Source organism: Puma concolor, chromosome A2 (assembly GCF_028749965.1).
Source record: "Puma concolor isolate L17-30 chromosome A2, mPumCon1.1.hap2, whole genome shotgun sequence".
NCBI lineage: Eukaryota > Metazoa > Chordata > Mammalia > Carnivora > Felidae > Puma > Puma concolor.
Genome location: NC_141668.1, coordinates 109,501,631 through 109,562,578, shown reverse-complemented (window position 1 = coordinate 109,562,578; position 60,948 = coordinate 109,501,631). Strand labels below are relative to the sequence as shown.

The 60,948-nt window shown below is 55.2% G+C and overlaps 4 protein-coding genes and 2 long non-coding RNA genes across 16 annotated transcripts in view; 4 read left to right on the top strand and 2 right to left on the bottom strand.

Moving 5' to 3' along the window:
- The first annotated feature begins 3,507 nt into the window (after nucleotides 1-3,507).
- Nucleotides 3,508-15,607, top strand: DBNL (drebrin like). Of its 4 annotated transcripts, none has more exons than XM_086697207.1 (13): nucleotides 3,508-3,666; nucleotides 8,134-8,189; nucleotides 9,418-9,530; nucleotides 10,080-10,154; nucleotides 11,149-11,295; nucleotides 12,046-12,123; nucleotides 12,416-12,570; nucleotides 12,649-12,697; nucleotides 12,920-13,013; nucleotides 13,551-13,646; nucleotides 13,754-13,869; nucleotides 14,158-14,254; nucleotides 14,618-15,607. In XM_086697207.1, the coding sequence occupies exons 1-13, from the start codon at nucleotides 3,584-3,586 to the stop codon at nucleotides 14,755-14,757; spliced, it is 1,299 nt and encodes a 432-aa protein (XP_086553333.1). In that variant the 5' UTR covers nucleotides 3,508-3,583; the 3' UTR covers nucleotides 14,758-15,607. The 4 variants fall into 4 exon arrangements, with proteins under 4 accessions (XP_086553333.1, XP_086553334.1, XP_086553336.1 ...); XM_086697208.1 differs by having other exon boundaries at nucleotides 3,509-3,666; nucleotides 12,652-12,697; XM_086697210.1 differs by lacking the exon at nucleotides 3,508-3,666 and adding an exon at nucleotides 3,882-4,033.
- Nucleotides 15,608-16,378: 771 nt separating this feature from the next.
- On the bottom strand, nucleotides 16,379-18,847 carry PGAM2 (phosphoglycerate mutase 2). The gene is made up of 3 exons (XM_025923334.2): nucleotides 18,376-18,847; nucleotides 18,083-18,263; nucleotides 16,379-16,581 (listed from the first exon to the last, which is right to left on the bottom strand). The coding sequence occupies exons 1-3, from the start codon at nucleotides 18,787-18,789 to the stop codon at nucleotides 16,415-16,417; spliced, it is 762 nt and encodes a 253-aa protein (XP_025779119.1). The 5' UTR covers nucleotides 18,790-18,847; the 3' UTR covers nucleotides 16,379-16,414.
- A 5,508-nt stretch (nucleotides 18,848-24,355) lies between these two features.
- On the top strand, nucleotides 24,356-29,774 carry LOC147583397 (uncharacterized). Of its 2 annotated transcripts, XR_015248181.1 has the most exons (3): nucleotides 24,356-26,617; nucleotides 26,760-26,797; nucleotides 27,949-29,774. It is a non-coding gene; the product is annotated as an uncharacterized LOC147583397 (long non-coding RNA). The 2 variants fall into 2 exon arrangements; XR_015248180.1 differs by having other exon boundaries at nucleotides 26,760-29,774.
- Nucleotides 29,775-30,753: 979 nt separating this feature from the next.
- POLM (DNA polymerase mu) lies at nucleotides 30,754-40,792 on the bottom strand. 7 transcript variants are annotated; one of them, XM_086697198.1, is made up of 11 exons: nucleotides 40,331-40,792; nucleotides 38,772-38,958; nucleotides 38,065-38,163; nucleotides 37,745-37,915; nucleotides 36,633-36,704; nucleotides 34,761-34,977; nucleotides 31,812-31,944; nucleotides 31,562-31,679; nucleotides 31,236-31,463; nucleotides 31,081-31,164; nucleotides 30,754-30,990 (listed from the first exon to the last, which is right to left on the bottom strand). In XM_086697198.1, exons 1-11 carry the CDS (start codon nucleotides 40,705-40,707, stop codon nucleotides 30,904-30,906), a joined length of 1,773 nt encoding a protein of 590 aa, XP_086553324.1. In that variant the 5' UTR covers nucleotides 40,708-40,792; the 3' UTR covers nucleotides 30,754-30,903. The 7 variants fall into 7 exon arrangements, with proteins under 7 accessions (XP_086553324.1, XP_086553328.1, XP_086553325.1 ...); XM_086697202.1 differs by having other exon boundaries at nucleotides 31,236-31,442; XM_086697199.1 differs by having other exon boundaries at nucleotides 31,562-31,664.
- Nucleotides 40,793-56,151: 15,359 nt separating this feature from the next.
- On the top strand, nucleotides 56,152-57,757 carry LOC147583396 (uncharacterized). The gene is made up of 2 exons (XR_015248183.1): nucleotides 56,152-56,261; nucleotides 56,865-57,757. It is a non-coding gene; the product is annotated as an uncharacterized LOC147583396 (long non-coding RNA).
- Nucleotides 57,758-58,488: 731 nt separating this feature from the next.
- The window catches only part of AEBP1 (AE binding protein 1), a 9,749-nt gene continuing 7,289 nt past the window's right edge, over nucleotides 58,489-60,948 (top strand). Inside the window, exons 1-2 of the mRNA XM_086697211.1 lie at nucleotides 58,489-58,897; nucleotides 60,496-60,840. Coding sequence (XP_086553337.1) covers nucleotides 58,645-58,897; nucleotides 60,496-60,840 — 598 coding nt within the window. The 5' untranslated portion in view covers nucleotides 58,489-58,644. The remainder of the gene's footprint in view (nucleotides 58,898-60,495; nucleotides 60,841-60,948) is intronic.

Below are 60,948 nucleotides of genomic sequence, written 5' to 3'. Positions count from 1 at the left end.
CGTTGTGGGGGTCCCCAGGGGGGGCCCTCTGTTACCACAAGGCTACCTTTTGGATTCCATGGCCCTATTCCCTGCCTCACCATGGTGAGAACTGTCTTTTAAATGTTTCTCTTTGCTATCCCTTTGTTCTCTGCTTAAGCCAAATGATAAATCTTAATAGAGGAGAAGAATGCCATTGTCACCATACCTCCTGGGAAGCTTCTCAGCATGGCTCTGCCACTTCAGACAGTGGCCACCTTGTACCTCACAGCAAGTTCACATTTCAGAGACCAATCAGAAGCTCAGAGAGGGAGAATCTAGGTTCAGGTTGGTGTTGAGACCACGGGTGCCATGTTCAAGCACAACAGCTTAAGACCCAGGAATCTGGTGACCTTTCTGAGTCCAGTCAGTTTCCTGAGCCTGCTCTCTCTGCTGGAGAAATGGAGCAGAGAGAGTGAAGGCAACGCTCTCAGGTCCACAGTGTAAGTTATCATTCACCCTTTGCAAGCCTGAATTGTGCTCTATACCTGCCAGGCTGCTTGGACAGGGGCCCACAGTCTCTCTGGCACATCCCCTGGACTCTCTCCCCCTGGGGAACTTGTCTGCTTATCATGCCTTCCAGGGCTCCAGTCAGCCTCAAGAACAGGCTTCTTAGGCCAAAACCTTATTTTAAGACTCACCATGGTGCACTGTTGTCCAAATGCTATGTTTCCAAGGTGAGTCCCAGGCCAGCAACTGGGGAGCAGATCCAAAAACCCACTTTTGGGGGGATGTGCTGTTCTTCCCTGTGGACCAGATAGATCAGGAAGCTGCATGATCTTAAGCAACCAATCTACCACGAGTGGAAGTCTATTAACTCTGGCCAGAAGCGTCTGCGTTTAGGGGGTGGTGCCGAGATCCTGGCCCTTTGTCAAGCTCCAGGAAGACCCAGCAGTTCTAAGACTATGGCACAAGTCCAGATTTTCTGACAGGGGATTAAAACGCTGGGACACAAATGTCCAACAGGCCTAGCCGCTGACCCTGAGCACTACATCAATGCATGGGACGCCACGCCACTTCACTTCAAGTGCTCAGGGTTGGGCAGATTTCTGCAATTCGAGAGCAAGTGTCTTTAAGGGCCAGAAAGACACTTGGGGAACTGCTCTGCAGAGCTCTCTGCTTGAGGTCTGTAGCAGGTACCCAGTGGGAGGTGGTGCTGAGAAAGAGCCTGGAGGTCACCATGGACCCTCACCCACCCACCCCCATCCTGTGCCTCTGTTCTTCCACTGGCCCTTCTCATTGTGCCACCTGCTTCCTCCCCAGCAGTGCTGGGTGAGGGTTGGACCTGGATTAGATGGTCCTCTGACAAATGGAGATGTGACTGCCATTCCCCACAACGGCAGCCCAGAGCTGTGTGCTGTCTGCTGGTGAAGGAGGAAATACCTGCTGTTCCCCCTGGCCAGTCCGCTGGCCTCATCAGCCCCCACTCTGGTTTTTCCCTGTTGACAGATTTTATTACTAACAAAACCAGACAGCTATGGAGAATCTGTAAAAATCCTCTATCAGACCAAATAGCAGCTTCTTGATTTCTTTAAAAAATGTCTCCTTCTGGGGCGCCTGGATGGCTCAGTCGGTTAAGTATCCGACTCGGTTTCAGCTCAGGTCATGACCTCACGGTTTCTGAGATGGAGCCCTGTGTCGGGCTGTCTCTCTCTCTCAAAATAAATAGTAAACACTAAAATTTTGTTCAAAAAAAATCACCTGATCACACACAAGATCACACTGCTCTCCATAAAGCCTGCCAGGGATTCAGTTACACCTAGAATAAAGTGCCAAGCCCTTCCCTGACTCACAGGGTCCTCCTGGTCCCAGTTTCCATCCTCATGCTCCATCCTCAGCCCATCATTAGGCTGGATCCCGCCTCGCAGCTCCAACACATCTTGCTCCCTCTGCCTGGAGCACTTCTTCTCATACTTGCCACAGCTGTGCTCCCCATCCCATATCCAGGCCTTTCCTGGCCTGTCAAGTGGAAATAGGCTCCCATACCCTAGAGCAGAAAACAGAATCCTGGTGCCCCCAACTTTCCACACCAGGGAACACTCCTTAATAACCTTCTCTCATGGAGCCGTGTCTTCCTGCTTTTCCCTTCAGTGTAGATGCACCTGGTTAGCACACTGAGCAGATCTACTTCCGGAACAAAGAGACCTGCCTCTTTTCAAGCTGGTAGGTCCTCTCGAGGTTGACTAAAATGTTGAAAAGTGCTCCCAGACCTCTTAAGGGTCCAAGGACCCTATGTGGGGCTTACCAGCTAGGTGAGTGAAAAAACTGGGAACTAGGACATGTTTAAATAGAGAATATTCCCAGAGAAAGAAGAAAAAAGATGCATCGGGGCCAAAAGGAAGAAGGCAGGATAGTCAGACTGAGGGCTGAACTTCCCTGAACATGGAGGGCGACAGCCTGGGATGGAGCAGAAAGTCACCTGAGGGGGTGTGACGGAAAAACAAGGGCAGTGGAGACGTTACTGAAGAAAAGAAGACTTAGAAATTGAGAGAGTTGGGAGACCCCCGAGGCCTCCCGTTGCTAGAGCTCGCTTTTCTGATGCAAACACAGCAGTGAAGTCAAAGTGGAGAAATGGGGAAAGCTGCACCCTTGCATCAGAGAAGACCCAGGAAAGACTGGCGGGGGGGGGGGGGGGGGGGGGAGGGGGGTTGCCGCTCTGCCCATGAGATGCCAGAACTTCTGCCTGTAAGGCAAGCAGCAATGACAGAATGTACAGAAGTAAAAGCGGACATAACCGATGAACAAGTTTGTGTCCAAATAAAGTTCACGAGCCTTTATCTACACAATCAGACCCCAACACCTTAAGATTTCAGTAACTGATTCGGCAGCAAGTCCTGACCCGAACTGCCACGAAGCTATTTAGTCTTTCGCTGGCCGGCTTGGGTGACGTTTCACAGAATGGGTGCGGAATAGGAGCGCGCTGGGATGCTGCTCAGGACCCTGCGGGAGGGCTTCCCGAGCGCACAGGACACGCGTGGTGCTGCTGCTCCGAAACCCTAGAGGCTGCGTGCACCTGCGCAGGGCCGTGGGGTAGCCCCGGGGCCCGTCTGTGCAGGGAGGCCAGCGGGGTTCCCTCCGTACCCGGTCCTTAACCAACAAGAGGACAAAGTGCAGGCGAGGTGGAGGCAGCTCAGCAGCACCTCGAGTTTACTCGCGCATGCATCGATGCGTTCACGCTTCACCCATTCACAGACCGAGCCCACGGGAAAGGTGAACCCAAGATTCTGAAAACAGGGCACTGACTGCAACAAGAGAGGAGAGATATGCACGGTCCTCCGTGAGTGCAGCTATGGGGGCCCGGCTTGGGCTCCTCCGCCACTCGGCCGCACAAAGGACACGCCCTCTATCTTCTCTGCCAGCCACACCTTCTCCCATCGGCCCCGCCCGCAGTGCTTCCGCTTCCGGCCGCGGGGCGGGGCTTCCTGCTGTGGGGGCGGGGCTTCCGGCCGCGAAGACGCTGCCGCTTCCAGGCCGCCGGAGTGGGCGGGGCCCGGAAGCGGCGGTGGCGGCGGCGGCGGCGGCGGCGGCGGCGGCGGCGGCGGCGCGGGGACTGAAAGGGCCCGCCATGGCTGCGAACCTGAGCCGGAACGGGCCGGCGCTGCAAGACGCCTACGTGCGGGTGGTCACCGAGAAGTCCCCGACTGACTGGTGGGCGCCGGGAGGGAGCGGGCCGGGCGGGGGGCAGGAGGCCAGGGGCCACGGGTGGGCTGGGGCTCCCGGTTCAGCCACACTTGCGCCGCTCCCTGTGAGGTGCCGTCCGCACCGTCGTCACCCGCCGTCCCCGCCGTGCGTGGGGGGCCCGCGCCGCCCCAGCTCCCCCCCTCCGCCGGCCTCCATGTTGGCTTCGGCGCCGGGCTGCGGCGGACGGCCGTCCCCACACAAAGGGGATCTCCGCAGCCGTCGGAGGGAGCGTCTCCCCAGCTCCCACTGCAGGGATGAGGCCCTGGGCGGCCGTAAGCCCGTCTGGGAATGGGAGCCTTCCCAGGAGGTCAGGCGTTCGGGTCCCCCGGGCTCTGTGAGTGTGGATTTCAGAACCTCCCTTTCTCCGAGAATAGTCCTTCCCGTGCTTGAGCCGCGCGGACACGAACGAAACTGTCGGCCACCAGTCTGGAAGGAGACCTCTCCTAATCCGTCCACCTCCTCGTGACAGCTTCCAGTGGGCCGTCAGTGTCCAGTACCCCTCATGCAGTTGCTGGGGTTTTACGGTACCGGCAGCCTTTGTCCGAGGGCTCTGGGGCAGCCTTGGGCGCCAGACCGGGAGTACCGCGCGGTCATTCTCCATCACTTTCCCCTTTGCCTGAACCGTTTTCGCTGACCAGTTTTGAGCACTTCTGGTACTAAGGAAATATGCTGAGTGTGATGAACTAAGGTGACCGGCTTTGGGGAGCCTTTGCTCCTGGCGGGGGCAGGGCCCCCTGGGACAGGCTGCAGCGACCGGCTGGTCTCTGCACCGCTCCGGTGCTGCTTCCCCATCTCTGCTCTTCCTGGTGCCCAACACAGAGCACTTTCCTACCGTGGGCTGTTGTGGCACGGGGAACATTCTATTCTTTCCTCCAGCCCTCAGCCTTCTCGGGTAGAGCTTGGGAACACAAGCTGCCTGGGTCAGCAGAGGCTCTGGGGCAGAGTTGACGTGGGCTCCCTGCCCGGGGCTCGTGCACACTTTTGCAGGGGAGCCAAGCAGCTCCTCTGTTTGAAGCACATCTAATTAGTGAGGAAGGGTGCCTGCTAACCGTGGGATTTCTCTGCCTTCGCGGCTTCATTATGCTTAGGAAGTTCACCTGCAAATCATGTACTTCTTTTTAAGCCTAAGAGTTTCTAGATGTCAGCCCCCACCCCACCTCTCTCCTACTCCCAGAGAGCCCTTAGCCCTCTGCTGTGACTCCAGACCCTGCTGACAGTATTGCCAAGTGCCCCCTTTGACATCCACATGAGGCCACCTGACTCTAGACCCCGGAACCATCTTTGCCCCTCTCCAGTCCTGCTCAGCTAGGGTCTTGCTACCTTGTGTGCTCTTAAGGACGTGCTATAGCCCTTGATGACTTACCTAAGGGACTCCTGGGCCTCCCTCTGGCTTCCTTCCAGGTCTCTCTTCATTCTCAGTTTCCACTGGTTTGGGGATGATGTCCCACAGCCCAGTTGGCAGTTCAGGCCTCCCACGCTCCCAGCTTTTCCTTAGGCTTCTCAGAGCTGTCTGCCACCACCCTGCTCTGAAACTTCCCCTCCCCACCTCTGTGTCCCTGAGGAGGGTGCTAAGCCTCTTTCCCCTCACCATGTGACCAGCCAGCCTGTGCTCCCACTGCCACAGCCATTAAGTATCTCAACAGGTACATGTGGTAGACCCCACTCAGCTGAAAAAATACCTAGATTGTGTTACTTCTGTGCATAAACTTGAGCGGCTTCCTGTTTCATGTGAAATAAAGCCCAGACCCCTTACCTCGGCCCACAGGCCCTGTGCAGCTAGCTCCTGACCCCTCCTGCCACCCCTCCCCCTTAGCATACTGGGGCCACACCTGTTTGCTACTGCTGTGGCCTTCTTTCTCTTCCTCAAACATGTGAGCTGGTTCCTCCTTAGAGCCCTCGCTCTTGCTGCTTCTCCTTTCTAGCACCCTCATCATCCCTGGGGGTCTCCCCAGACTTCTCAGCATGGAGAGGCCTTCCTCAATTCCCCAGTCCCTGATGCACTCACACTTTCTGTCTCTTGGGTGACTGTCTCCAGACACATGGTTTTTCTTGTCACCTTTCTCTTCACCAGGAGGAATAGGGCCTGTCTGTCCCTGGTGTAGGGCTACCATGTGCACTCAGTGCTTGGGTGAGACTGGACTGGGAAGGGCACAGAGTGCTGTGGAGGGTATCAGCAAGAAGAGGCAGGTCACGAAAGGTTTCACATGCAGAGTGGGTGGCATTGGGCTGGGACCCGAAGCTGGGTGGGGTGGGGGGCAGGCATGTCAGCTCCCAATCTTGGATCTTTTTCTTGCTTCCCCAGGTTGTTCTCCTAGATGGAGTCATGTTTGTTGACCTCTTGTACCCACATCACTGCCTGACAGTACATTCTTGACAGTGTGTTTCTTTCTTGTCTCCCATTAGAAGGTGACTTCCATGCTCATGGAAGGGCCTCTTTGGACATATCCGAAGCTTTGTGCCCATCACCACAAGCGGCAGGTTCTCAGTACATGTGTCAGAAGGGATGGTTTGAGTTACAAGGTGCTCAGTGCACCACAGTCCTTGTGCTGTGCACAGGCCAGCATACTGCTTTTCCGTGGTGATTTGAAAAAAGGATGGAAGTCAGTTGAATGTGAGAATGAGTCTGATCTGGGAACATTCAAGAAGATTGCTTGGGCTGGAGCCCAGGGTATGGGGGGGGGGTCAAGTTGGAGGGCAGGCAGCAGGCATGGAGCTTGGCTCTTACTAGCTGCTGGGTCGCTTCTTGGGAGAGCTGCACTGAGCAGAAGTCTCTGCTCCCTGCAGTGTGTCCGGTGTCCCTGTCTTTTGCAGCCAGGGCTTGGTGGCTTCAAACATCCAGGCTTCTTCCAGGAAGAGGGCTGGCCAGGACTCCGGTCACCAGAATCTGGATGTCCCCCTCCTCCCACATCCTTTCCATTTGTCTGTGTGTTCCATTTAATGTCTCTCTCCTAGGAGGGGTGTCCCCCACGCCAGCCAGACCTTCTGGGTCTGGGTTTCTTTCTTCCGACTTCCTCAGGCTGGGCAACTCTGCCCGATGCCTTAGCAAGGCCTTGGGGAAGCTGAGTGGAGGCTGATTTGCTTCCTTGTGGACTCTTTACCCCAAAGTCCCTGTCTGGCCAGCCACAGCAGAGCTGTGCGCAGAGCGGGGGAGGTAGTGCACAAGACCAGATTTTGCCTCTGACTTGCTGTCTGCTGGGTCAGCATTCCTACCCCACGTTCCACCAACCTGGAGCTGAGCTCCTGCAGAGTTGGTGTTGATGGCTGAGCTCTGTGCGGACTGTGGAGAAGCCACCTGTTCCAGAACGTTCTCCTTGGGTAACCTTTGTTCTGGTCATGGGACTTTTTATGCCCCACATATAATAAAATCTGCTATATTTTCTCAACGCCTCTGGAGCTCAAGTTTATAAAAACAAATTTTTCCCAGAGTTCTTGTGAATAATTAGTCTTACAGAAAAAGATAGGTGTGGTCTATGGTCACCTGTGGAGAGTTAAGGCTCCTCCGAAAAAAAGAATTTGCTTGACTTCATGGTGAGTCATGGCCCATGTGGTTTCTGGGTTTTCCAGAAGAGTCCAAAGCCCAGAAAGATCTGCTCCAGAAACTCTTCAGGCTTTCAGAAGGCGGAGCAGATACGCACAAGGTGTTGGGCGGCATTCCGAAATGCCTCGTGTGCTTTTCCTTGGGGGGCTTTGGGTTGAGGAATATGCAGGTATCTTTTATCTTCTCAAATTCACAAACCTGATAGACAAGTGAGTATTTCACACATGAATGTGTGGACAGTTGCCATAAAACTTTCCAGCTTAGGGGCATCTCCAATGGCTTAGTTGGCAGAGTGTAAAACTCTTGATCTCTGGGTTGTGAATTCCACCCCCACGTTGGGCATAGAGCTTCCTTAAAATCTAATCAGACGGTGCCTAGGTGGCTCAGTCAGTTAAGCATCCGACTCTTGGTTTCAGCTCAGGTCACGGTTCATGGGTTTGAGCACCACGTCCAGCCCTGTGCTGACAGTGCAGAGCCTGGTTGGGATTCTCTCTCTTCCTCTCTCTCTGCCCCTCCACCCCACATCTCTCTCAATCTCAAAATAAATAAAAATTTTTTAAAAGCCAAACAAATTTTCCAGCATAGGGACACTTGGCTGGCTTAGTCGGTAGAGTGTGTGACTCTTGATCTCTGGGTCATGAGTTCAAGTCCCACATTGGGCATAGAGCTGCCTTCAAATCAAGTCAGACAAACAAACTTTACAGCTTAGTTTCCCTCACAGTAGATGTAGGCTCCCCTTCATAAGTTTGTCTCTCAGGATAAGCCCCTGTGGGTGAGGCCATGACTCTGGGCCAGCCTGGGGCCTGTGTTACCATCATGCTGAGCTCTGGTGGGTGTGGCAAGGGCAGATGGCACCCAGCGCACTGGCTACAGAGCTCACCTGTGTTTTGTTTCAGGGCTCTCTTTACCTATGAGGGTAACAGCAATGACATCCGTGTGGCTGGCACTGGAGGTGAGTATGACCAAGTGAGGGGGCGAGGAGGCTGGTGGGGGAGGAGGGTGGGAGGAGGGGAGAGAGTGGTAGCCATCAGGGTCCCCAGCCCACACCACAGTAGCACCACCGTTGGGGAGCTGGACACAGCTTTGTTACTCAGCAAATGTTCACCAGTGCATTCTCCACTTGCCATACAAGTGCTTCTGGTGACCTGTTCTAGAAAGCCCCTCCCTTGTGAGGGCTGCTCCCTGACCTTTAGAAGGACCTCTGCTGGCCGTGCTCTCACGTGCACTGTGATGCCTCAGGTGGTGGAGAAGTGCAGGGTTCAGTAGCCTGCATTTCCTACCACCGCCTCCACTGGTACTCACAGGGCTCTGCTGTGCGTACTCCAAGTAGGGGCTCAGGGCTGTCCCAGGTCTCTGTGGCCCTATAGCTAAAGTACCCGACCCAGCTCCTCACTAGCTGATAAGGACCACAGCCTCAGTGTCAGGAGAATGGCTGAGGATGGCTCCTGTGCCCTCATCACCCATCCCCTTACCTTCACTTGGAGGATCTAAGAACTGAGCCTGAGCGTGACTGAAGGACGTTCCCACCTGCTTGGGACCCTCTTGGTGGCCTGGGGGTCTGAGCAGACTCATGGGTAGGGCAGGTGACTCCCAGCAGGCCTATTCCAGGGCCCTCAGTAGGTCCAGGCAACGGTAAAATTGTTGCAGAGATCCTCCATTTGGAAGCCTGATGCCCAGTTTGTAACAAAAATGACGATTTTCCTTACAGAATTACCCATGGGTTTTATAGGAATGGTTTTTAGACTGGCGTATGTAAAAACTCACCTGGGGTCCTCGGGGCGCCTGGGTGGCTCAATTGGTTGAGTGTCCAACTTCAGCTCAGGTCATGATCTCACAGCTCGTGGGTTTAAGCCCTGCATGAGTTCGCCACTGTCGGTGCAGAGCCTGCCTGGGATCTTCTGTCCCCCTCTAAGCTGCTTCCTTGCTTCCACTCTCTCTCTCAAAAATAAATCTTACAAAAAAAAAAAAATCACCTGGGGTCCTTGTTACAAATGCAGATCCTGGGTCCCACCCAGCTCCTGTGAGTTAGCTCAGTGAAGACGGGCACAGGAATCCAATTTTGATGTAGGTGACACTGAGAACCCCTGGTTTAGAGCCATTTGGGTTTGGTCTCCTGGCGGACAGTGTGCCAGGGCGGGCAGCAGGTGCGGGACACCTCACTTCCCTGTGACCTGCTGCAGAGGGAGGCCTGGAGGAAATGGTGGAGGAACTCAACAGCGGGAAGGTGATGTACGGCTTCTGCAGGGTGAAGGACCCCAACTCCGGCCTGCCCAAATTTGTCCTCATCAACTGGGTATGTGGAACTGGCGGGCTCTCGGTTCTCATCCAGGTGCGACCCGGAAGAACTCCCTTTCCTTCTCCTCCTCTGCCATTCACGATTGGAGCAGAGAAGGACTTGACTTCAGGGCAGCTCAGAGGTGGTGAAGGAACACAACAGTAGATTAAGTCACTGTGGCCCAAAGGCTAATGGGGGCCTGGCTAGCGTAGAATTCCCAGTGCCTCCCCCCCAAGCCCAGGATTATTCCTACAAAATGGAGTACAAACAATCGCAGGACCCCCTTGCCTGTGTCCCCTTCAGAGTAGTCATCCTGAGGGAGCAGGGGGCCTGGAGAAGGCTCTGAGAACACAGGACTGATGGGTGGGACTAGAAAATTCTGAGCCAACCCCCTGCCCATGGAAGCTGGTGGTCATCCTGCCACAAGAACCTCCTTGACTTGGAGGTGTGGGCCTTGCCTTATCCTCTGCTTTAGGGTCCCAGCTCTGTCTTTGCTGGGACACACAGGGATGCTGCTGAGCCCCCAGGGAGGGATTGGTGAGTCATGCTGGGTGTGTTTTGTTGCAGACAGGCGAGGGTGTGAACGACGTACGGAAGGGAGCATGCGCCAACCACGTCAGCACCATGGCCAGCTTTCTGAAGGTGAGGGCTGTTCCCTGAGGGCCTCACAGAGTTTGCCAGGCCCCCAGGCTCCTGGGTGTGCATGAGCAGGAGTTGCAGCCAGAGCTGGAATTGTGTCCCACGCCCCAGTACTCTGTCTGGACTTGAGGGTGTGACCCGAGGCTGCCGTGCTCTTGCTCAGCAGGTGCGTGGGAGGCCACACTGCGTCCAGAGCCACTAGCAGGCTGGCTTCAGTGGGGAGGAAGGGTGAATGTCCTTTCTGAGCTCAGGAGGAACAGGCTGGAGCTGGTCCTGGGGCAGGGCAGGGCCTTGGGTTCCCTTAGTTTGTCAGTGTGGTCAGGATCTGGAGGAGAACAGTTGTGTATGCCCAGCCGCCTCAGCACGCACATTCCCTTTGATGGCTCCTCTCCAGCCTGTCCCCACACGTATTTATGTCCGTCCTTGTAGCGGAACCTCCTTCAGTGCCAGAAGCATTTGTTGTTTGCTTGTCAGGTAACTTTTTGCATTTCTTGGTTACCGGCAAAGAGACTCAGGACTTTGATTTCTGGTTCTGCCAGTGCTTCTCCAGGTATGCCTCGCTTTCTTTTCTAGGAACTGAAAGAAAGAGAGGATCCCAAGCTTATTAGGTGTTTACTAACAGTGAGTGAGGTCATGGATCTGACTTCTCAAGAAGTCGGTGGCTTGCTTTTTGTAGAAATTGAGTTTCCAGATTCTTTTTAAAGTTTGTTTTTGCTCATGAGAAAGGAGCTCTTTAACACCTGGGCCTGCAGCAGAGAGCGTGCCGCACACATAACAAGCCATAGACAGTGCTGCAGAGGGCAAAGACCTCGTGCCCGCACTGGACAAGTACAAGTTTGCCTCAAGGTGGTTTGTGGGCCATGAGCAGAGTGTGCCTAGGTGCCCAGCAGGGTTCCCTGCCCTTGAGCCTGGGTGGCAGTTGTCTGAGCTGTGTGGACTGCGGTGTGCATCCTGTCCTCTCCTGGAGCTGCACCTCCTGACCGCTCTCCTGATGCAGGGGGCCCATGTGACGATCAATGCTAGGGCCGAGGAGGACGTGGAGCCTGAGTGCATCATGCAGAAGGTGGCCAGAGCCTCCGGTGCCAACTATGCCTTCCACAGGGAGAGCGGCCGTTTCCAGGACACGGGCCCCCAGGCCCCCGTGGTGAGTGCTGCCTGGGCAGGCGGCAGGGCAGGGGCAGGTCAGGAGTGTGCAGTTACCCTGTCCCACCTGGCTGCACCCGCCCTGGGTGGTTTATCCCTCACAGGGCTGGGCTCCTGGCTACCTGGCTTCCGGCCCCGGAGCCAGATGAAGGTGCAGATGGCCGACAGAAGTGGGAGCTGCCCCCCCTGGTGGGGCAGGTGCTAGTGGGCATGGGGAGCAGCCCTCCACCCTGTCTGGTCCCACCAGCTGTTTGGAGCCTCTCTGCAGGGACAGTGTAGTCACCCTCGAGGCCACAGCACCAGTGTGTCCTGCACAGCCCTGGATGGGGGGCACCGTGGAGGAATGTAAGGCAGTGGATGGGCAGACACCTGCTGGCCTGTAGTCCTAGTGCCAGGTGGGGGGGGTCCAGTCCCCCGATGCACAGCCGGAGTCTGTGGAGATTCCCGGGCACCACCCAGTGCAGTCAGTTATCTGTGTCTGGTGGACCAGCCTCCTAGAAATGGCCAGAGGCCAGTCTCAGAACCTCCTTGGCCTCCATCCACAGGGGTCTGGTGCAGCCAGAGACCTCCTCAGTGTTGCCTGGGGTTGAGAGCTTCCTTGCCTGGTGGTTTCCTAGGGCCATTGGGCTGTCTTGGTTCTGGTCTCCTTGAGAGGCCCAGGGCCAGCGCCCCTGCCCTGCCAGGCACCATCCTGAAGGTTGTTGCTCATGTTCTGTGGGCGGTCCAGTGGGGAACCCTCTGTCCTCTGCAGGGCTCCGTGTACCAGAAGACCAATGCCATGTCTGAGATCAAAAAGGTTGGCAAAGACAGCTTCTGGGCCAAAGCAGAGGTGAGTGCCCTTCTCAGAGATTACGTGTGCCTTCCTCTCTGTCCCTTGGTTTTTCTCACAGTGAACCCCTGGGACACACGTTCCTGTTCGCGCCCGTTCATAGGCTGTCAGACTGGGCTGAGGGAGTTAAGTGACAGGGCCCGAGGGCACTCACCTGCACCCCTGCACGCAGGCCACAGGCCCCCAACGCCCTAGGCGGCACTCGCAAGAACGCCAGGGTGGACTCAGAGAGGGGGCAGGTCTGCCTGCGGCGCGGGGGCCGAGTGGGCCGCGGGCACTGTTCTCTCTGCAGAAGGAGGAGGAGAACCGCAAGCGAGAGGAGAAGCGGCGGGCAGAGGAGGAGCGGCAGCAGCTGGAGCGGGAGCGCCGGGAACGGGAGCTGCGTGAGGCCGCCCGCAGGGAGCAGCGCTATCGGGAGGAGCAGGGCAGCGAGGCCGTGCCCCAGAGGTGAGGGCCCAGAGGGCGGGCAGAGGGAGGGTCCTAAGCAGGCAGCCGGACTGCAGCTCCTCCCTGTGCCCCTCCCAGCAGGACATGTGAGCAGCCAGAAGTGGTTTTGGGGAGCAGACAGGAGCAGGTGAGACTTGTCCAGTGATGCGGGGGTCTCCGGGAGGGTCCCGTGGCCGGCTGGGCAGAGTGGAGCCTGGAGCGCGTGTGGGTGTGTCTCGGTGGTGGTGGAAACGAGCTCAAAGGGCAGAAGTTGTTGTCCAAGACAAGGCCTGGGAGCCCCTCCCAAAGCACCTGGGCCCACGCTCACTGCCAGGTGCTCACACCCTTCCCCCCTCCCCCCACCCCCCAGGACCCTGGCAGTCCACAGCCAGCACATCCACGGGACATTTTCAAACAGAAGGAGAGGGCCCTGTCTACCACATCCATCTCCAGCCCCCAGCCAGGTAAGCCTACCCTCTGGGCCTAGCCCTGAGGTAGAGGCTGGCCGAGGGGTCCTGGGGTCCCAGTACAGGGTTCCCTGAGGTGACAGATGTGTCAGAGTATGACAGACACACATGAGCAGGGAGAGCCCGTGCTCATGAGAGTGGCTTCTGAGAGGGGAGCCTGGGCGTCAGGGGTCCCTTCCCCGCCCTCAGCCTCGTCCCACAGAGACCTGGAAGGGCAGGGCCACGTGTGGCTTCAGAGGGGAGACCCTCCAGCCTGGCCCCGTAAACTTGTAGTGCAGCTCGCACATTGGCTCAGAGCTGGCCTCAGGAGCCTCTGTCACCTGCTCTCTGGCCCCCAGGGAAACAGGACTGCTTTGTGCGTGTGCATGTGTGTGTGCGCGCGCCGTGGTGTTTCTGTAGTTGCTCTATGTCCCCATTCACTCTGCGTGACAGCCACTGTTCCAGGACAGGTCCGCCAGCACAGGGCCCAGAAACGGTGGAGACTGCCTGTTCTTCCCATTTGTCAGCTCTCATGCGTGTGTCTTTGGTCTGCAGGCAAACTGCGGAGCCCCTTCCTGCAGAAGCAGCTTACCCAGCCAGAGACCCACCTCAGCAGAGAGCCCGCCCAGGCCACCTCAGGGCCCAGGCCAGGCAAGGCGCTTAGCCTCCCCGTGGGAGGCTGGGCATGTGGGCGCGGTAGGGACAAGGAGGTGTCCTCTGCTCCCTGGGCTCAGAGCAGGCTGCGCCCTCCTCTGCAGGTCTCTGTGAGGAGCCGGTGCCCAGCACGCCACCGTGTCCGGTGCAGGCAGAAGAGGAGGAAGCTGTGTATGAGGAGCCCCCAGAGCAGGAGTCCCTCTATGAGGAGCCCCCAATGGTGGGTCCCTTGAGTGGGGCGGGGCGTGGCTGTGAGGGGGCCCAGAAACACCCTCCTCAGCCATACCACTCGTGGGACGCCTGACTTTGTAACGGTTCACTACGTGCGGATTATCTTGTTTCGTCTCGGAGCAGCCCTGTGCGAGGAATTGTCTGGCACACTTTGCCGTGTGGGAGGCCCTGCGTTGGGGAGCATCGTTGGGGTGGTGGGGCGGCGGCAGCCCCCGCCCTCTGTGTGCGAGCCAGGTAACTAGGACCCCAGGTTCCTCTTCTCTCCGTCCGCGGGCAGGTGCAGCAGCAAGATGCCGGCTCTGAGCACATGGACCACTACCCAGGGCTGAGCGGGAAGGGGCTCTGTGCCCGGGCCCTGTACGACTACCAGGCAGGTAATGTGCTCAGACCACAGGGCCCCACGTCAGGAGACAGGCTTTGGGGGCTCCCTTGGGGGGCCAGAAGGGTGAGGATGGGGTGGATGCCCCACACAGCCCGGGCCTTCACGTGCCCTCTGGGCAGCTGCCCAACGTCTGTTGGTGTGAATCCCTGCTGCCAGCGCCGCGCTGAGCCTGAAGGTGTGACCAGAGGGCTGGGTACACCCTGGACGCTGGGCCCCCAGCGAGTCTGGGTGGAGGCCTTGGGAGGCCGCCTGCCATGTGGTGTCAGGACAGGTGAGGGCCTGGCTGCCAGGCCCCCAGCTCCAGTGCGGCCTCCGGCTCACCCTCCGGCTCACCCTCCGGCTCACCTTCCCACAGCCGACGACACAGAGATCTCCTTCGACCCCGAAAATCTCATCACGGGCATCGAGGTGATTGACGAGGGTTGGTGGCGCGGCTACGGGCCTGACGGCCACTTTGGCATGTTTCCCGCCAACTACGTGGAGCTCATTGAGTGAGGACCCCCCCACCGCTGGCCGCTCCGAGGCTGTCCTTCCCTTCCCCACCCAGGCGTGCTTTCCTTCTAACCGGGGGACGTGGCGTGTGTGGCTCGAGAGCCGCTCGGCAGTCCTCCAAGAATGGGACCCCCAGAGAAGATGAGCCCTCGGGCTCCCACAGACGCCTCAATGCAGCTGATTCCCAACACCTGCTTCTGGCAGCTCCTGGCCCGCCCCTGCCCCCGCCCCACCAGCCTTGCCTTTGACCCCCACGGAGGACACTGAGCCAAGCCCTGCTCGTGGCCAGCCCCTCAGTGACCTCTGCCTGAGGAGAGTGGCACTGCTGAGCTGGGCGGTCTGAGCAGGGGCATTTCCTTATCTCCTCTTCCTCTTGGCTCTGAAGAGTGGTGGTTACAGCTGTTAGTGACCCTCGGGAACAGTGAACTTAAGAGTTGATGACCAAAGTCTCGGGTCATGACAGTTTGGGCAGCGTCCGATCACCCTTCCGGACCCTGCCCTGTGTCCCCAGTTCTGTCCCTCTGCCGGGGCTGAGCACGCCCCCCGCCCCTGAGTGTATGAAGGAAGGGATGGGAGCGTCCTTCTGTGTACCACACCCCCCACAGTGGCCCCAGCCTGTGCCTGCTGTCCCGCCCCAGGTGCCCCAGGCCTGTCTGCTTTCAGATGAGAATTGCCCCATGCAGGCCCCAGTTGTGACCCGCCCTGCTGTGGCCTGAATGCCCCCGTGTGGAAACAGACCCCTTCCTGGGTGTCTGTGGGACGCGTGTACAGGTGTGTGTGTGTGCACGTGCACCCTCAGACCTCAGGCCAGACAGCCACCTGGGAGAGGCATAAACATGAAGCTGTGACCACAGTCAGCCTCTTGGATTTCAGTTCTCTGGGAGGGGCTGAGGGCCTCCCTCCCTACCCTGGGGACCCTCTGCCCATGCAGGACCAAGCCTGTGTGCACGTGTGCATGGAATGAGGTGCCTGGCACCCCCCGAATGTTACAGATTACAGTTCCTCATGCTCTGGCAGGTGCTGGGTGGAAGCAGCTTGGGGCACAGGCCGAACTAAGGGGATCGCTGTCCCATCTCGTCTGTTTTCGGCTGAGCTTCAGGCAGGCCTTACCACATCCCAATTTCTCCACCATGAAGCCAGCATGGCCCAACCAGCTTCGGAGGCTCCATGAGTCAGGGTCACACGGCTCTGAGGCCAGCTGTGGGCTTGTCCTAAGACACTGGGACGACTTGGAGGTGGGGCTTGGTACCTGGGGCTGCAGGGACAGCAGAGGACACCCTGTCTGCGGGAAGGTGGCCATGAAGTGATGCTGTCCTGGCTGCAGTCTCTGCTCATCCTGGGCACAGCTTGGTCACCCCAGGCACCCGGATCCTAAAACAAAGTCACCAAGTGGCTGTTTTGGTTTTTAGGGTCACCATAGGGGGCTTATTAGAAGTTACCTGATAGCCCAGATTGGGGAGCAGACTCCTGCCCCTGGTTCCTGGGGCCCTTGCACCTAAACGGGGGTGGGCAGGGCAGGTGGCAGGGGCCTGGCTGGGGCCAAGTGCTGTGGGGCAGGGTTTGTGGAACCCCCAGCTGGAGGCCTTAGGAGCCAGGCGTCCAGAGCCACACTGGACTCAGGTGGTGGGAGGAGGTGCCTTTATTGCCGAAAGCCCACCCCTCACTTGGCCTTGCCCTGGGCAGCCACAGCCTCCATGGCTTTCCGCACAGTTTCTTCATCACCCAGGAACCGCATGGGCTTGGTGGGCTTCAGTGCCTGGTCCAGCTCATACACGATGGGGATCCCCGTGGGCAGGTTCAGCTCCATGATGGCCTGGTCTGACATCCCTGGATGGGGGGAACAGGGTCCTTAGTCCCTGCTGGCCAGTGCCAGGCAGCTGCCTGCTCTCGCATTCAGCTGGCCCCATGACCTTTATGGGCCACAGAGCTGGGTCAGCCAGGCGTCAACCCTCCTGCCCCCACAGTAAGCCACAGAAAAGGGCTTGGGGAAGGTCAAGCCAGAAGTCAGGGACGGAGTGCCCTACAGAGTAGCTGTGGTGAGCCAGGACCTTGCACCCCCAGCCTGGAGTTGCTGTTGACCTGGGACAGTGCCATTGGGCTCCTCCAGCCAGATCGATGGATGTTTGGCTTCTAGGACATTCTAAATTCTAGATGTCAGGAGCAGGGGTGCTCCTGACACATGTGCTTGGAGAGACAGTGAGAAGGGCCTCTCATGGCCAAGGTGGAGGGAGGCCCTGCTGGGTGGAAAGGGCAAGGGTTCCCAAGGAAACCTGACCCTGCCTGCCTCCACAGCCCCTGGCCTGGAATAGCAGCTCGACCTTTGCGATTCCTGACACCCCGCCCCCTCAGTGTGACTGAAGAAAATGTTCTCCAGGCAATGGAAAGCTGAGGCCTCTATCCTGCCCTCCCAGAAGGGGCCCTTGGAAGGGAGGGGAGGAAGACCCTCCTGTCCCCTCCCTTCCAAGGGGAGAGGGGCTGGGGCTGGCCAGGCCTCAGGGGCCTCTCTGTGCTCTGGCCAGCTGCCCACCCGACCTCCAAAGCAGGAGGTTTGGAACCCCACACCCTGCCTGCCTTCTTCCCCTTTCCACAATACCCACAAGCGTGAAGTCCATTTGAATGCTAATTTAAACTCTCCTGAGGATCTGTGCAACTGTCTAAGGTAGTATCAGGGGGGCTCAGTGGAGACATGCGTGTAGGGGTGGGGGGGAACCCAGCTACGCGCCAGGCGGCTAGGACTGCTGCACACCCTGCACCCTTCTTTTGACTGGTTTTACTTTTGCCTGGCATGGGTGTGAGCTGGGGCTCTGCTCTGGGCTTCATGTCCAACTGCAGGCAGTACTGGGAGGAGCCCCAAGAGGCCCCCGCCAAACCCCAGAGAGGGTGGTTGAGACCCAACAAGTGAAGTGACTTGACCAGGGTCACAATAAATGTGCAGCCAGACGGCCCTGCCTTTGCCCAGCTGGGTGTCCTCGGGCATGGCCTTGTCTTTAGCCCAGGCTTGTGTCTAGGAAGCCAGCCCCGCCCCAGGCCTGTGACCCCTGTGCAGGGCTTGGGCCTGGGTCAGTGGTGGCAGGTGTTTTCACCCACAGTCTTCAGAAGGAAACTCCCTGTACACAAGCAAGTGAAACATTTTACAAAGTGGGTTTTTTTTGTAAGTGGTGTCTCAACCTCAGTTGAAACCCCCACCCTGCAGGCTCCTGTCTGCACAGCTGCCTCCATCATGCAGGGGGTACTTGGCTAACGTGAGAAGTTGGGGCCCGAATGGTTCAAAGGTACGTAACCCCCCCCCCCCCCCACCTCCGTGCACATCCCACAAGGTAGTCCTCACCTTCCAGATGTTTGACGATGCCCCGCAGGCTGTTCCCGTGGGCGGCGATGAGCACTCTCTTGCCAGCCTTGATCTGGGGGGCGATCTCCTCGTTCCAGAAGGGGAGGGCCCGGGCGATGGTGTCCTTCAGGCTCTCACACGTAGGCAGCTCCCCGGGCTTCAGGCCTGCATACCGCCGCTCCTGGGGGCATCCACACTGCTGTTTTGTCCCCAGAAAGCCAGACCCCAGACCCCAGCTGCCATCCCCGGGGGCCCCTGCCCTAGACCTGCCCCTGGTGCTCCAAGCAGCCCACCTTGCTGATGGAGCTGTAGTAGGGGTGCTTCTCGTCCATGGGGGGCGGCGGGATGTCGAAGGAACGCCTCCAGATCTTCACCTGCTCCTCGCCGTGCTTGGCGGCTGTCTCTGCCTTGTTGAGGCCTGTGAGGCCCCCGTAGTGCCTCTCGTTGAGGCGCCAGGTGCGCACCACGGGCAGCCACATCTGGTCTGTGCCGTCCAGGATGGTCCAGAGGGTGCGGATGGCTCGTTTCAGCACCGACGTGTAGCAGATGTCAAACTCCATCTTGGCATCCCTGATGGCCTCGGCGCCCTTCTTGGCCTCCTGGGCCCCCTTCTCACTCAGCTCTGCATCGAACCAGCCACAGAAGCGGTTCTCCTGGTTCCAGGTGCTCTCACCGTGCCGAACCATCACGAGGCGGTGGGTGGACATGGCGGTGGTGTTGGGGAGCGTGGCAGGCTCCGGACAGGGACAGCCACCTCCCAGGTGCACCCAGTTTTATAACAGTCTGTCCCCAGCCCCCACCCTGGCCAACTGCCAGTCAGCATTCCAGGCCTGACGGGCAGCAGCAGGTGGCCAGTAGCAAAGCCTGGGGGGAGGGCAGGCACAGAGCCGGACTTAAAATAGCCCCACCAACAGGGCCCCTGGGCTGGGTGGGGCTGCTGAGCAGGACCCAGCGTGCAGGGCACAAGTCAGGGCCCTTGACAAGCCTGAGGAGGGGGAGGAGGGCTGGCAGAAGTAGAGGGGGTCCCAGAGCAAGACTTCTCTGTCCCAGGGGGGCCGACACTCAGGCCGAGGCACAGTGAATCCCCACCTGCTTTCTCCTGTTCCTCGTTAACACAAGTGGGGACATGCTTGCATCTCAGTGAGAAACTGACCCGTGTAAAGGGGAGCCAGGAGCTGTGTGCACCCATGCGCCTGAGTGTGTACACACGTGTGCAGGCACATGTGCATGCTGCTGTGCGTTGCATGTACACACATGTGCTCGTATCTGGTGCTTGTTGCGTGTACGTGTATGTGCGTGTAAAGTGCCAGAAATCCCTTCCCCTGGTGGCTCGACTCTGCTCACCCGGAAGTGGGGGCCACATACAGTCTTTCCTTAGGGGTCCTGGACCCCCTCCCCAGGTCCTGCTGCTCTGACAGGCCCTGCCCTCAGAGGAAGGCCTGCAGGAGCCTGTGGCTGATGGCTGGACTGGGAGGGGCTGTGACATAATTTCCACAAGTCCCCTCAAGGGAGGGGGGAGAGGTAGTGAAAGGTCAGGTAGCTGTGGGCAGAGCCAGGGAACCGGTGGGGACCGAAGCCCTGGGGAGAGAGGTCTGGCCCTGCAGGGAGAGCAGCAGGCAGCAGTGTGGGCAACAGGCTGAGGCCAAGCAGGCAGAGCTGTTTCCAAGACAGCCCCAGGGGAGGGGAGGCCAGAAGGAAAAAGAGGGTGCCTTTGTTTCCTCTTGGGCCCCTCTGTCAAGCTCTGGTGCACACCTGCCACCCCTCCCACCCGCTGCCATCACCAAAGCCAGGCTCACCCCTCCCCACTGAAACCACCTTTAAGGAGAAAGAAATCTAAGAGTCATGCTCCCCAGGGATCCCAGAACCAGAGACACTGGTTGCCAGGTTCATGCCCAGCTAAGCAAGAGCGCCCAGAAATGGGCCGAGGTTGGTGCTGGGGGGTCTGCCCGAGACTTCTTCTGCATTCTGATTTCGGGAGACGAAGGCCACTGGGGCGGGGGCTGCACTGTCATGAGGGAGGCTGTCCAGGGTCCCCTTCCTCCCCACCACTGCTGCAGTGACCACACCCTCACCCTATCATGCTTCTGAAAATGGAAAAGGGTGAGCCGGAGGCCAGCAGAGGGTCAGCTACTACACTGAGACTTGGCCCTGACATGCTTCCCTCCAGCCCTGCTGTCCACTCAAGGGAGAGCCTCCCAGCTCTGGGTTCCTAACATGGAGGCCGCACACCCACCCCACCGATTGCAAGTGGAGGTCACCCTCCCCCTCCTGACGGTGCCACACACAGGCTCTGCCACTCCAGCTCTACCCCCCCCTTAAAGCCACCTCTCCTATGCATGGTCTACTCTTTGCCCCCTTGATCACTGACCAGGCCCTGGGATGCCCCAGCAGGGCCCAGGCAGAACGGTGCAAGCAGCTGTTCTAGTTTGTCCTAGCGTCTAGGGATGAGTAAAAAGGGCATAGGGAGAGATGGGGGGGCCGGGGGAGGGAGGAGTGGGGGATAGAGGAGGGGTAGAGACAGCCCCTTGCAGGTGCAGCAGGAGGTAAAGGGCTCAGCCATGACCCAGTTCTGGGGGACAGTGTTCCAGGCAGAGGGGCCAGCAAGGAACCGGTCCCCACCGGAGAGCACACAGGTGTGTGGCAGGGGGGTATGAGGGTTTGGGCCCTGCGTCCTGACACAGGCCACTGGAGAGTTTGAAGCATGGTCGTATTTTAACGTCACTGCAGCGGTAAGAAGAAGCTGTTTGGAGACAGCCCAGCCGGGGCCCTGGTAGAGGAGCCGGCCTGACCTGGGCGCAGATGGGCGCTGAGAGGCTGTGGGACTGGGCAGGCGCTGGGTCTCGCTGCCCACCCCCACCCCTGCCTGGCCCCCCGAGGGAGGAACACAGAGAGGGGCGGGGCTTGTGCCCCGATGAGCTCGGACCAGAGGGTCCAGGCCTCTGTGCGCCGGTGCCGGCCTGATTCGGACCCACTCCACAAGTATAAGTCCATCCGTCTGCGGTGCACGGGCGGCTCAAGCGCTGGGGGTCCTGCAGGGGGCAAGCGAGGCACCGCCCGAGGGGCCTGCAGCTCAGTGAGCGGACACTGGCGGCACCACGTCTGGCCTGGCCGTTGGGTGGTGACGAGGCCTCAGACAAGGGAGCGAGGGGGCTGCTGTCTCCACAGGGTGGTCCTGGGGAGGTGGAGGGAGCATCCTGAGCACAGCTTGAGTCCTCGGCAGACAGAGGCAGAGAGCAAACGTGGGGGCGGGCAGGGAGAAGGAGCAGGCAGGTGATGCAAGGAGATGGGATGGGAAGTTCAGGAAACAGCAGTGACTTCATCAGTTTCATTTCCAGGATTGCCCAGCTGGCAGTGCGCCCCAGTATGCAAGGAAAGCGCTCTGGAGAATCCCTCTGGTCTGAGTAGCTGAAATGAAGCCTCTGAGGGTCAGGGGTGGGGCGATCCCTCCCTTGTCCCCTTCCTCCCCACCAAAGCTCCTGAGTAATAATGTGCAGGTGGTATAGTTATGGCAGTGCCCCTCCAGGCAGGCTGCCCTCCAACCAGAGGCGTGTGCGCAGCTACTCGGCCCTGCGCAGCAGGGTGGGGAAACTGAGAGGCCCCAGGGAGCTGTGAAGTAGCAGGGCAGGCTTGCAGAGGAAGGAGATCAGGTGAGTGGTCCAGTGTAGTTCCCGGCTGTCTGATGAGTGCACCTGTGGGGTCTGACTGCAGACACACACCACCACAGGTCCTACGCCAACCACTGTCTGCACAGACACAGCACGGACCAACTAGTAACACTGCACACAGCTAATGGATGCAAGAAGACAGGGGCAGAAGGCAGGTAGTCTAACACCTGCCAGAGCAATACACTCAGGGTTCTCCCTGTGATTTAAATAAGACCCAGACTCTCGTGGTACTGTTCAAAATATCTAGGACACCTTTGCACATGGTTGTCCAGTTTTCCCAACACCATTTATTGCAGAGAAAATCCTGCCCCCATGGTATATTCTTGGTCCTTCATCATAAACGAGTTGGCCATGATGTGTGGGTTTATCTCTGGGTTCTCTATTCTGTTCCATTGGTCTATGTGTCTGTTTTTATGCCAATAATAGTGTTTTTGATTACTTATGGCTCTATAGTATAGTTTGAAATCAGGGAGCATGATGCCTCCAGCTTTGTTCTTTTTTCTCAGGATTGCTTTGCTATCCATGGTCTTTTGTGAATCTATATAAATTTTAGAACTATTTTTTCTATTTTGAGAAAAATGCCTTTGGAACTTTGATAGAGGCTTCATTGAATCTGTAGATTGCCTTTTTAAAAAATGTTTATTGGGGCACCTTGGGTGGCTCAGTTAGTTACGCATCCAGCTTTGGCTCAGGTCATGAACTCGCAGTTTATGGGTTTGAGCCCTGTGTTGGATTCTGTGCTGACAGCTCAGAGCCTGGAGCCTCCTCCAGATTCTGTGTCTCCCTCTCTCTCTGCCCCTCCTCTGCTTATGCTCTCTCTCTCTCTCTCTCTCTCTCTCTCTCTGTGTGTGTGTGTGTGTCTCTCAAAAATAAGAGCACCCTCGAGCAAATGGGGGAGAGGCAGGGAGAGAGAATCCCAAGCAGGCTCAACACAGGGCTTGATCTCATGACCGAGAGATCATGACTTGACTGTTATCAAGAGTCAGATGCTTAACCAACTGAACCACCCAGGAGCTCCTGTAGATTGCTTTAGATGATGTGGATATTTTAACAATATTAATTCTTCCAGCCCATGAGCATGGAATATCCTTCCATTTGTGTGTCTTCAATTTCTTTCATCAGTATCTTTTAGTGTACAGATCTCTCACTTCCTCGGTTAGATTTACTCCTAGGTCGTTTATTATTTTTTGATGCAATTACACATGGGATTGTTAATTTCTCTGATAGTTGATTGTTAGTGCATAGAAATACAACTGATCTCTGTGTATTGATTTTGCTTCCTGCAACTTTACTGAATCCATTTATTAGTTCTAACAGTTTGGAGGGTTTTTTTTGTTGTCCCTTTAATGTTTTCCATATATAAGATCATATCATCTCCAAATAGAGGAAGTTTTACTTCTTCTTTTACCAATTGGATGCCTTTCATTTCTTTTTCTTGCCTGATTGCTGTGGCTATGACCTCTAGTACTACTTTGAACAAAAGTGGTGAGAGTGGGTATTCTTGTCTTATTCCTGATCTTAACAGGAAAAGCTTTTCTCTGTTAGGAGTAATTAGCTGTGAGCTTATCATATATGGCCTTCACTGTACTGAGATATGTTCCCTCTATATGCATTTTGTTGAGGGTTTTTTAAATCCTAAATCAATGTTAAGTTTTGTCAAATCCTTTTCCTTCATTTATTGAGATGATCATAATTTTTGTCCTTCATTGAATTCATGTGGTGGATCACACTGGATGATTTGTGGGTGCTGAGTTATCCTTGCATCCCTGGGTTAACTCCCACTTGACTCTGGTGTATGACCCTTTTAATGCATTGTTAAATTCAGTTTGCTAATATTTTGTTGAGGATTTTCGCATCCATGTCATCAAGGATAGTTAAGTGTAATTTTTCTTTCCTTAGAGTGTCTTTGTCTGGTTTTAGCATCAGGGTAAAGCTGACCTTATAAAATAAGTTTGAAATTGTTCCTTCCTGTTGTAGTTTTTGGGATAGTTGGAGAAGAATTGGTGTTAATTTTTCTTTAACTGTTTGGTAGAAGCACCAGGACGGTCTGGTCCTGAAATCCTTGTTAGGAGGTTTTTGATTACCAATCTGTTTATTAGTAATTGGTCTGTCCAGATTTTCTGTTTCTTCATGACTCAGTCTTGGTAGGTTGTATGTTTCTAAGAATTTACTCATTTCTTCTAGCTGACCCAGTTTGCTGGTGTTAGTCATCCTTTGTGATCCTTTGTATTTGCAGGGTATTAGTTGTAACGTCATTTCTTTCATTTATAATTTTGAGTCCTTTTTTTTTTATTAGTATAAGTAGCTGATTTGTCTATTTTATCTTTTTTTTTTTTAATCTCTTAGTTTTGTTGATCTTTTCTATTATCTCTTTATTTTTTTTTTTAATTTTTTTTTCAACGTTTTTATTTATTTTTGGGACAGAGAGAGACAGAGCATGAACGGGGGAGGGGCAGAGAGAGAGGGAGACACAGAATCGGAAACAGGCTCCAGGCTCCGAGCCATCAGCCCAGAGCCTGACGCGGGGCTCGAACTCACGGACCGCGAGATCGTGACCTGGCTGAAGTCGGACGCTTAACCGACTGCGCCATCCAGGCGCCCCTCTATTATCTCTTTAGACTCTATTTCTACTCTGATCTTTTTATTCCTGTCCTTCTACTAATTTGGGGCTTTTTTTCTAGTTCCTTGAGGTGTAAAGATAGGTCGTTTATTTGAGCTTTTTCTTAATGTAGGCATTTACTGCTATAAGCTTCCCTCTTAAAACTGCTTTTACAGGGGCGCCTGGGTGGCTCAGTTGGTTAAGCATCCGACTTCGGCTCAGGTCATGATCTCATGGTCCAGGAGTTCGAGCCCTGTGTTGGGCTCTGTGCTGACAACTCAGAGCCTGGAGCCTGTTTCAGATTCTGTGTCTCCCTCTCTCTCTGACCCTTCTCCGTTCATGCTCTGTCTCTCCCTGTCTCAAAAATAAATAAATGTTTAAAAAAATTTTTTTAACTGCTTTTACTGCATCTGATAGGTTTTGGTATGTTACATTTCCATTTTATTTGTTTCAAGATATATTTTGTCTTTTTCTTTTTTGACCACTGGTTGTTTAGAAGTGTGTTGTTTAATCTCTACATGTTGTGAACTTTCCAAGTTTCTTCTTGTAATTGATTTCTAGTTTCATATCATTATGATCAGAAAAGATGTTTGATAGGACTTCAATCTTCTTGAATTTATTAAGGCCTGTTTTGTGGATATTCTCTATCCTGGAGAATGCCCCATGTGTATTCTGCTGCTGGATGAACTATTGTGTAGATGTCTGTCAGGTCCATCTGGTCTAATGCATAGTTAAGTCTTCTTATTTTCTGTCCATTACTGAAAACGGGGTCTTGAAGTTTGCTGTTACTGTATTCCTGTCTATTTCTCTCATCAGGTCTGTTACTGTTTGCTTTATATATTTAGGTGCTCCTATGTTGCGTACAACAGTAATTTTAAATTTTTATTTTATCCTCTTGTTGGATTGACCCCTTTATCATTATATTATGACCTTCTTTGTCTCTTCTTACTGTCTTTGGTCTAAAGTCTATTTTGTCTAATATACCCCTGTTTTCGTTTGGTTTTCGTTTGCATGAAATATCTTTTTCCATCTCTTCACTTTCAGTCTGCTTCCTTAAAACTTAAAGGCAGCTTATAGTTGGTCTTTTTTATAATACATTCAGCTGCTCTATATCTTTTCATTGGAGAATTTAGTCCATTTACATTTAATTACTTATATTGGGGTGCCTGGGTGGCTCAGTCAGTTGGGCGTCCAGCTTTGGCACAGGTCATGATCTCACAGTCTGTGCGTTCAAACCCTGCATCGGGCTCTGTGCTGACAGCTGGGAGCCTGGAGCCTGCTTCAGATTCTGTCTCCCTCTCTCTCTGCCCCTCCTCCATTCACACTCTGTCTCTCTCAAAAATAAACGTTAAAAATTTTTGTTAAATAATTACTTTCAGTCTTACTATTGCTATTTTCTTCATTGTTTCTGGTTGGCGTGTAATTCCTTCATTCCTTTCTTCCTCTTTCGCTCTGTGATTTGATAATTTGCTGCAGTGATATGCTTAATCTTTTGTGTATCTACTAGAGTTTGACTTTGTGGTTACCATGAGGGTTACATAGTTTTAACAGTGTATTTTAGGTTGATAATACCTTAGCTTTGAACACATACTAAAGTTCTATATTTTTACTCCCCCCCCCATTTTGGTTTTGATATCACAATTTACATCTCCTTACATGTTATATCCATTAACAAATTACTATAAATACCTTTGTCTTTTAACCTTTATTATAAGTGAATTATAGATTGGTAAGTGATTTACTCATTGCCATTACAATATCAGAGTATTCTGAACTTAACTAGGTGTTAACCTTTACCAGTGATAATTATACTTGCATATGTTTTCCTGTTACTAATTAACATCTTCTGTTTCAGCTTGAAGTCCCTTTAATATTTCTTGTAAGGTTGATCTAATGGTGATGAACTCCTTCAAGCTTTTCTGGAAAATTCTTGATCTCTCCTTCAATTCTGAAGGATGACTTTGCCAGGTATGGTATTCTTGACCAGAAGGGCTTTTTTTGGGTTTTTTTGTTTTGTTTCTTTCAGCACTTTGAAAATACCATGACATTCCCTTATGGCCTGAAAAGTTTCTGCTGAGAAATCTGATGGTCTTAGGGGAGGTGGGGGTTCCCTTCTATGTAACCAGTTATTTTTCTCTTACTGCTTTTAATATTCTCTCATTGTGTTTAAATTGTGACAGCTTAATTAAAATGTGTCTTGGTGTGGGTTTCCTTGAATTCATCTTATTGGGAACTCTATGGGCTTCCTGGATCGGGATAGTTCTTTCCCAGGTTAGTGAAGTTTTCAGCCATTTCTCCAATAAGCCTTCTTTCTCTCTCCTCCTTCTGGGACCCCATAATGTACATTTTGGCCTACTTGAGTAGTGTCCCATAAGCCCCTTAAGCTATCTTCTTTTTCGTTTCTTTCTTTTAGCTCCTCTAATTGGATGAATCCCATTGTACTGTCTTCAAGTAAGTTTTTGTTTTTTTCTTGAGTGAGAGAGAGAGTGCACAAGCTGGGGAGGGGACAGAGGGAGAGAGAGAATCCTAAGCAGTCTCCACACTCAGTGCAGAACCCGACATGGGATTCAATCACACAACCCTGAGCTGAAATCAAGAGTCAGATGCTCAACTGACTGAACCACCCAGGCACGCCCAAGTCAGCTTTAATTTTTTTTTTAATTTAAATTCTAGATAGTTAACATACAATGCAATATTGGTTTCAGGAGTAGAATCCAGTGATTCATCTGAGTCAGCTTTATATAGTCTGTTGCCGAACCCCTCTGTTGAATCTCAGTTCCGTTACTGTATTCTTCAGCTCTGTGGTTTGTTGGGTATTTTCTTATAATTTTCATGTCTTTGTTGAAATTCTCATTTGTTCATGCATTATTCTCCTGAGCTCAGTGGGCATCTTTATGACCATTATTTTGAACTTTTTATCAGCTAAGTCACTAATCTCCATATCATGAAGGTCTATTTCTGGAGTTTTATCTTGTTCTTTGGTTCGGAACATATTCCTCTGTTCTTTTTCCTTGACTCTGTGTTGATTTCTGTGTATTAGACAAAACAGCCACCTCTCCAAGGTTTGATGGGGGGGTCTATGAAGGGGATGGACCTTATCCTTCAGCCCAGCCCAAGCTCTCGATTCTCTCAAACTTTCGTGATTGCCCAAGCACCTTCTTTGTTCATAGTTGTTCCAGTGGTTGAAAGTGTGCCAAGGCCTGTCAGTGTCCCAGAGGGGAGGCTCAGCCATAGATGTGTGCTAAATTAGAAGCCTGACCCCCAGGCTGCAGCTTTCATAGACAAACAGGCCTCTTTTGTGGAAGGCCTGGGAGATAGGATTTCGGTCTGCGTACTCTGTGCTGAACCCTGGATGGATAGCTGGTTAAGAATGGTTTCTTTGAACAGGTCTGTGGGGCCCTGCAAATGCAAACCCCACCGGCCACCAGAACCAGGTGATCAAGGGGTATGTCCTCTGGATGCACCAGATATGTGCATGAGCTCCTTCCAGGGAGACACTGGTGACCCATCTTGATGTGGATATTCTCATTTTGTCCAGTAGGTAGGAATTGTTCAGCTAGTTTCTGGATTTCTTTTTAGAGGAAATTGCTTCTGTGTTGCAGATTTGGTGTATCCAGAGAAGAAAGTGAGTTCAGGAGCCTTCTATATCACTATTTTAGACCTGAACTTGGGGTCTGATCAGCGTGGGGCTGGGAAATGCCAAGGATATATCATAGTCAAGGGCTAGAAGTTGTAAGGTGCTACCATCACGTGTATCTGGAAGCAAACCTCGGTTCTGACTTCAGGGAAGGATATCTTAGCAATGATTTTTTGGATGTCAAATCAAAATGTAACAAAAGCAAAAATAAGTAAGTGGGACATCACACTGAAATTCTTCTGCACAGCAAAGGAAGCAGCCAACAAAATGGAAAGGCAACCAACCTATGAAATGGGAGGAAATATTTGCAAATCCTGTATCTGACAAGGGGTTAATATAGAAGTTATATAAAGAACTCATATATTCAATGGCAAAAGCCAAACAATTTGATTAAAAAATGGACAGAGGCACCTGGGTGGCTCAGTCGTTAAGTGTCCGACTTCGGCTCAGGTCATGATCTCACATTCCAGGAGTTCGAGCCCCGCGTTGGGCTCTGTGCTGACAGCTCAGAGCCTGAAGCCTGCTTCGGATTCTGTGTCTCCCTCTCTCTCTGCCCCTCCCCCCCACACACTCTGTCTCTCTCAGAAAATGAATAAACGTTAAAAAAAATTTTAATAAAAAATGGACAGAAGAACCAAATAGACATTTTCCCAGAGAAGACACACAAATGGCCAACAGACACATGGAAAGATGCTCTAACTCACCAATCATCAGGGAAATTCAAATCAAAACAACGAGGTATCATCTCACACTTGTTAAAATGGCTATTATCGAAAAGACAAAAGATAAGGGTTCCCTGCTGGCTCAGTCAGTAGAGCATGCAACTTTTTTTTTTTTTAACGTTTTATTTATTATTTAAGAGACAGAGCATGAGCATGGGAGGGGCCGAGAGGGGAGACACAGAACCCAAAGCAGGCTCCAGGCTCTGAACTGTTAGCACAGAGCCCAACACGGGGCTCAAAACCACAAACCACAAGATCATGACCTGAACCAAAGTTGGACACTTAACTGACTGAGCCACCCAGGCGCCCCAAGTGTGCAACTCTTGATCTCAGGGTTGTGAGTTCAAGCCCCACACTGGGCACGGAGCTTACTTAAAATGAAAATTAGGGGTGCCTAGGTGGTTCAGTTAAGTGTCCGACCTTTTTTTTTTTTTTTGAGAGAGAGACAGAGTGGGAGAGGAGCAGAGAGAGGGAGAATTTTTGAGACAGACAGAGTGGGAGAGGAGCAGAGAGAGGGAGGGAGAAAATCCCAAGCAGGCTCGGCACTTTCCGCACAGAGCCCAATGCAGGTCTTGAACTCACAAACCACAAGATCATGACCTGAGCCAAAACTGAGTTGGATGCTTAACCAACTGAGCCACCCAGGAGCCCCTGTCTGACTCTTGATTTTGGCTCAGGTCATGATCCCTGGGTTGTGAGTTTGAGCCCTGGGTCAGGCTCTGTGCTGACAGCACAGAGGAAGGGAAGGCAGGGAAGCCTGTCCTGCTGCCCACAGGAGGAGGGTCCTTGTCCTGGCACCAGCCCAGCCCGTGAGAAACCACCACCCCGAACTCCGAATCTCCATCGGACTTTCATACATGACAGCCCTTCCCAAAGGGAAGGCTGTTCCTCCTGTTCCCATCTTTTGGTTTTATCAGGTTACTTGTCCTAGATTACTGTCCCTCAGTCATTCCCAAGTAAACAAACCTGTTTTGCTGGCACAATAACTGGCTGTTTTATTTCTAGGGCTCGCATGGTGGAGGGGAATGGGTGTACACAGGGACACCAAAAAGAATCAATTTGTCTGCATGTTATTTAAAAAAATAATTTTTTTTTTTAATTTTTTTTTTCAATGTTTATTTATTTTTGGGACAGAGAGAGACAGAGCATGAACGGGGGAGGGGCAGAGAGAGAGGGAGACACAGAATCGGAAACAGGCTCCAGGCTCCGAGCCATCAGCCCAGAGCCTGACGCGGGGCTCGAACTCACGGACCGCGAGATCGTGACCTGGCTGAAGTCGGACGCTCAGCCGACTGTGCCACCCAGGCGCCCCTAAAAAAATAATTCTTAACGCAGCGAGTGGTCAGGAAAGTCCTCAACAGACAGAGACCTGAGTCAGGAGAGGCCTTCTAGTGGACGGTCCTGTGGCAAAGGCACTGAGGCCGGAGCAGGCCTGGGGATTTGAGGAGCAGAGAACACTGCATGGCCAAGGCCCCTCCAGGAAAGGCTGAGACCTGGCCTGGCCTCGTGGGTGTCTGGGGCAGTTCACATGGGCACCGGGGCAGGAAGGCACCTGGCTCAAAGCAGTGGGAGAACAGATGAGGCCAGTGGTCGGGGGTGGCCAGGGCTCTGGGGGCCACTGTGAGGCTTTGGAATCGCTGAGCACGAGTGTGTGCCTGGAGCAACGAGGGGTGCGACAGGACCTGCTGACAAAGGCCTTCTGAGAACAGACCTTAGAAGAGCAGAGGCAGAGACAGGAAGCCTGGCTGGAAGGTGGTAGACGGGCCCTGGAAATTCTCCCCCTGCCCCCAGCTCCTACCTCTGGGCCCTGTCCTCCCCAGTGGCTGGCCACACAGCAGGTGGACAACCCCCCCACCCCCACCGCACAAAGCACTTGCCATCCGCCACCTCAAGTTCCACAACCAGCCCACAGAGAAGGTGCCTTCAGGTCCTCACTGACCCAGGGTCACACAGCCCTGCCCCCAACCAACACCCAGCAGGATGGGCCTCTGCACAGAATCAGCACCACACCCCCTGGGCAGCCAGCAGCACAAAAAAACAGAGCTTGGTTTGTTACGTGTGCTCATTTCATTATATCCGGGCCTGGGTGTGGGGTGAGGACCTGGGGCCACAGTGCATCTTTGCCCTGGAGACTTCCAGCGGCCGAGGGCATCCACAGGGCCTGCCTCTCCAGAGAGCAGACTGGGCCAGCGGCTGGGTCAGGCATTTCTCTGCTCTGGGGGAAGGTACTCCAGGCCCAGGTGTCTGAAGATGTCTTCCTCCGAAGCCGCATGGAAATGTTTCTTCTGCAACAGGAGCCGGAGCCTTAGTGCCAGTGGGGGGGGGGGGGGGGGGGGGCAGGGGTGGGGCCAGGCCGTTCCCTCCCAGCAACACACCTGCTGGGGGTCAAACAGCCCATGGCTGTTCAGCCACAACCCTCTCTCCTTCCGGCTGAAGCGGCGCAGCTCCCGCTGGAAATGCTGCAGAAAGCGAGGCTGTATGGGGGCCTCTGACGGGAGGCCCCGCCCAGCCCCAGTAGCAAGCCCCCTACCTTCGAGCCGGTCCAGCCCAGCAGGGCGTAGGGGAACTGGCTGACAGGGACCACCACCAGGTCTACCCGCATGGCCCTCCGGGCGCCCCCCACAGCAGCCCCTGGGGGTGAAGGCAGGCAGAAGATACAGAAGGTTCTCTCAAAGCCGTCCATGGCATGGTTCTGCCGGGGCGGGCAGGCGGCATCTGCACAGTGGCCGTGGTGGTGCTGGTGGTACAGGACAAGGCCCTGGGGGAGGAGCAGGTGTGGCGGGGTCCGCGGTGCCGGGCGGGGTGGGGGGGAGGGCCCGGGTCCCGGCAGAGCCCCCAAGGTAGGCAGCTCCTCACCTGACTCTGCAGGCTGTGCATCACTCTGGACAGCAGCCCTGCCTCCCGGCCCTCCTGGGGGTGGGTGAGGAGGAAATCCACGTCGTGGCCCTGCAACTTGCCCCTGAGGGGGCCCGCTCTGAGTTCGGGCCAACAAAGGATACGTGGGCCTCCCGTTGTCCCCGGTCCCACTAGTGCGGGAAGGCCCACCTCTGTGGCCCCCCCTCAGGCGCCTTCACTGGGGTGGGAGGGGCAGGCCAGACCCCCTTACCTCCGAAAGCCCCCGGCCAGCGTGACGGTGGCCCCGGGAAGGATGTGCCCCACGGCTGCCTCCACCACCCGCTGCAGGGCCTCCACTTGGGGTCGCTGGAGTGGCACACTCAGGTCCTGGTAGTGCCGGAGTCCTGTGGGCAGTGCGGCTCTCCTGACCTTCTCAGCCCCACTGTCTTGCTCTCCACTGTCCCCTCCTCTCTTTTAAATAGTAAACTTTTATTCAGAGGAAACTGCAGATTCACATGTAGTTGGAAGAAATGGCAGAAGCCCCTGAGCCCCCTGCCCAGTTCTCCCCAATGGGAGCGTCTTGCAGAACTTTCTCCATCCCATCAGGAGGCTGATGTAAGTGCACTCACGACGCAGTCTACCTCTTTGAATGCCTTGGTTTTCCCATCCATAAAATGGCCTGGAAAGTGATAAACACTTGAAGAAGGTGGCTCTGCCACTCAGGAACCCCTCACTGTAGCCCTATCTCCCCGCCCCCACCATGGGAGTGTCACTGGACTTTCCACACAATAAGAAATCTAAGCAGGGAGTAACAGCATGTGGCCGCACAGGCTAAGTGCTGCTGGCGGCTCCATCTCTCCAGCACCATGGGGAGAGGGGACTGGGTGCAGTCAATGATGATATCACTTAATGTTCCACTGGACACGTGACTCCATGGGTCTCACCTCCTGTGGACCGTCCAGGCAACCCTCCCATGACCCCCAGCCCGAGGGAAGATGTTCAAAGAAGTGGTGGGTGCTGGGCTGCGGAACAACTCAAATGGGGCCCCCACCCCGGGCCACATGGAGAGGACAGAGACACTGATTAACACCTACTCCCCACTGGCCTCACAAAGAGGAGCTCACAGAGCCCCATGATTTGTGGAGAATGTCACCAAGGCTCAGAGAAGTTAAGTCTCAGGGCCATGGTCACCTACCTAGTAAGCTGCAGAGACAGGACTCAAACCCAAGCCTGACAAACTCTTAAGTTCATGTTCATTCCACCACATGGTGCCACCTCCCATGCAAGCCCTGTACTGAGCCTCTCCTGCCACACAAGTCCCCATACCATCACCTAGTGGGCCAGGGCACCAGCCCCATGCTAGCAAGGTGTGCACAGGGCACAGACACAGCCTCCCTTTCCTGGAATCAGAAGTAAGGGGTCTGCAATCCCCATCAAAATAACACCAGCATTCTTCACACAGCTAGAACAAACATTCCTAAAATTTGTATGTAACCAGAAAGACCCTGAATAGCCAAAGTAATTTTGAAAAAGAAAACCAAAGCTGGAGGCATCACAATCTCGGACTCGGAGCTGTATTACAAAGCTGTAGTCATTAAGACAGTATGGTACTGCCACAAAAACAGACACTCAGATCAATGGAACAGAATAGAGAACCCAGAAATGGACACACTCTATGGTCAACTCATCTTCAATGAAGCAGGAAAGAATACCCAATGGAAAAACAGTCTCTTTAGCAAAAGGTGTTGGGAAGACTGGACAGCAACATGCAGAAGAATGAAGCTGGACCACTTTCTTACACCATACACAAAAATAAACTCAAAATGGGTGAATAAATGTGAGAAAGGAAACCATTAAATTCCTACAGGAGAAAACAGGCAGCAACCTCTTTAACCTTGGCTGCAGCAACTTCTTATTCAACACGTCTCCGGAGGCAAGGGAAACAAAAGCAAAAATGAACTATTGGGACCTCATCAAGATAAAAACCTTCTGCACAGCGAAGGAAACAGTCAGCAAAACTAAAAGGCAATCAATTGAATATGAGAAGATATTTGCAAATGACATACCAGATAAAGGGTTAGGATCCAAAAATCTATAAAGAACTTATCAAATTCAACACCCAAAAAACAAATAATCCAGTGAAGAAATGGGCAAAAGACATGAATAGACACTTTTCCAAAGAAGACATCCAGATGGCCAACAGACACATGAAAAGATGCTCAACATCACTCATCATCAAGGAAATACAAACCAAAACCACAATGAGATACCACCTCACACCTGTCAGAATGGCTAACATTAACAACTCAGGCAACAAAAGATGCAGAGAAAGAGGATTTCTTTTGCATTGTTGGTGGGAATGCAAACTGGTGCAGCCACTCTGGAAAACAGTTTGGAGGTTCCCCAAATAATTAAAAATAAACTACTCTACAACCCAGCAAGTACACTACTAGGAATTTATTCAAAAGATACAAAAATGCTGTTTCGAAGGGACACACGCACCCCAGTGTTTATAGCAGCACTTTTAACAATAGCCAAAGTATGGAAAGAGCCCAAATGTCCAATGATGGATGAATGGATAAAGAAGATGTGATTTATATATATGATGGAGTATTACTCAGCTATCAAAAAGAATGAGATCTTACCATTTACAACAACATGGATGGAACTAGAGTGTATTTTGCTAAATGAAATAAGTCAGAAAAAGACAAATATCACAATTTCACTCATAGGTTGAATTGAGAAACACAACAGATGAACATAGGAGAAGGGAAGGGAAAGTAAGATAAAAACAGAGAAGGAGACAAATAGTAAGAGACTTTTAAACAGAGAAAAAACTGAGAGTTGCTGGAGGGGAGGTGGTAGATGGGCTAGAAGGGGATGGTCATTAAGGAGAGGGCGCCTATAGGGAAGAGCACTGGGTGTTACAAGTAAGTGATTAATCACTACATTCTATTCCTGAAATCATTATTACACTATATATTAACCAACTTGGATTTAAATTTAAAAAAAAAAAAAAAAGGAGAAGCAGTAAGAAGTGGTAAGGGGCCTGGTCCAGATCTGAGTTCCACTAGGAGGCCTCAATGTCACAGCAGCTACTGTGACCATCACTGTTCACTGCAAAAGGGCTACAGTGGATCCGGATTCCACTGGGTGGAGACCAGGGAGGCCACCAGAGAGGCCTGCCTGCCACCAGGGCCCTTTGCACTGATCCCATTACCTGCCATCCAGGCAGCCATCCGCACATGCCCTGTGTCCATGCTGAGGGTGCCATGGTGTGGGAGCCCAGGGTCCTGTCCTTTCTCACAGGGCTCACCTGCTTTCTGCTGCTGGGTCAGCCTCTGGGGCTGCTCTTGGAGGCTGTCAAGGGTCCGCAGCCCTTCTCGGTACCACCGGTCAGCAGTCTTTACCCCAACCCCGAAGATCCCGGTGAAAAGCTGTTTGGGGCATGAGCGCAGCATGGTCAGGAGCAGAGCCCTTTCAGAAGATGCAGACAGCAGCAGCGGTCTGTGAAGGGGGTGCTGTCCCAGGCCAGCACCGCCACAGCATCTCACTAGGGCCTCACTGAGCCCCACCCCGTGGCCTGGCAGGTGCCGTCCCTACTCACAGTTCTCAAGTGTGAGCAAGCTGCCCGAGGCCACACAGTGACAGTACAGACAGGATCCAATCCCCGAGCCCGGCTATGCAGCCCAGCCTCACGGTGCACAGCACAAAGAGACCCCGTGTGTACCTCCCCCAGAGGGCCTCGGTCTCCCTAGAACCCGCAGCTCCAGCCTGTGATTCCAGCATCCCACACAGACAGCTCACAGCTCTCATCCACTGGCCGCTCCCACCTAAGAGCAATCGGAGCCTCATGCCCCTCGTTCTGCTCCTCAGCAAACACCAAAACAACAGGCAGTTAACAACCAGAGGGTCGTTGTAGCAGGAGCTGGAGGAAATGCAAGCCTGGGGCTGGAAGATAGACACGGGAGCCCACCTCCTGCCGGGGACTGCCTGCCACACGGGGCTCCCACACAGGGCGGCCCGGACCCCAGCCCCAGCCCATCACCTCTTTCCTCCCCAACCACAGCTTGTCGGTCAGAGGTGGACACCTGCCCTGTGCCAGCCAATCCCCTCCCTGGGGATTTCTGGAACTGAAACAGAAGGTCCGGCCTGGGCAGTGGTGGAGGCTGTAACCCATGGAAAGGGAACCTTCTGCGGCCAGGTCTCAACCAGCAGAGCAGCCAGCGTGCAGAATAGGGGAAGTACCCAGCAGCAAGTGGATCCTTGGGCCCTGCTTCATGCAGGACGGCTGCAGCCCTGCCCTTCTTGGACTATGCTGCCCACTCTTCCCTTGATCCCCTGAACCAAGAGCACCAGCTGGGTCCTGCCAGAAAAAAATGCTCAGAACAACCTAACCTATTGCTTTATGACTACAAACTTCTAATCGTTAACCCATCTCTCTGCTGACCTGGGTGACCTCTGGGTGCCCAGGGAGAGGTGAGGACCCTGCCTTCCATCAGTGCTCGTCCACTAACTCCCATGTGGCCCATACACTCCCGTCCTCTGCCTACCTGGGGCCTTTCGTGTGTCACATGTGGCTCTCGTCCCTTTCTGAAGCCCCCACTGCCCCTCACAACATTCTGGGCCACCTCCCAGAGCATCGTGACCCACTCCCCCAACAGGTTGCTGATGCGACAGGTGTCAGCAGGTCAGATGGGAACAGTGGAAGATGCACTGCAGACACGAGGAGACCGTGCAAGGGTGAGTGGCCCTGCAACACCCAGGAGGTGGTTACATTTTGTCCAGTTTGCTCTGTTTAAGATGCCAGAGCATACAACATGCTTGAGAACACCCCACAGATGGTCCAATCAGAGCAGATGGTGCTGAGTGATCTAGAAAATTCCCTGTGCTAAAAACAAGCTTCTCCAGGCCCCACTTTGTTTGGCTGCCTCGTGCATATCAGGTGTCAACTTAGCTGCCACTTCCTCAGTGAGACCTTCTCTGACCCCTGGGTGCCCCTGCTGACCTCCCGTCCATGGCTGGAGCTGTGCTGTCACCTGAGGGAGGGCCACAGGCTCCATGTGCCCACCAGGGTCTGCCCCACACGTACCTTCATGGTCTGGTACCTCTCTGAGCATCGGATTCTCTCCACCTCCTCACATACTCCCTGTGCCAGCACTTCCTGGGGAACAAAGCAGAACAGTCAGCCTGACTGGAGATAAGAGCTGGGGCCCAGGCAGCAGGCGGAACCCCAACACTACACAGGGCAGTTTCATCCAGTCAGGATGCAGGGGGACTTGGAGGAGAGACTGTGCCCAGGGAGCCACCAAATCTCCTGGCCTCAAAGCCCCTCGGCCCAGAGACAGGCCAGCTCTCAAATGAGTTACAAGTCCCAGGACAGGGAAACCATCGCTTTTCTCTCTTTTTTAAAGTTTATTTACTTATTTTGAGAGACAGTGTGAGCAGAGGAGGGTCAGAGAGAGAGGGTCCCAAACAGGCTCTGCACTGTCCATAGGGCTCAAACCCACAAACCATGAGGTCATGACCTGAGCTGAAACCAAGAGTCAGACGCTCAACCGACTTAGCCACCCAGGTGCCCCAAACACTGCTTTTCAAAACACAGGCGGTGCATTCAATGAGACTTCCTTTAAAAGTTTAACTGAAATCAAAAGTCTTTTTGTCACAATATATTCTCAGTGATAAGTGTACAAAAAGACATTTTAACATTTTGGGTCCTTACTTTGTTGTTGTTTTAAATTTTTTTTTAATGTGTATTTTTGAGAGAGAGAGGGAGAAAACGTGTTAGCAGGGGAGGGGCAGAGAGAGAAGGAGACACAGAATCTGAAGCAGGCTCCAGGCTCTGGGCTGTCAGCACAGAGTTCGTTGAGTCCACGAACCATGAGATCATGACCTGAGCCAAAGTCAGACACTTAACCAACTGAGCCCCCCAGGTGCCCCAAATACTTTGTGTTTTAAGAAGTGGTGCTTATAGTCATGGGTTCTCTTTTACCGTCCTGGACAGCTGGGCCGATGCCAACAGTGCCAGCTACCAGTCCTGTCTGGTCCCTCTCAGCCACATCGTGTGGCCCCAATTTACAGATGAGGAATCTGAGCAGAGGGTGACCTGCCTCAGCCTGGAAATCTCCACGGCTGGACTCAACCACTAACCACCTCCACTCCCTCCTCTCCTCAACCACCCTGCTAAGGGTGGTGAACACCTACCTGGATGACCCTGCAGGAATGTTCTCCAAAGTGGGGCAGCCCCTGCAGCTGGCTCATGGCTGTGACCCGGCTCGGAAGGGCCTTGAGCACCGAGGCCGCTCTGTAGAAGGAGAGGAAGCGGCCTTCACTGCCCTCAAAGCCAGCCGCCTCCGCCAGCATCTCCAGAGGCTCCTGCGAGGAGGGGGCCTGGGTGAGGGGAAGGGTACCCCACCCCACCCTCCCTTCCACCACCCGTCCCCAGGCTGGGGCAGGGCAGAGTGGCAGTGCTCACAGGAACAGGCCTGGGCCCATCCCAGGGAGGCTGGGAGCCCGGGGCTCACCGTGAGGCTGCTGTTGTGGTGTGTGAGGGGTGTGGGGCGCTGGCAGGCATACTGTGGCATCCATACTGAGCCTGGCAGCCCTTTCCCGGGCACGGCCACCTACAGATGGGCAATACAGAGGCCACTTGGAGGCTGCGGGGCTTGCGGGGCCGGCTCCCAGGACAGAAGGCGTAGAGCAGCCCTGCCCTGCAGAGCAGGGTGAGGAGGGCTCCTCAGGCCAGAGTAGCAGCTCCGGCGGAGGACGGAGGACATTTCCTGTCATTGCACATGCAGCCTGTGCTCCACTTCCCCAGCCCTCTCTGTCACGTGGCTCAGAGTGCTGGTCACTCCATCTCATAGACAGGTACGTGGGGCTCAAACATGGAGAGCCTGGCTCTGAGTCCATCCCCTCACCCCAGCTCTGCTCACCAGGAAGCACCAAGGCAGACAGAGGCCACAGACCCACAGCACCTGAGGACAGCATCCTGCTGTCTCGCGAGGAGGTACCATCTCACCACTTGAGCAAGAAAGGCCTGAATGTGCTAAAAACAGGTGGATCCCAAGAGCTTATGCCAGGTGACAGCAGAAGCCAGGATGGCCTGGCCTCCCAGGGTCCCCGGTGGCCTGCGCTGAGCCCTCCTGCCCATTTCGTCTAACGGCAGCCGGTGATGACACTTCACCTGACCCGCCGGGCGAGGCCTGCCCCTGCAGCCCTCCCCCCAGCTCACCTCCAGGCAGTGCCGGGGCTCCACAGGCACGGGCTCCCCAGCTGCCATGCTTTCCGTGAACCAGCTTATGTCCAGCAGCACTGGGCTGGTGCGGCCCTGTGGAGAGCCTGCCACTGCCCTGTGCTCCTTCCAGGTGCTGGCCTCCTCTGCTGAGGTCTGTTCCATCACCACATGTGTCACCTCAGAGCTGGGCAGAGAGAGGGGAGGGGGTGATGCCCAGAGGTCCTTCCTGCTTCGCTCCACACCTCCTGGCCTTTGCCCCTCTCCCCTCTGCCTGGTGCGCACCCACTCATTTCTCAAATGTCACGTCCTCAGAGAACCTCTTCTGGCACTTGAACCCCTCTGGCGCTCCAGGACCCCACAGAGCCGTGCCTGTCTGCTCCACCTGTGACTGTAAGCCCAGTCCAGGGTCGTGTCCACTTGTCTGTCTGTCTGTCTCCTCTGACCCCTGAGAAAGTTCTTCTCTAGTGGGCAGGACCAGTGGGTCTCCATCTAAGTGCTTGGGACCCAGACTGCTGGGGTTTGAACCCCAGCTCTGCCACATACATGCTGCATGCCCCTGAGCACATCCCTTCTCCGTGCCCTGATTTCCTCCACTTTAAAGAAGATAACAACATATCCACTGGGTAGGGTTGTTACAAAGATTAGACAAGCTAATAAGCAAAAGGTCTTAGCATCCAGTACATTAAACACGCCTCCAGAGTGGGTCTAACCACTGAAAATGTTTAATTCACTTAAAAAAAAAAAAGCTGCAGGAGGACTGGATCTTTCCACTTCAAACCTATGGGAACCGCAGTTCTTTAATCTCAGGCTGTCATTATCGCTGCTCTTGGACCTCCCTCAAGTCACTTTCTCAGCCCCGAGGAGTGACGTCACTTTGGCTAAGGGGGCAAGATGAACTCACCTAGGGCAGAAGGCTGTTAGCCACTGAAACCCTTAACCCCACGCACCCCTATGGCTCTTTACAAGGCCTCTCTCTGGCAGACGTTCTCTTCTTGTCCTACAGAACACTCCTGGCCCCAACTACAGCACCCTTTCATAGGAGAGGATATTGAGAGAAAAGCCACGTGAGCATGAAGTTCCAGGGTGAACTTGGAATCCAAAAACCTCAGGTGCCCCTCCGCCCTGGGGGGTCAGCTGCAGGTGAGTCGTTTTAGATCTCAATATCCTCAGCTGTAAAGAAACACCTTTTGTGAAAGTGACTGGTCACGTGCAAAGTTCTGAGCACTAGCAATTTGTGCTTAGGCCCTCACACCACGCAGCAGTGTCCTCTGGGCGCGACAGTATGGCAATACCCACAGAGGCGACACTCTGTCCGCTGTAAGCGCCACACCCTCCCCGCGCTCCTCCTGCGACGCCCCCCACTAAGGCGCCCCGGGCAGGTGCCATCCCCCAGGCATCCCAAAGCAGGAGCCTCCAGAAGCTGGGCCCCCGAGGAATACCCGGGCCAGCGCCCCCGAAGGCGCCCCGGGCAGGAGCCCCCTGCCCCGCAAGGCGTCCCGGGCAGGAGCCCTCGGCAGGTGCTGCTCTGGGCCACAAGCTCGTCCACGACCGCGCACCTGTAGGCATCCAGGACCCGGAAGCCCTTGGAGAGGGCCAGGCGCGTGAGGAAGGCCCGGCGGCTGCGACCCATGCGCGGCTCGGCCAGGTAGATGGCAATGCCGGGGAAGCGCGCCGTGGAGGGGGCAGGACCGCCAGTGGACCCGACCCACGCTCGCCGCCGCTTCGGAAGCATCCTGGCTCTGGCCGCGGGCGGGCGCCGGAAAGAAGGCACGCGAAAGTCGGAAGGAAGGCGGCGGAGGCTGGCTGGAAGGGGAAGCGGCACCTGGCGGTCTCGTGCGAGCCGGTCCAGCCGCAGGCAACTTAGGCCCCTAGAAGCGCTGTGTAGGCCCCCAGGCTCCCAACGAGTTCCGCGCGCGCGACGCCCCTTCTCCATGCCATTAGCACCAGAGGCCACGCCTTTTACTTAAATAACTCAAGGAGCGCCTAGAGCCGCCCGGGGACGAACCGGAAGAGCGCCGGCGTTGGGGCGGGGCCGAGAAGCGCGGAGGCGGCGGGGCTAGGGGCGAGGCCGGGGAGAGGGAAGGTCAGGGCTGGGTGGGGCGGGGCTGGAGAGCTGGGAGGCGGGGCGTGGGGCGGGTCCAGTGGTGTGGGGGCGGGGCTATAAAGGGCAGAAACTGGCTTGGGGCGGAGCCATGGAATGTGGAAGCGTAGCTTGGGGCGGGACCCGCGGGGTCGACGGGGGTGGGCGGAGCCGGCGACCGCAGTGGGCAGGGCCAGGCGGGGTTCCTCCTGTACCTGGCGACGCGGAGCCGGGTGGAAGGTGAGGGTGAAGGGCTTCAAACCCGGGAAGGTTTTCCAGTCCAGCGGCGTTGGTACCACTGACCGGCCATTCGGAAAAATAGAAGTTGGCTCCCTCCGTCCTTAACACCGAAATGCAATCCAGATGGATCAAACATCCAAACCTAAAAAAGAAACCAGAAAAACGTCTTGAAAAGTCCACGAATGTTTTCATAGTCTGTCACGATAAACCTGGAGACACGGAAGAAAAAGAGTGATAAGCTTGACCACATTCACATTTTAAATGTGTTAAAAATTATAATCAAAAGGCAAACCCCGGGGAAAATATTTGCGATGTATTTTGAAATTGTCTAATTCCTGTAATTGTGAAACTATCCACAGATAAATAAGAAAAAGACAGTGATCTAATGGAAAAATCGGCAGGAACACCGGGAGGAATGCCACAGAAGAAACACTACTCAGTAAACTCCCACCGGATTGCCTGACCTGGGCACTTGTCAGATGTGAGGGGACTGGCACTTTGTAGAAAGGACTTCTTGGAAGCCAATTTGGCAACCATATCCAACAAAATGAAAACAAAAATCACACCCAGCAATGCCTTTTCCAACATAGGGATTCTTTTGATTGTCTAGATCAGGCTGGGACAGCTGACATCCTGACAGTAGGGAGCTGCTCCTCTCTTATTTTCAGGTGCCACATGTTGGAATCTTTTTGTTGAAGCAGGTTTAGCCTATGCTCAGACTAACAGGTGGGACAGACCAGGTGTAACCTGTTCCTGCCCCTCTCCTTGATCTCCTCTCCCTGGGGCCTCCTGTCAAGGGCACTAGGCACAGGGCTGAGAGAGGCCTTTTCTGCCTCCACCTGCCCTCCTGGGCCACGGGACGCTCACTCCTCAGCCAGGAGGCCTGGGCTTTGGTCCCTTTCTCATTTCCCTGTGCCCATTTCTCTGGCCAGCAGGGAAGGAGGAGCTCCCAGGGCCTGTGTAAGGGGTCAGAGCCTCGTTCCCCACATGTGGGTCCTGCCTCTCCTCAGGGAGCAGCCATCTCTCCCCTAGAACGATTTCCTTTCCTCTTGTGTCCTGTGTCTCTAACTTCTAATGACCCATCACACCTGAATGCTTAAAACACGGGGCAACTTGCAAAACGGAGGAACATGGGCCTTCCCACACCCAGGGAGGATCAGGGAGGGGAACCCTCTGTGCCCACTGAGTGGAGGTTGGGCACCAGTGGGCGAGGCCACAACACTGCTGGGTGGGGTGCTCCTCTCCGCAACACTGTGGACCATCAGGTCGCCATCTGACCCGCTGGGAAATGGAAGCTTCAGCCCTCTACTTCCAATAAACGTGCCTTGGGGTTGCCAGACCCCTAAGTCCCTAGCCTCAGGGACTTTCCCCATGCCGAGACCACCCCTCAAAAAGTCAGGCTGCACAGATGACCTCTTGCCTGGGCCCTTGCAGCTGCCCTGGGGACCGATGCTCTCACCCGCTCTATACCGCGGCTGTCTCATGCTGTGATGTGGATTAGTTTTGCCCAGATATGTGAGCTTGCATTTTTCTAAGATGAATCTCATCTAGCTATTTCCGGTTTCCACCTCCAGCTCAGAGAGGTCCCTGGGAGGATCTTCCAAACCTCCCTGTGGACCTTTTCAAAAGTTCACTTTGGTGCTATTTGCACCTGTCCTTGGCCTCTGGGGCCAGGACTCTGCCCTGGCTCAGGGGGCCACCACTCCTTCGGGTTCCTGTGTTTTGGGCGCTGCCTGCCAGCAGCATTCCAGAGAGCATGTGGTCAGGCTGCTGACACTCCAGCCACTAGTGCTAGCCAGGGGCCTTCCTTTGCTCCCTCCATATCACCGTGGGCTTGGGGTACCTGGTGTGGCAGTCAGCTCAGGCTGACACAACGGAACACCACACTGGAGGCTTGAATAACAGCAACTTACTCCTCACAGTCTGGAGACCTGAAGTCCAAGTCAAAGTGCAGGCAGGTAGACTCCGTCCTGAGGCATCCTCTCTTGGCTCATGTGGCCTCTTTGTGTGCTATGGAGAGACAGTAAGAGAGAGATCTCTGCCTCGCCCCTTGCCACTAATCCCATCAAAACAGGACCCTACCCTCATGACCCCATTTGACATTATTACCTCCTAAAAGCCCTGTTATCTCCAGATACTGGAGATACTACATTGACGGTTTGGATTGCCACATAGAAATTTGAGGGAGGCAAGGGAGACAATTCAGTTCATAGCACCCTGTGTTTTTCCATCCTGGCACTGCCATAATAAACCACAACAAACTGAGTGGCTTCAAACACCAGAAATTTCTTCTCTCCCAGCTCCAGAGGCCAGAGTTCTAAGGTCGACAGCCGTGCTTCCCCTGCAGGCTCTAGGGGAGGGTGCTTCCTGCCTCACAGAGAGGGTCCAGGCAGGTCTGGGCCCGTGGCTGGTCCCTCCAGTGGCTGCCTGCCCTCCCCCCCGCCCCCCCGCTCCCTGCCACCCCAACAGTCCTCTCCTCTTTTCTTAAAAGGGCCCCAGTCATTGAACTAAAAGCCCACCCTAACTCAGGATGACCTTGTCTCGAAATGTCTTATCTTAATTACATCTGCAAAGACGCTTATTCCAAATAAGGTCACATTCTGAGGTTCCAGGTGGATGTGAATGGGGCGGGGGGGGGGGGCAGATGACCACCATTTACCCTGCTGCCTGAGTCCACAGCTCTGACCTAGGTCAGCTCTGGACTCTGCTGCTGGGGCTCCGTGATCAACCTTGCTGAGCTGCAGAGATCTATCAGAGCTACGGGATTTGGTTTCTGATAGGAATAGATGTACTAGTGTTAGGTGCTGTGGCTTGCCAAGGGTCTGGAAGTTTGTATAATAAAGATGCTTTATTTTTGAGGAACCATACTGCCTTTGCAGGAGGAGGTGGGTTGCTGATTGGATGGCATCTTAGCCCGTTTGGACAACTATAGTGAATCCACGCACTGGAGGCTTATAAACAACAGATACTTACTTCTCACGGTTTGGGAGGCTGCGGAGGGTTGCGGACTTCTTGCTGTGGTCTCACAGGGTGGAAGGGGTCACACACGGCAGCTCTTTCACAAGGGCCCTGATCCCATCCAGGAGGCTGTACCCTCATGACCTAATTATCTCTCAAGGCCCACCTCCTAAAACCAGGGTTCCAACATGTGAATTTGGGGGTGGGGGGGGACCTAGACAGGCTTGGTATAAGAAAGAGGTGGGGAGACTGGAAGGTCAGGATCTGGAGCAGAAAGACACGGCCAGAGGGAAGAGGACAGCCCCTGACTCCCCTCACCACGGGAACGTGGCCTGAGAAGAAGCATGTCCTTCAGTGAAGTTCTTTGGGTTCAGCTGGCCAACCAGTCCTGGCTCCACTTGGTTGCCAACAGTGGGGAGCTAGGGGGTCCCAAGGCTTATGAGAAGAGGGGTGTTTGCTGACCCAAACTCCATCATAAGTTAACAAAATCATCTCCTCCCACTACAGACTATTCCATTTATATTAGGACAGAATATGACGTTACTACATTCTTGAATGGATGTGACTGAAAGTCAGTAACGGGAAACCTCACTGGGGTGGGGGGGGAGGTTCAGGCAGGGGGAGCTCGCTGCCCGAAGTCGACTGCAGACCGCCAGGAAGAGCTGACCTTGACCTTACCTGGATGTGACCTTGCACGTGGTCGTGCTCCCACTACCCCTGCAGTGGGCACTGCCCCCACCTCCTGCCAGCAGCTCCGTCAGCAAGAAGCCACCACACTGGCCACTGGAAGTCTCCTCCACACACTGTTCCTTGGAATGGGCCCTCCCAACTTTCTCCTTTTCTCCCCTGTTCCCCCCACTTGCCCTGGTTTAGCCACAACCTGTTTGTCCCGGGTTGTAATCCTCCTTTACTCCTGAGTAAACCCCTCTGTTCCTGGTAAAAGAAATAACTATCAGTGGGGTTTTTGTTGTTGTTTTTTTTAACATTTATTTATTTTTGAGAGACAGAGATAACAGACCGTGAGCTGGGGAGGGGCAGAGAGAAAGGCAGACACAGAATCCGGAGCAGGCTTCAGGCTCTGAGCTGTCAGCACAGAGCCCAACATGGGGCTCAAACCCACCCACCGCGAGGTCATGACCTGAGCCGAAGTAGGATTCCCAACCGACTGAGCCACCCAGGCTCCCCAATAACTGTCAGTGTGTATCATTGAGGTTAACAGAACCAATGTCCTTTATTTAGATATTTTCCCATTTACTACTGTTATCATTGCAGTAAAACAAAGATATGAAGATGGGGGTTTCCAGAGTACTGGCTTCAAGGAGAGCCCCGGGCCGGCCAGTCTGGCCGGATTGTCTAGCGGCTAGGGGGGGCAGCGGCGGGGAGGGGCCTTCACAGTGGAGGGGGGAGCCTGTCCCCAGGGCACGGGGAGAAGGCCAGGTGCTGAGCAAGTTCACCTGAGGCGAGAATCGGGGGTGTCACGGTTTGCTGCGGGCCTGACCCAGCAGCTCCCGTGGGGAGTGGGGCTAGGCCTGCCCTCACCTCCCCCAGATGTCCTCTGTCTTCCACCCACTTCAAGCTCGTGCTTGGCTTTGTTGCCAGGTATTTGGGTGGCTTTACCAGCCTGTTTCCTGGTTTGTACACGTCAGCGATGAAGCGCCCTCCTGCATCAGGTGATGTGCAGACTCAGTGAGAGCTGACGTGTTCAATCAATCACAGCATGTGAGCTTTATCGGGATCCCAGTTCAAATAAACCAGCATAGACAGCAGAATTCAGGAAGCAGCTGGGGAAGTGCGCGCTGACTGATCCTAGCTCTGAGTGCTTAACGGAATTGTGGTCAACGGTGACCCCGGTGATGTTGAACAGAGAGAGGCAGAGGGAGCCCTTTCATTTAGAAATGCACAATAAAATGTTTCCTGCTGAAATCACATGATGTCTGGGATTTGCTTCAAATGATGCTGGGGTAGAGGAAAGCATGGGACACTGTGAAACAAGACGGCGCCATGAACTGATAACTTAGATGCCGGTGATGGAAGGAAGTTCAGCTCATCGACTCTCCACTGGTGCATATGTTTGAAATTTTAATAATAAAATGTTTTTTTAAGCATATGTACATACAGTCTCTTCCAGGCACTGTCTTAAGCTCTTTTTTTTTTTTTTTAAGTTTATTTTGAGAGAGAGCACATGAGCAGAAGGGCAGAGAGACAGGGGGAGAGAGAGAGAGAGAGAGAGAGAGAGAATCCCAATCCACACTGTCTGCACAGAGCCCAACATGGGGCTTGATCTCACAAATCATGAGATCATGACGTGAGCTGAGATGAAGAATCAGACGTCCAAACGACTGACACACGGAGGCGCTCACATCCTAAGCTCTTTACACATGTCAGCTCGTCGACGCCCAGGACATTCCTGTCAGTGGATGACCTTCATGTTCCCACTTGCTATGGAGGAAACAGAGACACAGAGAGGCCAAGTAACTTGCCTGCATTTGCACAGCTAGTGAATGGCAGTGTTGGGATGTTGTGTTGGAAAAACACTCCTGTGTCTCCTTTACTGTCGCACAACTTCTGAACCCACACTGAGCAGTTCTCTGACACCAGCTGCTGTCCTGAGGTCCAGTTCGGTTCTGACACCGACTGCAGTTGGCGCAGATCCTGTGGGTCAAGGGCTCGGCCACTGCTCCACTTCTGCCAACCTGCAGTCCCGGTGCTTCTGTGCCTTTGACTGACTGGCTGCAAATCAGGGTTCCCTGGAAGCCCTCCTTGATTCAATCATGTGTTAGAGCAGCTCACAGGACTCAGGAAAACAGTCTGCCTCCTAGAGTGCTTTTTACAGAGGATATTAAGGGATAGGAATGAGCGGCTAGATGAAGAGTCACACAGGACAAGATCCAGAAGGGTGCGGGGCACAGGTGATTCCTGCCCCAGGGAGATGGAGCGCGCCATGGCAAGGTCTCTGAACCCTGTACTTCAGGGATTTTATGGGGGCCTCCTCTTGGGGGCAGGGTCCATCATTGACCAAACCACCAGCCCCTCTCCCTTCCCTGGAGGATGGGAGTGAGGCGGAATGCTCCAGGCTCCTAATCATGGCTGAATCCTTCTGGTGACCACCCCCCTGAAGCCAACCACACTCTCCTCTTAGAACAAAAGACATTCCCTTCACCCAGGAAATTCCAAGAGATTTAGGAACTGTGTCTGGGATGGGATCAGAGACTGAATATTGGGACAAAACATGTGCCCAGTGCTCTCGTCACTTAGGAAATTACAACGGCTTTGGGAGCTCTGTATCAGGAAATGGGGTCAGACACCCATATGCGTATTTTCCATTATTTCACAGATGTGACCCAAGAAGCCTGTCTCCATCACGGACCCCCCCAGGCTGTGTGCTTCCTAGAACCCCGGATGGTTATGTAACAAACTGTTACTGGTTCTCTCTGGGAAGTGGGTTACATTCAGTAAGACCTACCGTACTCACTTTGCTCTATCTGTCTATTTGTATTTTCTGACTTTTCTACAATGAGCACCCACCACTTGTATGATAAGGAACTTGGAAATAAGAAGGGTGTTCAGTACATCCGCAGCCAGCGGCTGCGAGGAGTTGCAACTTTGCCAAGTGGGGATGCCGAGCCTGCTGGGGTGCAGGGGTGGGGCAGGGGTCGGGTGGGCAGGGGCACCAGACATTCTGAGACATCACCATCCCCACCCCCGTTTCTGATGACTCCAAGCTGGCAGAATTGCAGACAGCAGCAAGGTTGACGGGACCTCCTGATGTCCAGCTCAGCACTAGCACTGGGGGTCCTGCCCCCTCAAGAGCACTCGTTCCAGGAAGTGACATCTCAAGGGGGAACAGGGTCAAGTGACCACCTCCGCATCACATCTGACCCCCACATCAACCTGGATGGGGTAGGGTTACTTCTCTCCACCCTCACTGGGTGCGTCTGACCTTCCCCTCCCCCATTAGTCACCCCCAAATCCACAGAGCCTCATTCATGCCCCTGTGCTCAGGCCTGTGTGACCAGCTGTCCACAGGGCGTGGCCCCAACCCTGGCCTACCCCTCCACTCCCCTCTACAGACTCGTCCTGTGGGCCTCTCTCAGACCTCCACCCACCAGTTACAAACGTAGATACATAATGAAAATAATATGAAGAAATTAATCAATAAGCAAAAGGGCAGGAGGGAACGTTACAAGAAAGTAACTATATTGTTCCTTAATGGGTGATTACACAAAGGAACGTTTTTAGAATTAGGTAATGCCGAGAAACATAGATGTAGATGACGCATGCTACAAGGAAACTGCTAACAAATATAATGCCACATTTGCCACAATAAAGCGGCCAGTCTAACACACTGTTGTTGTCTGTGTCCATTGTTATTTTCCCCAATGCTGTTCATCCTTCTGGAACCCCTGGACCTGCTGGAGCTGAACTCCAGCACAGGACTGGGGGTAGGTGATTTGAGAGGAGGAAGTCCTGGGCCTGCGTGGTGTGGACTGGGTGGGGGACATTTTTGTAAGGGCCCCAGCGCAGAAGTGGGGGAGGGGCAGAAGGAGCCAGCCCAGAAGTCTGGGCGACCCTAACAGACTGGACAGGGCAATCCTGTCCAGGAGAAGGAGTTCCCAAAAGGAGTGTGATGGCCCTGGGCAGTCCCTGGGGTTTGGTAAGAGTCCCAGGCCTAGGTGCAGCAGCCTGGGACCGAGGAAGGAGGAAAAAGAGGCTGAGAAGCTTGGCTGTCAGGAGGGGCTAGAGACAGAGCAGGTGCTGGTGTTAGCCCTCAGGACTCAGGGTGCCACAGAGGCCCTGGGAGCATTCCGGAACCCCTCGGACAGCTGGAGCTGTGGAACTGGGGTGAACGCCTGCTGAGGGCCCCCCTCCTCCATCGGAGCTGGTTTGCACTTCTGGTTTTCATCGGCTGGGCTTTGGCACAGATCTGTAGACACACAGGCAAGAATATGAATACCTTAGCCACAAGCTGATTACAAAATTGCTAATGCCATAGTGTGTTTCTTATATTGTCCTGGGATTTCAACTTTTTTTTTTTAAGCATTTACTTATTTTTGAGAGAGAGAGAGACAGAGCACAAGCAGGTGGGGGGGCAGAGAGAGACAGAGACACAGAATCCGAAGCAGGCTCCAGGCTCTGAGCTGTCAGCACAGAGCCCAACGCGGGGTTGAACCCATGAACTGTGCATGACCTGAGCCAAAGTTGGACACTCAACCGACTGAGCCACCCAGGTGCCCCACAGATTTCAGCTTTGACATCTTCCTCCACCAGACTGTTTTCATACCTTCCTAAGAGTTTGGTAATCTCTCCAGACTCAGAATATCATCTGCAGCAAAGACTGTTACTTATTCCTCAACATCTATTATCTCCTTCTTGTTCAGTAATAGGACTCCTGAAATTTCACTAGTACGAGGCCATCAGAAAAAGACTACACTTCTCAGCTTCCCTTGTAGCTACGGCCTGTGACTGAGTTCAGGCCAAGGTCAATGGAATCAACTTGGAGATTTGTGTGAGCTTGTAGAAAATGTTCTTAAGGGAAAAAGTTGCGCTCTACTATTTCTTTCTTCCTTTCTACTGCCTGGGATGATGTAATGATGGTTGGATCTCAAGCAGCTATTTTGCACCAAGATATGGAAGCCATAAGTTGAGAATGGGGGAATAATGAGAGGAGAGGAGCTGGAATCTCTGATTGTTGTCAGGCTGTTATGCCAGCTCTGGACTGCTTACCTCTGATTTGTGTATGTGGGAAAATAACTTTCTATCTTATGTTAGCCATCATTGGGTTTTCCATCACTCATATATGACCCTGTCTTGATGGAAAAGCCCGTTTTGTATAAGTGGAAGTTGCAGGTTACAAAGGGTCGATCAATCGTCCCTGTGTCACTCCACTGGGACACAAGGGCCCTCTGTGCTTCCTGAGAATATTCAAACCTAAGTATTAGACTGAGTGGTTTTGTTTTTTGTTTTTTTTTTTTTTTTTTTTATGAAAGTTTTACTTGGTATGTTATGGAGCTCTTAAATCCTATTGTTCAAGCAGATTTTACATTTTGGAGACTTTGTATCTTTTCCAGAAATGATGCAGTCAGTGCCTGATGCAGTGTCTTCTCCGGGACGTTGGCCTAAGCCATCAGAGTGCTCCAGCACGTGGGTGTCACTTTAATTAGAGTGCTCAGTTATGATTAGTCGGGGTTTGTTACCCTTCCAGAAGACGAAGGGGATTCTTGGCTATTCTTCATCGTGACGCTCACAGACGGGACCTACGGTGGTTCTCTGGACCCCGGTGCTCGTGGGGGGCACCAGCCACAGCCACACGGCCGTTCTCACGGGCACTCTGCCGCCCGGCCCACAGGATCCTGTGAAGGTGTTTGTGGTGTATTCAGACCTTTAGCAGATATTCACTCACGGCCTCATGTGCCAGGCGTTCCTCTAAACAGGAAGGTGCAGAAATAAATGTCACAGCCTCCAAACCCTGGCCTTGTGAAGCCAGCATTGCTGGTCAGGGACAGATAGTCGGGGACAGAAAATAAACACACGAGGTAAGTGTCAGCTCTCGCCCAGCGACCAACCACCCAGCTCAGCAGATAGAAACAATCACATGTATTAGCTCACACTCCTGTCTGAGCCCGGTTTGGTGGTCCCCTGGTTGCCCTCATGGTACCCCTGGCAGGGTGCTGGCCTCATAGGGACTCAGCTTGGTCCAGTGGCCTGTCCTCTAGCCAGCTGGCCCAGGTGGGCCCCCACAGTTCTGGGAGGTTGGGGGGAGGGGGCGGGGGACATTGCAAGTGCTTCTTCAAGCCTCTCCTTGAACTGGGTCTGTCCCTGTGCCACTGGGCAGAATAGCCATGTGGCCAAGCCTGTGAGTGTCCTACAAAGTTACAGGGCAAAGGGCATCAGCACAGGAAAGCCACTCAGTCAGAGCCATCAATGCTGTCGGGATAGCCCAATGGGTCCATACGTCAGACATGAAGTGGTGGGGGAGTCGTCAGGTGGGTTGTTTCGGCAGATGTAGGGGGCTGAAGCTCTACGCAGGGCAGTGGGGGAAGCCGCAGTGAGTAGGGGTCTTTGTGAAAGTAGTGATGTTTGAGGAAAAGGTGTACAAATAGAAGGAACAGCAAATACATCCCCAGGACAGAACATGCCCCATGCTGGTAACATTTTCTCCTACTAAAATCAGGGACATGTTGAATTAGACTGTGGGGTCAGGGGAGGGTGTCTCAGGGGCTAATGCAATACCTTGCTCCCTGAAGTCCCTGTGGACAGGCTGGGCCTGTCAGGCCTGTCAACTTCAGGGCCATAGGACACCTCCTTCACAGCCACAGCGAATGTCAGGGCAGGAAACATTCTGGGCAGGATACAGGGGCACACACTCATTTGTGAGGCTGGCATCCAATTTCCTGAGAAGACAATCCGGGGGCCTGCCCAACCCTGCCCTTGCACAGGTGGACAGGTGCAGTCATGTGTGGTGTGCACATGGCTGACCTTCCGGTTGTGTCTCATTGGAACAAGGGGTAGGTTAGAGTCCAGTCACGGGGTCCCGGCCCTTTCTGGGACACGTAGTGAGCTCAAGTTCTGGGGTGTGGAGGGGCCTGGGGGGACAGTGAAAGCTGATGACACAGGTGTCTCTGGGGTGGCCTGTCAGGGCTCAGCTGCTGTAGAGGGTGCATCAGCCAGGGTTCTCCAGGGAAACAGAACCCATAGGATACATTTGTGTGTATGTATAAATATATGGGTAGATAGATAGGTAAAATATACCTGTGTAGACATATAATATACATAGAGAGACGGATCTATCATGCAGGTTTGGCACATGGAGGCTGAGAATATTGCCGTCTGACAGCTGGAGGCCCAGGAAGTGGGGACTGCAGTTCGGTCCACACCCGAAGGTCTGAGAAGCTGGGGAAATGATGTACCAGGACAGGCAGGAGAAGATTCCATCTCGGCTCAAGCAGAGACAGGGGTCCACCTGCTTGGGGGAGCACGGTCTGCTTTTCTCGGCACACTGATCCAGATGCAGGCACGTCTGACCAGAGGACATCTGACCAGCTCCCTGAGCACCCCTGGCCCCACCAGTGACACATGGTTAGCAGTCACCATGGCTTTCTGCTCTTTGCAGCCACAGGATTCTGAGTGACAGCGCCCCGAGTCTTCCTAGGAGGTGTTAAGTCAATGAGAATTTTATAATGGGAAAGACAGCAGTGAGCACATTTTAGTCGGCATTTTCATGATTTTTCATGAGGTCAACATTTTTGTGTCTATTCACTGGCCACTTATGTTTCTACTTTAGTGAAGTGCCTGATTGTGTCTCATTGCTGACTTTAAAAAGTGGAGACAAAGTCAAACTGGTTTAAAATGTAAATAATTTTCTTTAACAGCTTTGTTTTATCAAAGACACTGTTTTTTGGGCAGAGCTTTCTAGAGTCACCTGCGGGAGTCCGTGTGCCCTTGTCATGAGGCAGCCATGCCGTCATCACCCCATTGTCCAGAACAGAGAAACTGAGGCTCAGAGAGCACCTCTGGGGTCACAATGGGCCCCTAAAATGCTGTCTGGGGATGTAGGTCCTTCCCCAGCATTTTGTCTTTTGATTTAATTTTCAGTATGTTTTGAACAGAAAGCTAAAACTTCTATCCAGCCGACATTCTTGAGCTTTCCATCTACTGTTTCTCCTGAGAGGTTTCTTCCAAGAGGGATATAAACACAGATTCCTGTGTTTTCCTTGAATACTGTGACATCTATATCTTCAGGCCATTAGGAGTTCTTTTGGAGGCTCCTGGGTGGCTCAGTCGGTTAAGCGTCAGACTTCAGCTCAGGTCATAACCTTGTGGTTCATGAGTTCGAGTCCTGTATCAGGCTGTCCGCTCTCAGCACAAAGCCTGGAGCCTGCTTCAGATCCTCTGTCCCCCACCCTCTCTATACCCCTCCCCCGCTCACACTCTCTGTCTCAAACATAAATAAATATTTTAAAAAAGGAGTTTGGAACTGAACAACCCCTGTTCCCCTGGGAACAACACTGGCCAGTTGTGACCCTGTTTGGCTACACACTGTCCTCCCAGTGTGGAAGAGACTCAGGGCACTGGAAGCCTGCCCCCAGCCGGCCAGCAGCGCCCCCGCGGCTGTGGTGACCCCCGTTTCCCCAGGGGCTGGGCCCTGCGGTGAGTGGAAGGAATCCGGGTGAACTCTGCTCACTCAGCAGTGCTGGCCCAGCAAACTGGGCAGGGACACCGGACGGTGGAAAATCACATGTGGTTTTCAAGTTGTCAGAAACCCAGGAGATTGTTCTTCCAGTTGTGTGGATGGCTAGGCTCCGTCTGCGAGACCCCAGGCCCCGTGGCTCTGGAAACCACCCTTCTTGCGGGCCCAACCAGCCTAGCCCTCCTGGTGACATCCAGACTGCAGACAAGGGGGCACTTCTGGGGGCCTCTCCAGAGAGAGAGGAGTGGAAGGACCTGGTGGACCTGGGTCCTCCTCCCTCAGTCCCTGGAGACAGACCCAGGGCTCTAGGAGACAGAGAGGGTCTGGAGACTGATGCCTCGGCCTGCCGTCCAGAGCCCAGCCTTCCTGCCATCTGAGGTAGGCTGGCCAACGGGCCATGGAGGAAGGCCCCTCAGAAGGCCCCACTCAGCCATATCTGAACTCTGGCTCTGTTTCCCCCGAGGCCCAGCCTTCCATATCTGAGCTGCTTCCTCAGAGGACCCAGGAGCCTCCCAGGCTCAGCCCTCCTGCTTGCTCTGGCCCCTGTGTTCTGTGCTGCCCCATCTACACCCTGGGCACGCTGGTGCTGCTGGTGGTGAATTTCCCACCTCTGCCCAGGCTGGGTTACTAGGTGTCTGTTGGTGACACTTGGGCCTCAGCAGAGGAGCCAGGGCCGCCATGGCCCCATAGCGTTGTGCCAGAGGCTCCAGAGCCCACATAGAGAGAGCATAAACCGCTGCCCCATCTGCTGTCCACACACCAGCACCTGAGTCGTGGGTGACTGATGGGGGCGTCCCAGGGTGGGGGTAGAGTCTTCCCCCCGACCCACCTTTTCTTCCACAGAGCAGGACGCTACTTCCCGGCAGGTCACTGCCCTCCTCTGCCCTCTGTCCTCTGGGGGTTCGGTCACTGACTTGCCCTTCCCTCCAGACTGTCTCAGAGGAAGGCTACCCCATGGCTCTCTGGGCCACACTGAGGCTGAGTGCTCCATAAGGGCCTGCTTAGGGAACCAGTGAGCCACAGTCAGGGACCCATGCCACAGAGGCCTGGGGACCCAAAAGTGAGGGTGCTGGCACCAGGGGGGTGGCAGCTGTGGTCTGGAGACTGGGGGTCGGAGGGCAATGAGATGGTGCACTTTCCAGCCGCAGCAAAATGGGGGAGGCAGTCCCCTGCTGGGGTGGCTGCCTGGCCTGAGGTTGTCTTTTGGCCCAGAGGTTGGCTCTTCCCCAGAAGGGCCAGTAGAGGGCCTCCTTCCTGTCCCCCCAGGTCCCCTGACCCCCACACCATGCCCCCCCATTACCTAGATGTGCAAAATTAGTGCTTATGTGGATGACCCACATTTGGAAAGAAGGAACCCTGAGGTGTGGGGTGGGGGGGGGGGGGGACCGAGCCAAGGTCACCCAGGGCGCCCCAGGATGGGACTGACCCTCATGCTTCTCAAGGCCCAGGCCAGCCCTGCCTCAAGGCCCTAGCTGTCCGAGCTGCAAACACAGATGCTAACCCTGCTCCTTGGGGACCGTCCCCAATGGGACTCCCTTCCTGTTGGGGGAGGGGGCCCTGGTGGTCCTGGAGCCACCCTCCTCTTGCAGACTAGTCAACCCAAGTGTTCAAGGTCACAGGCCTAAGACTGACTCCTGGGAAATCTCCTCTCCCTCCTGTCCCAGGCCAATCCCTTCGGACCCAGATCAAAGCTTCCATTTCCCTCCCCACCCCTGTGGGGCTGACCTCACCAGACGGGAAAGAGGGTTCCATTCTTTCTTTCCTGTTCTTCTCCACCTCCTTGCCTCCTCCAATGTGGGAGTTTGTGGCTCACACCGCACCCTGCTGGGGGGACAGGGCACTACTGAATGGGGCAAGGTGGCCGTGGCATCCCCCACAGGGGACAGCTCTGCCCACACGTCTCCCCCCCCCCCAACTGCAGCCTGCAGGGTGTCTGCCCCACCCACCCACTCCTCTCAGGTGGGCCTCACTGCTGCCCTGAGGGCCCCTGTTCCTGACCCTGGCTGGGGCACCCCTCGGGCTGTCTCTCCAGAGAACCTACCCTGGCTGGCAGCCCTTGAGGTATGGTTCTCAGTAGCCCTCAGCAGTGCACTTCGGCTCCCAGGGCCACACAGGACCGACCCCAGCCTGGCCGTGCCCGGCCTCACCCTCACGTGGCTGCAGGGGAGCTCCATGGACCCCCCCACCCCAGCCCACAGGATCCCTAAGAGCTCTCCTTTCTCTCTCCGGAGGCAGCGAGGGTAGGCCGCCCCCCAGGGAGATGTCACCCTCTTCCCTGTCGAGCCCAGTCCTGCTGTGGCCCCTTGGGCAGACCCTCCCTGGGAGTGAGGGGGAAGGCCGGGGCCTCTCTTAGGAAGCTGGACATGGAGGTTCAGAAGCCAGGCAGACCCCCAGACTAGCTCACGAGAGCCCCTGGACACGGATATGAATGCCCTGCCCAGGAGCAGGGGCGCTGGACCCTGGAAGGGTGAGTGGCAGCCACTGCAGGCCTTGTGCTGCCTCCCTGCCCCCCAGGTGGAACCTGGGCCCGGGTTTAGGGACTTCCTGGGTGTGAGTCTTAAAGTTAAGTGGGGTCCCAGCCCTGCCCACTGAGCAGGGTTGGAGGGTACTGGCCTGGCATGGAAGGCACTCACCCCCTCCTCTCCACCTGGCCAAACGCTTGGGGGCCGAGGGCCCCCAACTCCCTGCCCCACCCTGCCCAGCTCCCCACGAGGCTTTTTGCTCATGTTCCTGTTGGTGACTCACTGTGGCTGAGGAAAAGCTTCTCTCTATTCCTTTCTCATTTTTTTCATGGTTTCTATTTTCCCTGGCAGAGGATGTTGGGCCCAAATCTGATCCATGTGTGAGCCAGCTGAACTCAGGAACATTCCCAGGGAAGTGACGTTCCTCAGACCACCCGCCCCCCCCCCCAATCCCGGCCTGAGCCTCCCTGCTGGACACACTCAACTGGGGGCCAACAGAGCAAATTCCAAGACAACGTTTCAAGAATGATGATTCAGAGGCTCACAGAGGACATTTGCGGGTAAGAGCTTGCTTGCTTCATCCCTTCTGCCACCAGGACCAGCCTGGGGACACGTGACAGGGCAAGCCTGTGCAGGGACAGGAGGCACAGGGGGCCGGGCTGGGGGCTCAGGTGGGGGGGCTTGCTCTCTGAAGGGACATGGCAGGAGCTGGGAGCTGGCGTGTCGTCGGTGCTGATGTGGTGCCAGGTGCGGCACGGGCACAGTCCTGCTCTGCACCTTGGGGCTGCGGAGTCGTGGGGTCACTTGGTGCCATCAGATGGCCGGGAGGGCAGAGCTGGGACCCCACCTGAGTGACCAGCTCTTGACATGGTCCCACTGCCCTTTTAAGCATGAATGAGGATGAGCCGGTGAGAAGTGAAGGAAGGGCCTTGAGCAGGAGACATGCAGACCCTCCCTGAGTCCTGCCTGGTCCCCGGGCTGAGCCAGCTGCCCCTGCAGTGTCCCTCAGGCTGGCCACAGCTGCCTGCCGACCCAAGGCTTCCTGACCGGCTCGTCCTCTTTCTCTTTGGTCCAAGCTCTGCACTCTGCCCGTCGACCACCCGGTGGGGGGGGGGGGGGGCGCTGGGTTTTCCCAACGACCTCACCAGGTCAAACCCTCACAGACCACCGTGGCTCAGGGCTCTGCTGCTAGACTTGACCATGGAGTCCAGGCGTGCATCTTCTGGCTTCCGCATGTCTTCTGCCCTGGGAGCTCTGGCTGCAGGTGGATGCCCGTTTGGCGCCAGCCAACATCTGCCCTTCTACAAGCCTATGGAAACACCAGGCCCGCCATGTGATGATTTCCTGTGCCTGCACCCATGACAGACACGATCTACTGTGGGATTTCTGAACTTTGCTGGCAGCCATGCAGATGACCTGGGCTGGTCCTGACATTCTCTGCCCAGTATATGTGCCCCCAGGTCCATGCGGTGGCTGGAGCCACTGGATAGTGTTTAAAAAGCAGTTCTGGTAGGAGGAGCGAGGGGAACGGCTGTTTGTCCTCACTGGGATCTGAGCTGCTAGGGAAGGAATGTGTGTCCAGAGGTGAGGCAGTGCTCACTGCAAGAAACAGTAAAAGTGGTTGGGGGGGGGGGAACCCAACCAGGGCCATTAGTGCCCCCCCATCAGTGCCGAGGGACTGTTCCCACGGCATATCCCAGCACACAGCTTGGTTGGGTTGGATTGGGTTGAAGGCATATGTCCTCTCTCCCAGCTGGCTCCTCAGGGGTGGAATCTGGTTCACTTTGCCTTCGTGGCCCCCACATCTTCCACATGGAGCTGGGTTCACAGGCACTGCCCCTAAAATCATCCCTCAATCTGATCTGGCTTAACCTGCAGCTGCACCATTTTCAGGAGAGGCCAGATAAGTGGACTGCTGGGACCTAAGTGATCCCCAGGCCACCAGGAGGTAGGCGTGGGCAAGAAACCCTTGACCTTGTACGGAAATCACTGTGGGACTGCTGAGCCCCATTCCTGGGAATTATACACACACTTTAATAAAATGGAAAGGACTCTGCCCCCTCTCAAATTTGCCCTCCTGGGCCAGGAGCTGGGGGAGGGGCGTTGCCTGGAGACCCCCTACCCCAGCAAAGCAGTTGGAGGGCACCCAGGGCACGTCTGCACCTGCCTCCCACCAGAGTGAGGCCCGGAAGCGCCATCCTTCCCCGCGAACCAGCACAGGGCCCATGCACCCGGGAAGTTAGCCGTCTGAAAGAAAGCTGTGACAGTTGGCAGAACTGCAGGCCAAGCCTCCAGAGAGAGGGAAGGGTGGGCTCGCCCTGAGATTGGGGCGGGGGGGCGGGGGGGAGGGGGGGGTTGTGTGTGTGTGTGGAGGATCTCGGAGGCCAGACGCCGCGGCTGGGCTCTGCCGTCAGGGCTCCGAACCCCTCCGGGCGGGCCGGGTGCCGGTTCCTCGCCTCCAGGTCCCAGACGGTTCTGGCGAGGGCGGGGGTGAGGGGCGGGCATCGGACCCCTCGGGTCTGCGCCCTCGGGACCTCCCTCCACCGCCCCCCACCCCCACCCCAGGCCCTCCTTCCTAGGCGCAGGCCTCAGGCCCCTGACGGAGGCGGTCCCAGTTACCGCTTCGGAAAGTGCCAGGCGCGCGGCGCCGGGACAGCTCGCCGCCTCCCCCCCCCCCCCCCCCCCCCCCCCCCCCCCGGCCCTCCTCCGCAGCCCCTCAGTCCACGCCCGGCTCCTCCTCCTCCTCCTCCTTCCCCAGGGGTGGGGGGAGCCGGCTCCGGAAGCCCCGGCGCCCCCGCCCCGGCCGCCACTGGAGCTTTGGAGAGGCGGTCCGCGCGGGAGCGCGCCACGCGGGGCCGGAGCTCCCAGCCGCCGGCAGTTCCTTGGAGGCCCCCGACCACCCCGGAGTCCCCCGCGCCCCCGGCCCCCACGCGAGCCCCGGCCATGGCGGCCGTGCGCGGGGCGCCCCTTCTCGGCTGTCTCCTGGCGCTGCTGGCGCTGTGTCCCGGGGGGCGCCCGCAGACGGTGCTGACCGACGACGAGATCGAGGAGTTCCTCGAGGGCTTCCTGTCGGAGCTGGAGGCCGAGACCCGGGAGGACGACATGGAGGCCCCACCGCCCCCGGAGCCCACCCCGCGTGTCCGCAAAGCCCAGTCGGGGGGCAAGCCGGGGGAGCCTCCGGGGGCGGCCAAAGAGGGTAAGACCCCCGGGGGCACGCCTGGGGGAGGCCCACAGAGTGATGGGGGGCCTTGGGGCGCCCTGCACCTCAGGTGAGAATGGCAGGGCTTTGGCAGCTGTCCAGCCTGCCCGGCGTGAGCAAGGGCTCTGGAAGGCAGGAGAGAGCCCAGATGTCTGGCGGGACCCGGTGCCAGGCAGAGGTCAGTGCTGGCTTGTGGCCCTTTGCGCATGGAGGCACCTCCCGAAGCTCTGCTGCCCAGTGGTTTGGGTCGTCGGGGTCTCACACCGCCAGCCCCCAGAGGGGCGAGGATTGAGCCCCCTGGAGACATTGCTGCCCCCTCCCCAGACCTGTCCTGTGAACTGCCCTAATGCCCTAGGCGGGCCTGTTTGTGGCACACCCTGGCCATGCCCGCGCCTCCACCAGAGTCCCAGCCTCAGACTTTCCTTGGGAGGCCTCCCCTTCTGGGAACACAGAGGCAGGTGAGGGGCTATGAAGACCCCTCCCCACAAGGCAGCCGGGAGCAGCGGGCAGAGTGGTTTCCGTGGCCTTGTGACTTAGACGAGGTGGTGTATTACCGGGGCGGCCAGCCCAGGGCCCTCTTACATAATCCACTGTCAATAAATCTCAGCTGTTTATTGTGGCTTTCTGGGGGGGGCAAGGGTCCTGTTGATCTCCCTCTCCCAGAAGACTCGAGGGTACCGTCCATCATTCCCGAGGTCAGCTGCCCCTCCCCTGGGTCTCCTTCTAGATCTTTCCTGGCTCCTTCCCCTCCCCTTGGGGGGCGGGTCCTAGGACATGGCCTCCCCCCACCTCTACTTCACATTCCAGACTCGCTGTCCTGGCCTCTTGGATGCCACTGTGGCGGCCCCGTTTCTCCTGTGTGCGTTTTGTAAATGTTTCTGTGTTTAGGCCTTGTGGCCACTGTCCCCCATTAAGTCCTGCACAGCATTTACTGGGGGGCTGGGGGATTCCCACAGACAGCCCCCTGCCCTGCTCCCACTTCCTCCACAGACTCTGAGATGGGTGAGCAGCTACAGTGCCTGCCAGTCCCTCCGTCCTCTGTGTGGCCCCAGGACCCCCTACCTACCCCAGACCCCTTACTTGAAGGGACATGAGTGGCCCTTTTCTCTGAAGCTTTTCTTGACCCTGCAGGGAGTTTCAGGGAGGCTCCAGACCCATGTCTTCCAGTGCGTATGACAGCTGGTGGGGATGAGACCTCCTCTCCCTTTAGGCCGGGCCACCCCCGAGGCCTGGGTGGCTGAGTCACGTCTCTGCCCCTTCCGTGCCCGGCACAGTGTAACGCTCCCTGACCAGCTGACTGGACATGTGGGGGAGAAGAGGATGATGAGGGTCCTCTGTTGAGTTTGGCAGGTGGGAGGGTGAGGGCCTGTGTCCTGGGCCAAGATACGGTGTTGGCAGCAGAGACTTGCGGACGTTAGGTATGGGTTCCAATCCCAGCTCCTCCATGAGGCCAAGTGACTTAACCTCTCAGTTTCCCAGTCCAAGAACCAGGACCAAAGGAGGCCATGTGCGCAGGTTGTGGGCACCTTGGGGCAGCCATGTGGGGCATAGAGTGAGGACTCCATTGATTTGACCTCAATCTGCATTTACGACAGCACCTCTGGAAAAGGCCAAAGACAAAGGGAAGAAAGGGAAAAAAGCCAAAGGCCCCAAGTCGACCAAGCAGCCCCTGGAGGGGCCCCTCAGGCCACCCAAGAAGCCCAAGGAGAAGCCACCCAAGGCCACCAAGAAACCCAAGGAGAAGCCACCCAAGGCCACCAAGAAGCCCAAGGAGAAGCCACCCAAGGCCACCAAGAAGCCCAAGGAGAAGCCACCCAAGGCCACCAAGAAGCCCTTGGCCGGGAAGAGGCCCCCCACCCCGACCCCCTCAGAAGAAACCCCATGGTGGCCATTGCCCCTGCCTCCCAGCTCCAGCCCTGAGATGCTGCCCCAGGAGGGAGGTGTGTGCAGGCCCCTCCTGGGGTTGTGGGGCTTTGACCTCCCAGGCTACTGGGAGGTGGGGGGGGGGGGGGTCCCTGGGCTCAACTTCCTGCAGATCCCAAGGGCCG

Excerpts from the sequence above, each read along its gene's own strand:
- DBNL (XM_086697207.1), top strand. The coding sequence starts at position 3,584 with ATGGCTGCGAACCTGAGCCGGAACGGGCCGGCGCTGCAAGACGCCTAC. Across the intron at positions 8,190-9,417 it reads CCGTGTGGCTGGCACTGGAG|AGGGAGGCCTGGAGGAAATG; the intron begins GTGAGTATGACC and ends GACCTGCTGCAG. Across the intron at positions 13,870-14,157 it reads TCTATGAGGAGCCCCCAATG|GTGCAGCAGCAAGATGCCGG; the intron begins GTGGGTCCCTTG and ends GTCCGCGGGCAG.
- POLM (XM_086697198.1), bottom strand. The coding sequence starts at position 40,707 with ATGGAGAAGGGGCGTCGCGCGCGCGGAACTCGTTGGGAGCCTGGGGGC. Across the intron at positions 37,916-38,064 it reads ACCACAACAGCAGCCTCACG|GAGCCTCTGGAGATGCTGGC; the intron begins GTGAGCCCCGGG and ends CCCTCCTCGCAG. Across the intron at positions 34,978-36,632 it reads AGAGGTACCAGACCATGAAG|CTTTTCACCGGGATCTTCGG; the intron begins GTACGTGTGGGG and ends TGCCCCAAACAG.
- PGAM2 (XM_025923334.2), bottom strand. The coding sequence starts at position 18,789 with ATGTCCACCCACCGCCTCGTGATGGTTCGGCACGGTGAGAGCACCTGG. Across the intron at positions 18,264-18,375 it reads ACTACAGCTCCATCAGCAAG|GAGCGGCGGTATGCAGGCCT; the intron begins GTGGGCTGCTTG and ends GGATGCCCCCAG. Across the intron at positions 16,582-18,082 it reads CATCGTCAAACATCTGGAAG|GGATGTCAGACCAGGCCATC; the intron begins GTGAGGACTACC and ends CCCCCCATCCAG.